General features: G+C 40.8%; 1 protein-coding gene across 1 annotated transcript; it reads left to right on the forward strand.

Moving 5' to 3' along the window:
* Nucleotides 1-44,971: 44,971 nt before the first annotated feature.
* Nucleotides 44,972-45,638, forward strand: rnf152 (ring finger protein 152; the record flags this gene model as incomplete). The annotated part of the gene is made up of 1 exon (XM_079576404.1): nt 44,972-45,638. One exon carries the CDS (start codon nt 44,972-44,974, stop codon nt 45,620-45,622), a length of 651 nt encoding a protein of 216 aa, XP_079432530.1. The 3' UTR covers nt 45,623-45,638.
* Between the last annotated feature and the right edge of the window lie 25,991 nt (nt 45,639-71,629).

Raw genomic sequence — 71,629 nt, forward strand, 5'->3', positions numbered from 1 at the left:
CTGTTTGTGGATTGTAGCCTTTTCTTATGTATATTCCTTTTAACTTTCCATCGTGACATTCTCCTTATGTGTGTGGGCGTCATTAGCAAAAGGGTAAACATTGTTAACAGAGTGACTTCCTGTTTGCTTCTGCAGTAGCCTTCACCACTTCCTGTTTCAGCCCAAACCGAGAGGCTTTAAAACAACATGTTTAATCCTTAACTCCCACCTGAACCGAACACATTTCCTCTAGTTTGGCTTTACCCCAGTCCAAAAGAAAAATAATGATGGAAATGTGACAAAAAAGTGAGAAAACATTGGCAAAAAAGTGACGAAAAATTGATGAAAAAGTGGCAAAAATGTCACAAAAATGTCACAAGAAATTGACAAAAAATGGATGAAAAAATGACAAAAATGTGACAAAAAAATACAAAAATGTGACAAAAATGTGATACAATTTTGACAAAAATGTGACAAAAAAATGACAAAAAATGTGACAAAAACAACTATTCGATAAAAAATTGACGAAAAAATGACCAAAAAGGACCAAAAATGACCAAAAATGACAAAAATGTGACAAAAAATGGACAAAAATTTGATTAAAAATTCAATAAAAATTCGATAAAAAATGTGATAAAAAATGGATGAAAAAATGACTCAAAAATGTGACAAAAAATCACAAAAATGTGACAAAAAAAACACAAAAAAATGACAAAAAAATAAAAAAAAATTAAAAAAAATGACGAAAAAATGACAAAAAATGTGACAAAAAATTACAAAAATGTGACAAAAAATGGATAAAAATTTGATTAAAAATTCGATAAAAATTCAACTAAAAAATTTGATAAAAAATGGATGAAAAAATGACCAAAAAATGTCAAATGTGACAAAAAATGTCAAAAATGTGACAAGTGAAAAAAAATAGATAAAAATGGATTAAAAAATGACAAAAAAATGACAAAAAATGGACAAAAAAATGGACAAAAATGTGACAAAAATTGACAAAAATGTGACAAAAATGTGACAAAAATGTGACAAATTGACAAAAAATGACAAAAATTAGATAAAAAATGGACGAAAAAATGACAAAAATGTGACAAAAAACATACAAAAAAATACAAAAAAATAACAAAAAAAAATTACAAAAAAGTGACAAAAATGTGACAAAAATGACAAAAAAAATTACAAAAATGTGACAAAAAAATTACAAAAATGTGACAAAAAAATTACAAAAATGTGATAAAAATGTTTTGACAAAAAACGTACAAAAATGAGTTGAATACCTAACAAAAAAATTGTGGAAAAAAAATCCGATGGCGTAAGGAAAAAGGCGGGAGTTAAGAGGTTAAACAGGAAGTCCATCTTACAGCCTGAGTAAAACATGACACTGAGACACTGAGCTCGTCACTGTCGTTTAAAACAACAAAACACAGTTTAGCAGCAACAATGACAGAGTAGAATCAGTGAAAGCAAATGTGCTTTGCTGATAAGCTGTTCACTCACACAGTGGAACAGTGGGTCACAAAGTCCACTCCAATCACACTCATTTACAGCAACTGTTTGTCATCACTGCGGCCGAAACAGATCCATGTGAGAGAAGAGGCTGCTGGAAAACGGCTAGAATTTAAGGATTAAAACAAATGTTGCAGAGTCTTGTCTCCGCAATATTTTGAACCGATATTTTTGGCAGATTTTTCCAAATATCTCGTCTATAATCCTGTAAAAACATAAATACTTGGCAACTCCAGCGGTGGCCGATTTTATTTTATTACTTTAGGTGGTGCAATCATAGTTTCTGTCCCAGCTTTGATTAGTTGTCATTAGCATTAGCATATTGTTGCTAGCTGTGGCAGTTTGTGCGGCAAGCAAAAATACAATTGTGGAGGTTAAAACTTACTCAGTGATTGAATTCTCCATGTTCTGTGCCTCAAAATGACATGTCTATATTGACTGTTTAGTGAAACTTGTGTTTAACCTCTTACCACCCGCCTAAACCATATAGGCCTGTGTAACGCCTCATTTTGGTCACATTTTTATTGAATTTTAGTCTTTTTAAATTGAGTTTTTGTCACTTTTTGTAGAATTTTTGTCACATTTTTTGTTGAATTTTTGTCACTTTTTGAGTTTTTGTCACTTTTTGTTGAATTTTTGTCACTTTTTGGTTGAATTTTGGTTGAATTTTTGTCACTTTTTTGGTTACATTTTTGTTGAATTTTTGTCACATTTTTGTTGAATTTTTGTCTTTTTTTAAAAAAAAATTTAGTTTTTGTCACATTTTTTGTTGAATTTTTGTCACATTTTTGTTGAATTTTTGTCATTTTTTGGTTGAATTTTTGTCACATTTTTGTTGAATTTTTGTCACTTTTTTGTTGAATTTTTGTCACTTTTTTGTTGAATTTTTGTCACTTTTTGGTTGAATTTTTGTCACTTTTTTGTTGAATTTTTGTCACTTTTTGGTTGAATTTTTGTCACATTTTTGTTGAATTTTTGTCACATTTTTGTTGAATTTTTGTCACTTTTTGGTTGAATTTTTGTCACTTTTTGGTTGAATTTTGGTTGAATTTTTGTCACTTTTTGGTTGAATTTTTGTTGACTTTTTGTCACTTTTTTGGTTACATTTTTGTTGAATTTTTGTCACATTTTTGTTGAATTTTTGTCTTTTTTTAAAAAAAAATTGAGTTTTTGTCACATTTTTTGTTGAATTTTTGTCACATTTTTGTTGAATTTTTGTCATTTTTTGGTTGAATTTTTGTCACATTTTTGTTGAATTTTTGTCACTTTTTTGTTGAATTTTTGTCACTTTTTTGTTGAATTTTTGTCACTTTTTGGTTGAATTTTTGTCACTTTTTTGTTGAATTTTTGTCACTTTTTGGTTGAATTTTTGTCACATTTTTGTTGAATTTTTGTCACATTTTTGTTGAATTTTTGTCACTTTTTGGTTGAATTTTTGTCACTTTTTTGTTGAATTTTTGTCACTTTTTGGTTGAATTTTGGTTGAATTTTTGTCACTTTTTGGTTGAATTTTTGTTGACTTTTTGTCACTTTTTTGTTGCGTTCACATCCTTGTTTTCTTTTCATATTTTGTAGCAGTTTTGGTGCTTTTTTCCGAAGAAGCTTTTTGATTGGGGTAAAGCTAACTAGATAAAATGGGTTCCGTTCAGGTGGGAGTTAAGAGGTTAACAAACTTGTAGCTAACCAGTTTTCATCGCGGTGTTTCTCAGTTCCCTTGAGGCCTGGGAAGTTGTGGGAGTTTTAAAGCCCTGACTTCACTCTTTCCAATACAAAAAAGGAAGTCTCTATCGCTTTCGGTCCCGGAAATATCAGCTTTTATCGCCGCTAGATTGGCCCATACTGTAAAATCCCCAAATATTGGCCCGATATATCGGCCGACTTCTAGTCACGACTGGACTCACGTTAGCATCATGTTACTGTGTGTTTCTTATTAACCCCTTACCTCCCACCTGAACCAAGCACATTTTCTCTAGTTTGGCTTTACCCCAGTCCAAAAGCTTCTGGAAAAAAGGGGAGAAAATAGCAACAAAACTGAGACGAAAACAAAAAAAGTGACAAAAAATTGATGAAAAAGTGGCAAGAATGTCACAAGAAATTGACACAAAATTGAAGAAAAAATGACAAAAAAATGACAAAAATATTTAAAAAATTGACGAAAAAATGACAAAAAATGCACGAAAAAATGACAAAATGTGACAAAAAATGACAAAAATTTGATAAAAAATTGACGAAAAAATGACAAAAAATATGACAAAAAAAGTTACAAAAATGAGTTGAATACCCAACAAAAAAATGAAAAAATGATAGAAAAAAAATCTGATGAGGCAGGAAGAAAGTTGAACTAATGAATAAGACGGTGCTTTTATTTTGGCGTGCGGGATCGAAACAGGAAGTCACTTCTTGGGCGGCGTTGTTATGACATACAGTAACCAGGAAATAGAGAATACGTGTTGTTTATCTCGGTTACTGTCGGAGAATCCCAGACGGAGAATCCAGGTCTGTCATTACCGGGAAACTGGAATATTAACCTCTTAACTCCCGCCTGAACCGAGAGGATCTTTTTCCTCACGTCATCAGATTTTTTTCCCATCATATTTTTGTTGGATATTAAACTCATTTTTGTAACTTTTTTGTCATTTTTTTAATCACATATTTTTCACATTTTTGTCATTTTTTGTCATTTTTTTGTATTTTTTTTTGTCAAATTTGTATCACATTTTTGTATTTTTTTTTGTAACATTTGTCACATTTGTCATTTTTTCATCAAATTGTCATTTTTTTGTTATTTTTTGTTAACCTGGCTAACACCAGGCTGCTGTGTGCGCTCGAATTATTTCGAACTGCACAACAGCCTGGGGACCATGGCCAAATCTCCGGTGGATTTGGGAACCAATCACAGAGCGAGGAGGGACGGCAAGACGATGACGCGCTATTCGATATATGGAAGCTTGTAGTTTATTTACGGATAATTAAAAAAAAAGTTTATTTACGGATCCAACATGACAGCAGCAGACACGATGGTATTTTTTGATCAAGCTTTAGACCTTGTTCTAAATAATTTAGCTCAAAAGTTTACAGCGGGTACGTCATACGTCATCTCATACGATGATATGATTGGCTGGGGCTACGTGCAGACGCAAGAGACTTTTTTTTTTTTTTTTCGTATCGCCCAATAAACGAGTATGGACGATCGTAAACCACACCTCTCCTACGAGAAAATGAATTGGTGGTCCCCAGACTAAATATCACTTGTGATTTTAGTCTGGTGTTAGCCAGGCTAATTTTTTGTCACATTTTTGTCATTTTTTTGTCACATTTTTTGTCATTTTTTTGTCATTTTTTTGTCACATTTTTGTCATTTTTTTGTCACATTTTTGTCATTTTTTTGTCAATTTTTCATCAAATTTTTGTCACATTTTTGTCATTTTTTCTTAAATATTTGTCAATTTCTTGTACCATTTTTGTGACATTTTTGTGACATTTTTGACACTTTTTCATCAATTTTTCGTCACTTTTTTGTCAATGTTTTCTCACTTCTTTGTCACATTTCCATCATTGTTTTCGTCTCAGTTCTGTCGCTATTTCCTCACCTTTTTTCCAGAAGCTTTTGGACTGGGGTAAAGCCAAACTGGAGAAAATGTGCTTTGTTCAGGTGGGAGTTAAGGGGTTAAAAACTCCCTATGAAAACTGGGAAACTCGATCCTCGCTCAAAGACTGTCCTGCAAACATGTTTCTGTGCCGCCCTGCTCGAGTCTTTCCTCTTCTCGGTGACAAAAGCGTGCAGAAAATGAGTAAGAAGCTGGAAACATCGGCAAAGTAGTTTTTCCAGATAAGAGTAATCCTCGAAAGGCCGGAGCCGTCTGTCCTCCGCGTGATATGAAGGAAAACTAACCGTATTATTGCTCTTTCTGGCGATAGCGGCGTTTTCAGCCAAGGTCTTTCTGATTTCTCATTTCCACCTTAAACCCCGTCCGTCTTAAACTCATCTCAGAACGGTTCCGCGGCGAATCGGATTCACCGGCGGATGTGGGAGAACGGCCTGGTGTTTCTCTGCAGTGGAGAGCGAGGATCCGCCACAGGAGGGGGCGTGATGTCACCGGGATGAAGATCAGGACACAGGAGACGAGGAGGTTTTAGCACATTTTAGAGAATTAACCCCTTAACTTCCACCTGAACCGAGCACATTCTCTCCAGTTTGGCTTTGCCCCAGTCCAAAAGCTTCTGGAAAAAGGGTGGGAAAATAGCGACAGAACTGAGACGAAAACAATGATGGAAATGTGACAAAAAGTGAGAAAACTTTGGCAAAAAAGTGACAAAAAAATGACAAAAAATGTGACAAAAATGACAAAAAATGGACCAAAAAATGTGACAAAAATGTGACAAAAAACGACAAAAAATTGATAAAAAAAAATGACAAAAGGTTACAAAATGAGTTGACAAAAAATGACCAAAAAAACGAAAGAAAAAGTGACAAAAATGTGACAAAATTACAAAAAAAAAAGATGGAAAAAAAATCTGATGACGTGAGGAAAAAGATCCATTTAGATGAGTTTTGTAGATCTTAGCTTTCAAATGAGGTGTTACCCTGGCCTACGGGATTTGGGTAAAGCTGAACTGGAGAAAATGCTCTTGGTTCAGGCGGGAGTTAAGAGGTTAAGGGATATTTCAGGATTTTTTGACATAGGGCCTCCTAGTTATCCAGAGTGTTGTTGATTTCCGGAGATTTTTATTTTTTTTGTAATTCATGCAGTTCTTATGTTTGAAGAGTTTCGTGGCGCTAGGCTAATGCAAGGCTAGTGCATGTCTATGGTATCAGCTAGCCTGCATTAAAACAGTCTGACCCGCTCCACAGAGCACCTGAGGCAAATCACTTATAACACCAGACTAACCATATAAATGTCTGTGTCGATAGAATCATGTTTGGAATATAACTGACCTGCATCACATGAATGATCACATTTTGAGGGACTATTTTCTCGCAGATCACTCCGCCGCCGTGTAGCTTATACAACCATGAAGCTGATGCTGCTCAAATATAAGTTATTTTAAATGCAAAATGGTTGAAATGACTCTATGGACACAGACATTTATATGGTTAGTCTGGTGTTATGAGCGGGTCAGACTCTTTTTAATGCAGGCTACTAGTTACCATAGACATGCACTAGCCTAGCATTAGCCTAGCACCACGAAACTCTTCAAATTTAAGGACTGCTTGAATTAAAAAGAAATATCTCCAGAAATCAACAACACTCTGGAAAACTAGACTCTTAGACAAATAGAAAAGCAGTGACAACACGGTATGACAACGAGAAACACATCGGCTTTAGCTTTAGCTTTAGCCCCGCAGAACCTGAAGTTACTGCTGTTGTTTAAACTCCAGCTGCACCGGAGCGTTTGGGATCAAAGATTGTCTCTGGAAAAGGTGAGGCTCACTCTGCATTAGCCATGTTTGGAACAGTTGTGGTGCATTGTCAGTGACAGAGTGAGCGCTCTCACTGTGTAACAGATCTGTGACGTGTGAGGAGCTTTCACTGTCGAACAGCGCAGTGAGTTTAGAAAGGTTTATCTGAAAGAAAAACTGCAGAAAAACAGCAGAAAAATGACAAAAATCCAACAGAAAAAAGACAAAAATCCAGCAGAAAAATGACAAAAATCCAGCAAAAAAAAGACAAAAATCCAGCAGAAAAATGACAAAAATCCAGGAGAAAGCGCTCGCACTATGTAACAGATCTTTGACGCGTGAGGAGCTTTCACTGTCGAACAGCTCAGTGAGTTTAGAAACGTTTTATCTGAAAGAAAACGGTGCCTGATGTGGATCTGGTCTGTTCCTGCAGCTCAGAAGGTAAAAAAAATGTCCTTTCTCTCTTTTTATCACGGCTTTAGTGGGAATTCTGCTCAAAACATGAAGTTACAGGCGACGCTGCTGCTCCTGTTTTCTGATGTTCCTCAATTAAAATAACATAGGTATCGAAAAAAGTACCGTTAAGGCACCGGTACTGAAAAGCAGGTATCGTGAAAGTAGTGGTATCGAAAAAAACGAACGGTACCCAGCTCTACGTGTGACCCGGCGTGTGACCCGGCGTGACCTCGGCGTGTGACCAGGCGTGCCCTCTGCGTGTGACCCGGCGTGCCCTCGGCGTGTGACCCGGCGTGCCCTCGGCGTGTGACCCGGCGTGCCCCCCGTGTGCCGCGTCCGTGTGCGTGGCGTCTGGGCGTGAATGATGCGAGTTCATCGGTTTATTCCGGTCGTGTTCGTGAGCTCATTCCGCTGCAGGACGTGGAGTCGAGCAGAGACGCGCCGGGTCAGACGGCCCCTCGAGACGCCGCCGCCGCCGCCGCCGCCGCCGCCGCCGCCGCCGCTGCCGCCGCCGCAGCTGTTGCCGTGTCCCCAATGAACCGATACCGATTCAGGCACGACGTGTTTATTGTGTTTTCAGACAGAGGTTAGTTTCACGAAGCAGAAGGTTTTTGTATGTTTGGTTTCTCTGTCGACTTCAGAGTTTGTCTGAAATGTAGTGATGGGATTCACGGCTCTTTACAGGGAGCCGAGTCTTTGGGATCCCTTCATCTAAAAGAGACGCTCAAAAGACTGGCTCTTTCCAATGTAAGGGTTTGATAACGGCAGCCAGATAAAGCAGACTTTTGATTTAAATCATCAACATGACAATGGGACTGATATTTACAGTTAGAAAAACGTGTTTGTGAATCAAATCTCCTCAACCTTTTAACGCCCGCCTGAACATGTTTCTCCAAATATAAAAGCTTCTTCAAAACAGCGATAAAAAAGAAAAAAAAAGAATATGAGGATGTAAACTATGTAAACTGTGCTAAAAAGTGACAAAAAAAAGCGACAAAAATGACAAAAACTCAACAAAAAGGTGACAAAAATCCAGCAGAAAAAAAGATAAAAATCCAGCAGAAAAAAAGATAAAAAATCCAGCAGAAAAAAAGCTAAAAATCCAGCAGAAAAAAGATAAAAATCCAGCAGAAAAAAGACAAAAATCCAGCAGAAAAAAGACAAAAATCCAGCAGAAAAAAGACAAAAATCCAGCAGAAAAAAAGACAAAAATCCAGCAGAAAAAAAGACAAAAATCCATCATAAAGAGACAAAAATGCATCAATAAAGTAACAAAAAAAGTCAGAAAAAGTGCAATAAAAAGTGAGGACAATGGCAAAGAGGAGCGAATGCATTTGGTTTTGGTGGGTGGTAAGAGGTTAAAGGGGTTCGTGACCCCCCGCCGGGTCACACCGTGAGAAATTGTAACATTAGCCTACATAATCCTTAAAAAACAAAGAAACAAACAAATGGTTAAAATAAAATTAATCAAATTACGAACATATGGCACTCTGGTAAAATAGCACACACATGCGACAATAAAATATTATAGTATACACTAAAAAATAGTATGTATAATTTGTCTACATGATCTGGCGACCCCCTAAATTCATCTCGCGACCCCCTTTGGGGTCCCGACCCTAAGGTTGAGAACCACTGTCCTAAAGTGTAGAATGTTCACCACAACTGAATCTAAAATCCTGCACTGTCACTCAGAAAGTCATGCACGAGCTTAATATAGAAGGTGCAGTTACACGTATGACCTGAGGTGGCAGTAGTGAGTATAAAATGGCCAACTTGCATCCAGCCCCTTTAATAATATAACAATAGTAAGATGTTTAAGTCCGTCCTGATCCTGCCGGAGCCTGTCACGGCGTTGGCCATGGTTCACGTTGTGTGTCTTAAAGGTGAAAGGTCGTGCGGGGGCCGGGGGGGTGGTGTTGTGCCGTGATTGGCCCCCCTGTGTAAATGGTGCACATATATCTGTCCCGCTGACACAGCCTTCACAGCCTTCACAGACCAGCGGTTCATCTCCGTCTCACAACACCATCCATCAAACGCACGAATCTGCAGAGGAGCGCCGACACTCGCCGCCGTTACGGACTCGCGCTCTGACAGGGGTCACTCGAGGTCAGGGCGGAGAAAACATCTCACTGCACTTTTCCAGACACGAGTTAAAGTGAATGAAATGAGCCTCGGATTCATAATGTTCCGATAGAGGAAGAGACGAGAGGCGGTTCTGCAGCTCAGGAACATTTTCTGTTTCTGTTTCAGTCAGTCTTTAACCTCTTAACCCCCACCTACACAAGTTATTATCCAGGCTTTACCCAAATCTAAAAGCTTCCAGAAATAAAGTGGCAAAAATAGTAACGAAAACAAGACAAAAATGAGGATGAAAAAGCAACAAAAACACAACAGAACAAAAAAGCGTCAAAAAGTCAAAGCAAAACAGCAAAGAAAATTACAAATAAGTGACAAAAAAGTGATAATAATGTGACCAAAAATGACCAATTTTGTTTAAAATACAACAAAAACGTGACAAAAACGTGTCAAAAAAGTCACAAAAATGCGACAAAAATGTGACAAAAAGTGACAAAAAATGTGACAAAAAATGTGACAAAAAACAGCAATAAAATGACATTTTTTTGATAATGCAATAAAAAAGTGATAAAAAAAGTGACTTTTTTTTTTTTTAAATGCAACAAAAACGTGACAAAAAGTGATAATAATGTGACAAATAAGTCACAAAAAACTGGACAAAATTTGACCCAAAAAAAAAATGGACCAAAAATTTACTTTTTTTTATGACAAAAACGGGACAAAAAAATTAACCAAAAATGACAAAATGGGACAAAAATCAGACAAAAAAAATGTACTAAACATTTGACAAAAACTGGACAAAAATGTAAAAAAAAAAAATTAAAAGACAAAAATTGGAAAAGAATTGACAAAAACTGGACAAAATTTGACCAAATTTTTTTTACAAAAAATTACTTTTTTTATGACAAAAATTGGACAAAAAGGTTAACAAAAAAAGACAAAAACTGGACAAAAAATTGCCTTTTTTTAATGACAAAAACTGGACAAAAATGTGACAAAAAAATTACAAATAATTTAAAAAAAAAATGCAATAAAAAGCCACAAAAAAGCAACAGAAAAGTGACAAAAAGGCTTTGAAAAAGTGGCAAAATGCAATGAAAACAGCACAACGAAAGGAAAAAAGATCCGTTTAGATCAGTTGTGAAGGTCTGGTCTATTGGCTGTAACCTTTTTGATTTGGGTAAAGCTGAAGTGGAGAAAATGCACTCAGTTAAGGCTAAGAGGTTGAAGCCAGTTCGACTCTTCTTTAATCTCCATCATGAACCGAGGCAGTAAATCTCTGAATGTCTTTGAACTCCCCAAACCTCTGTATTTGTGGCTCATTTCTAACTCTCCGCCAGTGAAAAGTGTGACAGTGTCTTCGTAGTTGTTGTGACTTTACGTTCTCTCCGCTCTGACCTACTTTCCCCCACATTTCCACATCTGCGCCGCTCTCTCTTCATAATTCATCACAGCGACGCCGTCTCCGTTCGCCGACTCCGCACTTTTATATTTAGCTCTTTTATTTTTACGCTCCGGAAAAGACCTATTTCTCCCGACAGGTATTTTTAGCCCCGCGGTAAAGGACGTATAGGCGCCGCTCTCGCCCTTGTCCGTGACGAGGGTGGGCAGGAGACGGATTTCTCTCTGGATCGAAGTCTCCCCTGGTCTGACCTCTCGGCCGCTTTCGGATTCTGTCCTTGTGAGAAAACATGATTGAATCCACGGCGGGGGTTTCGCTTCGGCTCGATCCGCCGCGCCGTTCCCACAACACCTCCAGAGGGCGGCGGAGGTCAGACTGAACATCTTATCTCCCGCCTGAACCAAGAGCATTTTCTCCAGTTTAGCTTTACCCAAACCCTGTAGTGCAACACCTCATTTGAAAGCTAAGATCTACAGAACTCATCTAAATGGATCGTTTTCCTCAGGTCATCAGATTTTTTTTCCGTCTTTTTTTGGGGGGGTTTCAACTCATTTTGTAGTTTTTTGTAAGTAAAAAAAAAAAAAAAAGTCACATTTAGTCATTTTTTGTCTTTTTTTAATCAAGTTTTTGGCATTTTTTGTCACATTTTTTTTCTTTTTTTTGGTCATTTTTTGTCACATTTTGTCAAGTGTTTGTCTGTGGCTGTGCAGATTCCCCACTCGAAAGGGTGCGTCTCTAAAGAAGAAGGACAGGACTTCACTCTTTCCTTTCTCTGTTGCTTTTTATTTCTCTTCAGCAACAGCAGCGGCAGGTGAAAAACCTCAAAATAAAAGAACAGAAATACAACGTAAATCCACCAGTATTTGTTAACATAAGTCGCACATCTGTGGTTAAACTTATTTCAATTTCTTATTCTACTTTCTAATCATTATAATTTGATTTAGCTCTTGTCAACAAATATAATACAATTGTTTAGTTATTTAACTGGCTGGTTGTAAAATAACAATAGGCAATAGTCAAAGACCTAATTTCATTGTCCATACACAGTCCATCTCATTTCCCGTTCCTCATGACTATTCATAGCGTGGGCGTGGCATACGCCGCGTGTGGGTAGTACTGCTGTCTTGAGCTCCGCCCAACAGAGTGCAGGCACACACGCCACGCACACACAGCCACACTACGGGTCTGAGAGCAGTTTCGTGAGTCGCTTACCGGCTGTTCTTCCGTTGTTTAGAGAGCGCCTGCTCAGCTTTTGGGCTCGGGTTTGGTCCGGTCTTTTGCTCGCGCAGCTTGCGCCAATGAGCCGACTTTCCTTGTCCCACCCGGCTTCTCCGTGCTGTCAGCTGCACGGTATTAACTGCTTCCGGGCGCCAGCCCACGGACATGTTTGTACCCTCCTCCGCGGGGGTTGGGGGGTGGAGGTAACACGCGGGGCGGTTCAACAGAACACATTTATTGTCATTTTTTAATCTTTTTGTCATTTTTTGGTCTTTTTTTAATACATTTTTTGTCACATTTTTGTCACATTTATTGTCATTTTTTAATATTTTTAGTCATTTTTTTGTCCTTTTTGTCACATATTTTTTTAGTCATTTTTTGTCATTTTTTAATATTTTTTGTCATTTTTTTTGGCCTTTTTGTCACATTTTTTTTGTCATTTTTTGTCACATTTATTGTCATTTTTTGGTCACATTTTTGTCACATTTTTTGTAATTTTTTGTCTTTTTTTAATCAATTTTTTGTCACATTTTTTGTCATTTTTTTGTCAATTTTTTGTCAGTTTTTGTCACATTTATTGTCATTTTTTAATCTTTTTTTGTCATTTTTTGTCACATTTTTTGTAATTTTTTTGTCATTTTTTGTCACATTTATTGTCATTTTTTAATATTTTTTGTCATTTTTTAAAATCATTTTTGTCAATTTTTTTGTCATTTTTTTGTCACATTTATTGTCATTTTTAAATCTTTTTTTTTGTCATTTTTTGCTCACATTTCTGTCACATTTTTTGTCATTTTTTTTGTCATGCTTTTGGACTGGGGTAAAGCCAAACTGGAGAAAATGTGCTCGGTTCAGGTGGGAGTTAAGGGGTTAAATATAGCGTTTACCTGAGAGAGACTCTGGACTCAGGCCAAACCAAACCGGGCCGTTTGTTTGTAAGATTTAAGGGGCTTCATTGGGTCTGGGATTGTCTAAGGCGAGACACGGGAAAGGTGAGAACATTGATTTTTCTCGCAGTGGTCGATGTGGAGGTTTTTAGATCGTTTTCTCCCTTAGTTTTCATGTCAGAGCAAGAAAAAAGTAGACAAACTCACCCTTGACGATGCTTATTTTATGATTGCTAATGGCTATAGGGATAATACATTGAGCAGGCTAATGCTAACAGACTCGAAACAGTCGGCTTCTTCTTTATGATCCTATGGGCAGGCGCAGATGTTACAAAACTTAGAGACTATATGCAAGTTGGTCATTTAATTCTCACTACTGCCACCTCAGGTCTTACGTGTAACTGCAGCTTCTATATCAAACTCATGCATGACGGCACTTCAGACCCGAAAACACCTTTCTGAGTGACAGTGCAGGATTTTAGAGGCAGTTGTGGTGAACAGGTCGGAGCTCATTCTACACATGAGGACATTGTTTGACATTGCTACATAATACTCATATACTTCCGCCACGGCCCCGTGAACTGTCACCTTTTTCACTATATACGTGTTTGCATGTCTGATACTGAGATATGTTCTTGCCTGAGCTTAGACGAGTTCATGTGTACCTGTCTGGTCTTCACGCGTGCCCTCAGTCTCGTAAACACAACACAGACGGCGTTAGCATTTAGCCTCTCCTCCTCTATCGCTCCAAACCAGGTGAAATTAGAAGCTAGAATAATACCAGTAGTTCGACATCTGCGCAGTAATATCTTCAGATGTCAGATGTCGAACTACTCCTGGTATTATTACGCCTTACAACATAGTTCCCCTTTTATCCACTTAGAAAATCCACATTCAGCTTGGTAGCTTCTATCTTCACCTGGTTTGGAGCTATAGAGGAGGAGAGGCTAAATGCTAACGCCGACTTACGTGACTGAGGACACGCGTGAAGACCAGACATCTGGGAAAAGGCTGTGAAAATAGCAACAAAACTGAGACTAAAACAATGATGGAAATGTGACAAAAAACTGAAAACAAAAAAATTACATAAATTGCTAAAAATTGCTAAAAAAAAAATGACAAAAAATGACAAATTTGATAAAAAATTGACGAAAAATGTGACAAATATAAAAAATTGACAAAGAAATGACAAAAACGTGACAAAAAAAAGACAAAAATTTGATAAAAAATTGACGAAAAAACGACAAAAAAACAACAATGTGACAAATATGTGATGAAAATTTGACAATAAAAATGACAAAAATGTGATAAAAATGTGACAAAAAAATTACAAAAAATGTGAAAAAAATTACAAAAATGTGACAAAAATTAGATAAAAAAATGACTAAAAAATGACAAAAATGTGACAAAAAAATTACAAAAAATGTGAAAAAACAAATTACAAAAATGTGACCAAAAAATGACAAAAAATGACAAAAATGTGACAAAAAATGACAAAAAAATAACAAAAAAGTTACAAAAAAATGATTAAAAAAGTTCCTCTCGGTTCAGGCGGGAGTTAAGAGGTTTTAACTTCACTCTCAACATCTCCACTTTAGTAGCTCCTAAAAACTCTCCAATCTTGGACTGAACAATATTTAAAAAAAAAATGTTCAGAGGGATTTTTAAAGTAATAGCACAGACGGCGTTAGCATTTAGCCTCTCCTCCTTTCCAAGTGCAGTTTCACCAATGTCATAAAGCCTTTCATGTTTGTAGAGGTTTAAACTCCAGGATTAGCAGCTTTTATCCACCACAATGAAACCGAAGTGTCGTTTCAAGGTTATGTGTTTGGAAAGTCTTGAAACCGCCTGGAAAAAGAGATGAATCCTGTGGCTGATCAAAGTGAATGAGCTCCGTTCCAGTGGCTCGCCGCTGTTCAGACCTGGTTTCTCTGCCTCTTTGGAGATTCGGACTCACTTTGCCGGCGGGAAGGTCTGCAGCAGCGCCCCGCGTTTTAAAAGTCAGGGACACGGGCGCTCGTGCATTTTTATCAGCGGAAAAGCAGCCAAAAAAGAAAGTGAAGTTTGTGGTTTGGCCAAGCGCGGCTCAGTCGTAGCAGGAGGAGGAAAAGTTCACATTTTTAAACTAAGAATGAAGATGAATCTATAAATCAAACTGTGCCACACCTGTGGAGAGGAGGGGGCAGTGTGTTCGGGTCAGTAACTGGTTTAATTCAGTTTTATTTGGTTGTCCACTCCTGCTTTTTGTTTCTGTTTAAAATATAGCGTTTACCTGAGAGAGACGCTGGACTCAGGCCAAACCAAACCGGGCCGTTTGAGTTTGTTTGTAAGATTTAAGGGGCTTCAATGGGTCTGGGATTAACTAAGGCGAGACACGGAAAAGGTGAAAACATTGATTTTTCTCGCAGTGGTCGATGTGGAGGTTTTTAGATTTTCTCCCTTAAAGGGATATTTCAGGATGTTTTGTTTTTATCGATAAACTACCGTAAATTCTCTAATACTGGCCTGTATTCCATTAGAGGCCGGGTCTCTAACAGAGTCCGGGTCTCTAACAGAGGCCGGGTTCGCGGCTGGCGGAGGCAAATTAAAGCCGGTCTCTAAAACAGGCCGGGGCTTTTATTAGAAACTATAGCAGTAGAAATATTCTCCATGTTAGGAATTTGTCTCATACTGGTGTAATTGAAAACTCACGTGCAGGAAGTAAACAAACGGGAACCCGGGCCGAGGGGGGGACGCTGCGGAGGAGCTGATCCGAGCGTAACTTTGACACAGATTTAGCCACTTTTCAAACCTCCTGTGACTATATTTGGAAACAGGGCGATAAATGTTGTGTGACCCTCCAGGGTTTTAATAAAGTCACCATCGCGTCTTCAAAGCACGTCCAGCTGCTCCGTGTGCAGGTCAGTCCCACGCCTCAAAATAACTCCTCCCATCAGCGCGAGCGTCTCGTCTTCTCTCGGGTCAGTCTCATGATCGATCACAAACACAAACGCTCCGTCTAAACTCGCCTTTTACACGAGATAACAAAAAATAATCCGGTCCGGTAAAAACGAAACAGAAACCTGCAGTGACACTGATGTCAAAGCTCCGCTAACAGCAACGAAACACTTCCTGTTGTCCCGACAAAATAAAAGGCGTCAATGTTCCAGCCGCTGGGAGAGGGTTTGAAATGTTAATTAATAAATGAACCTAATATTTTAGGTGCAAATGGACACAAATCTCATTTTTCTTCGTTTTCCTGGTCGTCCGTTTTGCTCAAATAGAAATAAAGTCCTGTCTCTAATTGTGGCCTGGTTCCAATAAAGGCCTGGTCCTAGATGTCCTTGAGTAAATAAAGGCCCCGGCCTATATTAGAGCATTTACGGTAGTTCATATACGTTTCTGACAGTGAGTTGATGTGTCCGTGAGCAAGAACGGCCATTTTCCTGAGGTTCTGACGCTGGTTTGGAATAATTTATCCTCAGAACGAGAAATAATCCTGTTTCCACATACACACTAATGCAATATTTAACTCTTGATTCTCCCAAAAGACCTGGAGATGCTTGAACTCGGATCGGGAGGAGCTGATCCTCATCACGGCCGCTTCACACTTGGCTGCAAACAGTTCTTTTCTCATATAAAAACATTGGAAGTTTTCTGAGGGCTGTTTGAAATGAGTCTCGGCACAAATCGCAACAAACTTTCCATCAAAAATCATTTTCTTAATCGACCTGTTTCCATTAGACAAGTTTCCATCCGCGAAATCAATTACTGTCTCTCTCTCCGGATCCTTTTGTCGGCGCTGATTGCTTTGAAAGCCGACCCCTCCCTCCCTTCCCTCCTTCGTCGCCGCGGTTTTCGTCTGGATCTGAATGTTAATAACTCACCTGCGCTGAAAGGACCTCAGGGAAATCTGGTTAAAGCCGGTAATTAATTCTGTTCAGCGAGCTCCGGATAAACAAGCGGCAAGGGAGAGCGGCCGCGGGTTCGACTCCTGATCTGCGTACGGTGTTTTTCTTTGTTCTCTGCGTTTGTGAATCTGTCTGTGTCGGCTCTGGTGAGACTTCAGCACCTCCCGCTGTCGATGGAGGGAGGAGGAGAATAAGAAGGAGGGAGAGACGAGGCTGAAGCAGATCTGAAAAGGCCAAAGCAGGACAAACCCTCAGAGAAACCCGTCTGTGTCAGAACGAGCTGACAGTGGTTTGCCACATGGTCAGGGTTAGATTAAACCTCTTAACTCCCACCTGAACATGTTTTCTCCTCCAAATTCTCCAAATCTAAAAGCTTCTTCAAAACAGCGATGAAAAAAGGAAAAAAAGAAAATGAGGATGTAAACAAAACAAAAAAGCGCTAAAAAGTGACCAAAAACAGCGACAAAAATGACAAAAACTCAGCAAAAAGGTGACAAAAATCCAGCAAAAAAATGACAAAAATCCAGCAAGAGTGACGACAATGGCAAAGAGGAGAGAATGCACTTGGTTTTGGCCGGTGGTAAGAGGTTAAAGCTCATTTTCTCCCTTTGCATCTTAGTTTGGATGTAAAACAAAGACTTACCCCTTACGATGCTTATTTGATGACATTTTGCCACTTCTTCATTCACAAATACTGACAGGTTTGGTATTAGAGGTTAGACTTTGAGCCCGAGATTTCCCGCATGAGAGTCGGGCTCGGGTCGGGCTCAAGTTTTTTTTTTGTTTTTTGTTTTTTATTAATGTCATTATAATCTCTAATAAAAATCTATGCAATAGGCGGAGTCTATTGGATACAAAATGTGGCAATACGCAATATAAAATAGAAAAGTCCGGGAGGGAGGTGGTGCAGGTGCGGGGGGCGGGCACACGTGCTGCTGTGTTGTCACGTTTAAGCAGCAGGTCAGGCTGTGATACCGGCGCGAGAACATCACTCTTCAGTCTTTCTCTCAGGACAGCGTTTTATTAACAGTGGATAAATAAGCAGTTTGGTTCCTGTTACTGCATAAAAAGTAGCTTTTGTAGAGCGCCATGTTTATGAAACATGAAGGAGGAGAGAGAGATACGGAAAAGAGGAGACAAGACACATTGAGCTGCTCTGCGCCGCGTACGTCTCTGCCCACCCAGGTACGTGCGCTACTGCTGCGTGCACGTATGCCGTGCGCGTAGCCGTGTACCTCGCAAACATGGTGCTGCTGTGCAGATGCACCGATCTGAGCCTTAAATAAATAATTATTTACGTCGGGTTTGTTTCGGGTTCGGGCTGACAATTCACGTTAATTGCTCGGGCTGGGTCGGGTCGGGCTTTATAACCGCGGGCTCGGGTCGGGTCGGGCTTGATTTTTTGGGCCCGATCTAATCTCTATTTGGTATCCACGTGTAGGATGAAAGGCTGTGACCGAGATGACGCTGTAATCCAAATATGGTCATTTCCTGTGTGGGAGCCAGTAGCGGCTAAAGACAGGAGGAACATGCACAGGGTGCAGGTGCAGGGACTAAACTTTAGGGCCGTTTTCGTTCCTCTATATAATATGTTTTTATTCTCACTACTGCCACCTCAGGTCATACGTGTAACTGCAGCTTCTATATTAAGCTCGTGCATGACGTCCGACCCGAAGTAAGACGTTTTTAAGTGACAGTGCAGGATTTTAGAGGCAGTTGTGGAACAGGTCTGAGCTCATTCTACACATTAGGACATTGGAACATGTAGGGGGAGGAACATACTTAGTTTCAACATTTTTAAGCTCCGTATAGTCACTTTAAACACAGTTTTCACTAAACCTCAGTCAATCTGAACTGTATGTCATGCTGCATGTCAGTATGTCATACAGCATGACATACAGACATCTCCATGATGATGATGTATGTCATTTTGGGAGTATGTCATTTTGAAGCACAGAATCTGGATAATTCAATCGTGGAGTTAGTTTTAACTAGTTTTAGTAATTGTGTTTTGGATCACTGAGCAAAATGCAGCGGCTAGCAGCAGTATGCTAATGTTAACGGCAGAATGCTAATGCTAGCGTCAACTAATCAAAGCTGGGACAGAAACTGAATCACCTGAAGTAATAAAATAAAAGGGGCCTCTACTGTTGTTGTCAAGTATTTACGTTTTTACAGGATTAGAGACCAGACATAAAACATAACATAAAACCCATATCTATAATATAAAACGCAAACGCGAGTAGGGCGGGGCTTAGCTCCATAAGGGCGGCGCCATGTTAATTTCTGCTGCGTAATGTCAGAGGCGCAGACAAATGCGTAAGATCCAGTCCTGGCCATATTCCGTCTCCAAGGCTTTGTCTCCGAAAAAAGTACACGCAGAAAGTTGCCCAAACAACTGCTCAAACACGAGCTTCAAATAACACGCGCTGCTCCGACTGATTTAGCGGAAAGCGAGAATGAAACTACCACTTAACAGTGCATGGCCTGCACTGCGTAGTTTTTATTTTATTTTTTATTTTTATTACTCTGCTGCTGTACCATTTGTTTTCTATTTTGCTTTCACGTATTGTGAGCCCAGAGGTACATTTTATTCTAAAATAGCTTTGAAAGCATTGCCAATTTCATTGTAAGGTTATAAATACTGTCTAACAACGATCATTACTTTATTTCATTTCAAATCCAACTTATTATTTTTTAGATTGCACTTGCACCGTGATGCACCAAACCACGGGTCCTGCACCGTGACCCAAACCGTTAGAGCTGAACCCCTAATATTTATCCATAAATATTCCACTGTCTCTTGAATTCAAGTTTACAACATATTGTCGTTGTAGTTTATAAGAAAGGAGTGCGGGTGCATCAAACACTCCAATTGCAGTTTGTTTGAAATAATTTTTAGCATTCATTATTTTACACATTTGTAGTGGCCATAGTTTTTGGAATGGGTTGGGAACCACTGGTCTACTTAGTGCGGGTCTACAGCTATACTGAGTGACGGGTTATAGGGACTATACTGGACATTTCTTTGTAATAACTCATAATCTCAGAATATCACATGTGGAGGCAAGCGAGGCCCGGCCGAAGCTAGTTGGTTATATATATATATAATGTTTATCTTTGATTTTATTTTTTTCTCTTATTCACTCGCAGCGTCTCGCCTTAAATTGCAAACAGTTTATTTTAGTTCAGTATCACAGAACAAGCATTAATGAACCACATGTTTTCAGATGTAAATGCTGACTACACTTTCCAGCGTCCGGATCCGACCCTGAAGTAAAAAGTCTGTCTTTGGCCCGAGCCCTGAACGCCCCACGCTGCGTTCGCTGGATGTCACTTTGCAGGATTCCTCTGAACCGTCTCGCGGCCGCGGAGGAAACGCTCAGATCCAGATTCAAAGCGGCTTTTAAAATGTCGGCGTATTTAAAATGTTTACCGCACAAGCTCGTTATCCAAACACGGAGTCGTGTGAACCCCACGTCCCGCGGAGGGAGATAAGACCGGCCCGGCGTGGGGGGGCGTGTGGAGATAACCAACGATTTGTGGATGAGTCTGGGAAGAAATCAGCTTCAGTTTTGGCTGGTGTTTCCCATAAGGCGAGAGGCCGGTGACTGTGGAAATAATTTAAACGTAGAGATTTCAATTTGAAACTTTTGCTGAACATTCCTGACATAAATATGAGACAAACATGTATTGCAAGTTTTCTGTAAGCCAATATTTTCAGCGACAAAATCGTAATAGAGCTCCACAGTCCCGCCTCCTCTCCACAGTCCCGCCTCCTCTCCGGTCCGGAAGTAAAACTCCCCCTTTGCTTTGAGACCGTATTGATTTGGAATAAAGTCTTTAACTCCGTAACTACGTCATGAATCCAGCTCTGTGGTTCTAAAGCGACCGCAAAGTCAGACGCAGGTGAAAAAAGCACGTCTGAGATCGATCTAGTTTAACTGCGAGGCTTCGTCCTAGAACTACATTACCCAGGATGCTCGGGAGTCCCGTGATCATCTACGAGGCTTTTGATTGGTGGAGCTTCACGTTCCCACAGGTGTTTATTTATTGTAATGTAGAAAACATATTATAAACAATGTATTCAAACATAATGCAGGCAGAGAGTTGACGTTTTATCCAGATCTAACACTGAGAGTAAGAAAAACGTCAGATGGATCAAAAAAATGAAAAACGATCCAATTAAACAAACCACCGATCATTTTTATTCCAATTAGCAGGATTCAGATTGTTTAAGCTCTTAACTCCCGCCTGAACCGAGAGGATCTTTTTCTTTTTCAACTCATTTTTGTAACTTTCTTTGTTATTTTTTTGTTATTTTTTCTCACATTTTTGTCATTTTTTTAAATGTTTTTTTTGTCAAATTTTAATCACATTTTTGTCATTTTTTTTGTCACATTTTTGTCATATTTTGTCATTTTTTCGTCCTTTTTTTGTCAATTTCTTGTGACATTTTTGTGACATTTTTGCCACTTTTTCAACCATTTTTCGTCACTTTTTTGTCAATGTTTTCTCACTTTTTTCTCACATTTCCATCATTGTTTTCGTCTCAGTTTTGTTGCTATTTTCACACCTTTTTTCCAGAAGCTTTTGGACTGGGGTAAAGCCAAACTGGAGAAAATGTGCTCGGTTCAGGTGGGAGTTAAGGGGTTTAATAGTGAAATAATATAGAACTTTTGTCTGCAAAGTAACAGAAACTCAGCGTGTTTTCTGAAAACCTCGTTGCCTTGATGTCGCAGTGGTTCTTGGGATACGGAGATTCTATAGTAAGGTAGTGAATCATGTACACATACTTGTACCTTTGCCTTTTCTTAGATAGATGATACTTTAGATGATACTTTATTGATCTCACAGACTTCAACATCATGTCTTCTTTTTGGATTGAAATGAAACATTTTATGGTCACGAATTGCTACAGAGCTGATTAGCTTTTGCGGTGACGTTAAACTCTTAATACTTGAATTTTTGTAAAATCGACGGTCGTGTAGACAGGGATTTTTTGCTTCCGGACCGGAGCAACAAGACTGCAAGGGGCGGGACTGTGGAGCTCTATAATAGCAGAACCAGCTTGGATGTTTTTTGTTGATATATTAGCTACAAAGAGCTTTTCAGAGGGGATTTTGTATTTCCTGCTTCGTTCTTGAATGAGCTATATTCATAAGTGAACATTTTTGCCTTGTTTTTTGCCGTTCAAAGCTCAATAAAACAGGTTAACGAGATGTTGAAAATAAAAGTTTGGAGTCTGTAGGAGCGGCTAAAGTGGAGATGCTGTTGCAAGACCTCCTGTGTATGTTCCTCCCGTCTTTAGCCTCTGCCGTCTCCCACAAAGGAAATGACCATATTTGGATTACAGTGTCAAGGATTTGGTCTATTTTTCACACTGACATTAAAGCAAAGATGTTAAGGGAGAAACTGCACGCAATGCTATATAATTATCATACTAACATTTTCCTTTAGATCATACCAGTCGTGAAAAACTACTACTACTACTACACACTTGGACTTAGTAATATTCTGAAGATTTGCTCTGAAGGATTTTGTAATATCTAGGCTTGATTCATTGAGCTTTGAACCCCAAAAAACAAAGCAATATTTTATTTCTCTGGCTTATAAAAAAATTAAACAAGATTAAAAGTTATTCTGAGCAAACCTTTGTTACTAATATATCAACAAAAACTAAAACTAGCTCCTAATTCCGTGTATTGTCCACTTTAGCATCAGTGACAGCTTGGAGTGGTCGTGGTGGAGAAGGTTCTGTTTATAATCTAATGCTAAAGCCGCCCGTTCTTCTTGGGAAAAAGCCTCCAGTTCCTGGAAATTCCTGGGAACGTTCATGTAATTACGAGCTCGATGATATTAAGGTCGTACATGAACGTGCAGCTCATGTATGACCTCACTGATATTGAGGTCAGGAGACTGAGATGCCACTAACGGGACCTTCACTTTACTCTGCTGGAGCCACTGGCATCGACCGTGTCGTCCATAAGGCTGAGGCTACAGGGAAACACGGTGTTAGGAACTGGGCTGTGGAAACTTTCAGGGTCATTTGGTATTTTATTTTGTTACGGTGATTTAAAGTGAGTTTTTTTGTGTTTTCATTCATATTCTGTTGGTAAATGAAATACCAACAGAGCGAGTCAAAACAAGACTTAAAGGATCTGTATCTGCTATTTTAGCCATTCCAAAGTTAAGAATAGGCATGTATATGATATATTGTACCTCTACCACTATGGAGCACTCATTTTTGTGATAAATATAAGTGTTTTCTGGAGGTATTATTCGAACCCGGAAGACACAACGCTTCGATTCAGTTAGCCCCGCCCCCTCTCTCCGCACATACTTTACCGTAATATAAATAAACAGCAATAAGTGAAATTGCTTCACGATGCAGTTATACGGAGTTGACATCTGCAACACAGCTTCATAAATGCCTAACACACATGCTAATATGCTAACACACAAGCTAACACACGTTTGGACTGACTCACCGCTCTGGTCCATCGCTGTTTACATTGTGGGACTTGCGTTGGTTATAAAAGTTAATCCACTTTGATTCTGGCGAAGGTTCACCAAACATCCATCAGTGACAATCACAGAAAAACAATATTTTGGTGATAGTCGCTGAATCCCGGAGAAAAAAACAACTTCTGAGAGAGTGGCCTCTTCTTGAAAAAGGTTGAATAAACTTCGTAGCCAAACGCGCTTCTTTTTCTCCGTGACATTATCGTTAGTTAAGAATAAAGAACAGGTGTGTCCAGTTATAACGAGCTCCATCTTCACAGCTGCAGCGCAAACATGACTGATCTGTTCAGACGCGATGTGTTTGTTTTGGCCACAGCTGACCTGGAAGCACCTCGGGCACATCCTTTTTTTTTCTCTTTGCATCTCTCTTACGACAGAAATAATAAAAACGCTGTTTTACAAATTAAAATCCGTCCGTAAGCATAGAATTAAGACATTACATTACAGACGTCGAGCACTTCCGTTCCGCTGTTACGACACAACTGAACAGGTCAGTCGTTCACCAGGAGAGGGCGGAGCCTCAGAGAGCAGGATTCAGGAGGATTACTGAGAGCTGCGTGAATGAAGCCGCAAACCACTCTGGGGGTGTTTTTGATAAGGAAATAGCATAACAACATGGCTAAAAGCTCCAAAAAGTCGATTTTGCATGATATAGGACCTTTCAAACTAGTGCTCAAAACAGAGCGAGTCAAAACAAGACTTAAAAATGCAGACAACTGAAAGTATTTTATCTACACTCTTGCCTCTTACTGTAATTGATTAATCCTATGTTGATGTTTTATTGATTGTATTTGTTTGTTATATATTAATGCAGTTGTGAAGCACTTTGAGTTGCCTTGTGTATGAATTGTGCTCTACAAATAAACTTGCCTTGCCTACTCTGGGTGTGTAACCTTATTGGCACAGCTGTATCTGTTTCCTCATGGACCTGCAGCGTCTTCCTTAATCAGGGAGCACAGGAGTCCGACGTTGTTTGTGTCCCTGTGACTCATGAGTTGGTTTGGACGCACATATGCTTCACTCTGACCCACAGCGGAGCCAGAACGCGCCCCGGACGCTCATTAAGAGACGCTGTGATTAAATCCAGAGAAGCCGCGTCCTTGCCTCGTCCTCCTCACGTTAATGTTGTGGATGTTTTTTGCAGGAATCCCCCCGGACTGAAGCTGCAGAGGTCCGTCACAAACAGGAAGAGAAAGTGACCTCCAAAACCGGGGCGCGAGTCCAACGGCAGAGACACAAAGGTACGGTTCAAGTTCTCACTCTTTAAAGCTTAAAAACTTTGTGATAAATCCTGATCTGATGTTTTGTGGAGGAGCTTCTCGCTTCATTCACGCAGTTTTGAGGAATCCTTTTCACTTCCGTCATTCGTTTTTCTCCGGCTGAAGCTGCGATCTGTGTTTCCTGGTTTATATTACGTCAGTCTATAAGAAAAAAGTGATATATCAGCTTCAAACTTCCATTAAATCAAAAATTTTGCCTAGTTTTGCTGCAAAACGTCAAACAAGCCCTGACAACCTGGATGATACAATTACAAAAAAGAGCAGCAGCTGATTCATGAACTTCATATCTTTTATACAAACTCAAACAAAAACAAATGTTTCCCTTCAGTTTCATTTAACACATTGAGGCCGTGCTGTTTTGGGATTTAACTTTATCATTTTTCATGATATTTGTTGCACCACAGCATATTCTGTGTTATAACTGTGGACACAGGCTGTGGCTCATTTGAAAGACAAGACTCTAAGCTCTCTGTAGGTGAAAACATTCACCTCGGTTCCTGAAAAATCTATTCTAATCTAGTTTTTTTCTGGATTCTGAGATAATTAGTGTTTTATGGAACTCTCTCCTGTATGATTAACTCCTCTCTCCTCTTTTCTTCTCTCTCCTCCTCTCTCCTCTTTCCTTCTCTCTCCTCCTCTCTCCTCTTTCCTTCTCTCTCCTCCTCTCTCCTCTTTCCTTCTCTCTCCTCCTCTCTCCTCTTTCCTTCTCTCTCCTCTCTCCTCCTCTCTCCTCTTTCCTTCTCTCCTTCTCTCTCCTCCTCTCTCCTCTCTCCTCCTCTCTCCTCCTCTCTCCTCCTCTCTCCTCTTTCCTCTCTCCTCCTCTCTCCTCTTCTCTCCTCCTCTCTCCTCTTCTCTCCTCCTCTCTCCTCTTTCCTCTCTCCCCCTCTCTCCTTATCTTTCTTCCTCTCTCCTCCTCTCTCCTCTCTCCCCCTCTCTCCTTATCTCTCCTCCTCCTCTCCTCCTCTCTCCTTTTCTCTCCTCCTCTCTCCTCCTCTCTCCCCTCTCCTCCTCTCTCCTCTCTCCTCTCTCCTCAGGATTGTCAGTTAGACTCTTGTTCCCCAACTTAATAAAGTAAGTCTTTTTCGGGGCCTAATCACCATTTCTTTCCCTTTCACTTCCACGGGTTCACACAGGAGCATGAAAACACTATATTTATCTTTCTGGTAAAATTTCATCTGGGTCATATTGGCTGGAAATCCACAGGAGACTTTGGGCTAAATCAGCGGTGGCGGCCGCGGCGTCCTCCAAACGTCCTTGAAAACCTCCAGCTCTGACAGACTATTCTTAAAAACTAAACTTCTGTCTCTTCCTCCTCCTCCTTGGAGCGACCCTGACTCCTCCCCCGCCACAATAACAGCCCCGTCCATCGATTATTTTTCGAAAATCTTTTCTTCTCCCTCCGTCAGCTGTCGGCGCTCAGGCTGACGGGAGGGAAATGGCCGCGAGATTGGATTTACATGACAACGGCCCGACCTTATAAACACGTTTGAAGGTCACGCGTGTCCATTGTATGACGGAATGAGATTTCATACGAGGTTAGTTTTGATTTATCTGGAGACTACGGGGCCACGATTTGAAGGTGATGAGCGGCGGGTGAGGGATGGTTGTGTAAGAGCTGCGTACGGCGAAGGTTCAGGCCCCACAGAGACGGCTTTGTTAAAGGGGAAGATTCTTCAGCTGCTTTTCTCCTTTAACATCTTTGCTTTAAAGGGATATTTCAGGATTTTTGACATAGGGCCTCATTTCCTAGTTATCCGTTGCTGATTTCTGGAGATATTTTTTTTTTGTAATTCATGCAGTTCTTATGTTTGAAGAGTTTCGTGGTGCTAGGCTAATGCAAGGCTAGTGCATGTCTATGGTATCAGCTAGCCTGCATTAAAAACAGTCTGACTCCACAGAGCACCTGAGGCAAATCCCTCATAACACCAGACTAACCATATAAATGTCTGTGTCCATAGAATAATGTTTGGAATATAACTGACCTGCATCACATGAATGATCACATGCGTAGCTTATACAACCACGAAGCTGATGCTGCTCAAATATATGGTATTTTAAATGTAAAATGGTTGAAATTACTCTATGGAGAGTTTATCTGAGTGTCCTGGGTCTCTGCAGCTTCAGCTTTGTCTTTGACATCTCTGATGGCCTGGGTGTTTTCCTCCAAAACACACTTTTTCCTGCAGGTTCAGGTTTGCAGTAGTGATGAAGGTCGGGGGTTTGTGTCTTTCATCAGGCTCTTGTTCCCTTTCCAGGTTGACATTCAGGACTGACACATATATTTCTTTGCTCCTGTCTCAGAGTTCGTGTCTCTGGCCTCACAGTAAGTGAGAAACACAGAGTTATTTTAGTCAGAGGATCATTTATACTCATTCAAAATCAGACATATTTAGTTTCTCTCTCCTGTGCCTGTTTGTGCCGACAACACTGAGCTTCACCAGAGAATTCTCACAGATCCAGGAATGGCTGGACCAAAAACCAAGTTTCCATCATTCCATTCATTTTTTAGGATTTTTTTATTCCCAAATTCCTAATTTTCCAGTAATTTTGGATCATTTTTATCTGGTCCTCTCATGATGCTTTTCTTTCATTTCATTTTATTAGACATGACACAGTTTCATATAAAAGACTCACATGTGTCATATATTGTCATGTTTTGATAGATTTTGATGAAGTACTTTTTATCGGGTGGATTTTCTCGGGTATAAATCACTCGGCGTTAGTGACTGTGTTATGGATTTGAGTGATCGAGTTCTAGGGTTCATGTACCTCTAGGCCCCGGGGCTTAAACAGGATTGTACGTATGTAACAAAAGCACAAAGGGTGAGTTTAATCTACAGCATCCTATCTTTGAGCATCACTCAAAACTGCTGGTTTAGGTGTAATTATGGACCTGAAGGATGAAAACGCAAAAGTTGTGAAATTTGGGCAGAATTTCCTGGAACACAATGGCGCTCAAAGCTACCGTTAGCATGTAGCATGAAGCTAACGTTAGAATCATGTTTTTTTTATGTATTTATGGGCTGTTGAACCACTTTCCTCCTCTCCACGTCTCTGTATCTTTAGTATAATAGTATATGTATAATTCAGTATAAAGTAGTAGTAGTAATGGATGACAGTTTCGTCGTCATGGTTACCGCTCGCCGCTCCGTGTCCTCATTCGCTCCGGTCCCGGACAGACTCTGCCGGAGCGAAGGAGCCGCTGATTATGCGCGGAGGGGGAGTTGAAGGGCGAACCTGTTCTAACTCCATTAAAAAACATCACCTGATCCACGAACGCCGCGGGGAGTTCGCCGACGGAATGCTAATGCGCCGCGAGAGCGCGCCGGTTCGATTCCCCGACGAGCCGGCGCTTGCTCAAAGGTCACGGCGGCGCGTTTGTCTCCGCGGTCGACACAAACAAGACGCTCGTCGAGGAGAGGGAGGGATGTGCTCCGGCGACAGAAGTTTCTACAGAACCAAGTTTAACATCGAGTCTGGTTTACATCAGAATGTAAAGTGGAATTTAACTTTTAACTATCAGAATGCTAATGTTTATATTTATTTATTTATATTTATTTATCTGTACATTTCTGGGTTGATACATTTCACTCGCTGACAGTGCTGAATCATTCATATATTTTTCTCCTCAGTAAAGATACAGAGACTTGGAGAGGATCAAAGCACCCATAAATACTTCAATACAAGGCAAGGCAAGTTTATTTGTAGAGCACAATTCATACACAAGGCAATTCAAAGTGCTTTACAGTTAAAGCAGAAAAACAAATACAATCAATAAAAACATCAACATAAAATTAATCAATTACAGTAAGAGGCAAGAGTGTAGATAAAATACTTTCAGTTGTATGCATTTTTAAGTCTTGTTTTGACTCGCTCTGTCTTGAGCACTATTTTAAAGGTCCTATATCATGCAAAATCAACTTTTTGGAGCTTTTAGCCATGTTGTTATGCTATTTCCTTATAAAAAAATACACCCCCAGAGTGGTTTGTGGCTTCATTCACGCAGCTCTCAGTAATCCTCCTGAATCCTGCTCTCTGAGGCTCCGCCCTCTCCTGGTGAACGACTGAGTGTTCAGTTGGGACGTCACAGCGGAACGGAAGTGCTCGAAGTCTGTAATGTAATGTCTTACAGCCTGATTTTAATTTGTAAAACAGCTTTTTTCATTATTTCTGTCGTAAGAAAGAAAAAAAGGATGTGCCCGAGGTGCTTCCAGGTCAGCTGAGGCCAAAACAAACACATTGTGTCGAGCGTCTGAACAGATCAGTCATGTTTGCGCTGCAGCTGAAGATGGAGCTCGTTATATCTGGACACACCTGTTCTTTATTCTTAACTAACGATAATGTCACGGACGGAGAAAAAGAAGCGCGTTTGGCTACGAGGACGAGGAGTTTATTCAACCTTTTTCAGGAAGAGGCCACTCAGCTGTTTTTTTCTCCGGGATTCAGCGACCATCAGCAAAATATTGTTTTTCTGTGACTGTCTCTGATGGATGTTTGGTGAACCTTCACCAGAATCAAAGTGGATTAACTTTTATAACCAACGCAAGTCCCATAATGTAAACAGCGATGGACCAGAGGGTGAGTCAGTCCAAACACGGGTTAGCTTGTGTGTTAGCATATTAGCTTGTGTGTTAGCATATTAGCATGTGTGTTAGCCATTTATGAAGCTGTGTTGCAGATGTCAACTCTGTATAACTGCATCGTGAAGTAACTTCACTTATTGCTGTTTATTTATATTACGGTAAAGTATGTGCGGAGAGAGGGGGCGGAGTTAACTGAATCGAAGCGTTGTGTCTTCCGGGTTTGAAAAATACCTCCAGAAAACACTTACATTTATCACAAAAATGAGTGCTCCATAATGGTAGAGGTATAATATATCATATACATGCCTATACTTAACTTTGGAATGGCTAAAATAGCAGATACAGATCCTTTAAGTCTTGTTTTGACTCGCTCTGTCTTGAGCACTATTTTAAGTCTTGAAATGCAGACGATGCTAATCAGGCCCTAACGTTAGCTTTATGCTATATATGCTAACGCTAGCTTGGACTCGATGTAGACTTTATTTGTGTGTCATAAATATATTCATAGTCCGACAGAAAAAAAGTAAAAAATAGTGATTCCCAAAACAAGCTTCTTTGCCCGAGGCCAAACAGCAGAAAACACAGCTTTATCTGAATCTCCTGCTGAAAGAACGGAACATAAAAGGACAACAGCCATTTTACACCTAATTAGGATAATTTATCTCACCATTTCTTTCTTTATCTGATTTTTACATTTAAAATAAACCTTCATTGTGTATAGAATAAAAAAAGATAATTAATGTTAGAAAAGCACTACCCTAGAGCAGCCATTCCCAAAGTCCGGGACATCACAGGACCCCTTATTGATCAAAACATCTCTCAGGGACCCCCAAATCACAATAGTTTACTCCATTCAGTAGAATTTTTTATCATTTTACAGCTAAAATTACATAAAAAGTAGAGGTGGGCCGTTATCGGCGTTAACGTGCTGCGTTAACGCGAGACTCTTATCGGGCGATTAAAATATCGCCGTTAATCTATTCTCAAAGCTGGGTTGGGAGCTGGGTCTATTCTCTGCAAGCTATGATGACTTTCACCGTGATATTTTATGGTCAGCACACATTACACGACTTTTATGCCCAATTTGGGACGCACAGGAGAAACGTGAGTGAATATAGCGTCTCCAAAGCGACACACAGAAGCAGCGGCCAATGACAGAGTGAAAAACAACGCAGCGCCTCCCTCTTTCAAAACAGAGACATAAACAACTAATTTCATGGCCACAGCCCCACACGAAACAGCCCCGCACGAAACAGCGCAACTTTATCACCAAAAGTTCACGAGAGCCTTTTCCAGCTACATTTCAACCGCAAGCAGAGTTTAACCGCAGCACTTACGGAGTTTGGAGACTTTCCAGCTACTTTTCTCCGAGTCTGTTAGCTTCTCTTTCTCCGCTCTCCGCGGTCTTCTCCGCCTTTTCTTATCAAATCCAAAGAAATACGTCCCACATCTTCGTGTTGCCGACGTTTATCTCCATTTTGACAGAACTATCGCCAGGTTGAAGCTCGTAGTAGCAGCAGCTGCAGCAGCATGAACTGCATTGTTGTGACAGTGATCACGTGACACTGTTGACCAATCAGGAGACGCGCACATGTCTCCCACGCTCACAAACAGAGGCCTATATTCTGATCTGGTAAGATGGCCCACATTACCCGTGAATAAATACTTGGGGACTCCGGCCACAACTGTCCCATGTTCTTTAGCAGGTCATAGTGTGCAGGAGAGGAGATTTAGTTTGTCACAAAGCTACTGACTGTAAACAGTTCATCAGGACCTCTAATGTCGGCCTACAGTTCAAAATTCATGTTTAACTGAATAAACAGTTAGTAAACACAAGTGCATCTTCTTGAACATTAATTATTTATCATCACCAATTATCATAGTAGAACGTTCTCAAGCAGTTTGTGATGCATTTTGGAAACAGGAGATGAGCCCCTGGTCTAACGCACCACCTGACTGAGTAAGTCGTTCTCAAAGACTTACTTTTAGTCATTATTTGGGCAGCACACATATTCTGAATGGCTTCGGCAGAATTCAAGCGAGACATTTTAATCTAGATCAATTTCAAAATTAATCTAGATTAATCTAGATTAAAATAATTAATCTATGCCCACCTCTAATAAAAAGTAAGATCTAGTAATGACAGTAGACTAAACACTGGTTTAAACTGGTGCATTTGTCCAGATAAATGTATTTTTCTTATCAAAATGAACTTTTTTCATTGTACTTGTGTGTGTCTCTGAGGCCCCCCAGGGGGCAGTGGACCCCACTTTGGGATCCACTGCCCTAGAAGATCCAGTGTAACAGTTATATTTGTGATCAGATGTTTAAAAAGGGCCTATAGTCGGCTCTACAGGAGGTTAAAATGAGATAAATCTCATTAAGTGATTTTTGTCACATCTTTGTTGAATTTTTTTGTCACTTTTTGGTTGAATTTTTGTCACATTTTTGTTGAATTTTTGTCTCATTTGTGTTGCGTTTACATCCTTGTTTTTTTCTTATTTTTTGTGGCTGTTTTGGTGCTCTTTTCCCAAGAAGCTTTTTGATTAGGGTAAATCCAAACTGGAGAAAATGGGATCCGTTCAGGTGGGAGTTAAGAGGTTAAAGACCATGAACTGCATTACTTTACCCTGAATTAAGTGAAAATCTAAACCAGAGTCCTCAGTTTGCTTTCCTTCCTTTACTGGAGTTCCTCGGGTAAGAAGCGAGCCATGCCTGATGACTCTGACTCCGAGGAGGCGAGTTTTCAAAGCCGTGCAGAAGTTTGGAAGGACATTTAGCTCAGAGTTAATTCCATTTCTCCTCCTCACGCTCCCGCCTGAGCTCGCTCCTCTCCGATGTTTTCCCCGAAGCTCACCTGCTGTTCCGCTCTGTAAAGGCCCCACGCTGAGGCCCGTTCCTCAAACGCCTCCCTCACGCTGCGTTCAGAGCCCGCCGCCATCCAGCTTCCCAGAAAAGCCTTAGTTAGAGCTCGCAGGCGGGAGTAATTGAGGAGGAGGAGGCGGCGCTGCAGAGATACGACTGAAACAAGACAATCAGTCGTGTTTGGAGACAGACATAATGAAAGGCGAGACGCTGCAGGTGAAGAAGGGAGAGAATGAAACTTTAGCTCAAGATTACTGACATAAACATGAGATGTAGATGAGATGTGTCTATTATTTAGATACATGTTATATACGTTTCCGCTCCAGTGGCTTGTACTATAATGAACCACTAAATATCCTTGTGTCTCCACGGGGTCTTCACACTCATGCATGTTGAGAACGGTTGCATTCCCTCATTGCATCACTAGAGCGGAGGGAGCTGCACAGGAGGAAGAGGAAGGAGGAGGTGGAGGAGCTGAGCCAGTGCAGGACACCACGCTCTGAAACAGGGACAAACCCAGGAGGTGCTGCACCGTTTCAGAGGAATCCCTGAAGGAATCCAGCCAGGTTTCCTCCAGCCTGTCACGAGCCAGACTGACACTCCATGTTCAGAGATACATGGGGACACAGTCTGGAATTGTGTGAATTGAATCTCGCTGACTCCGGCAAAACCAGGCAGAGCCAATCATAGCGCGGGAGGCGGGAGTTAACAGGATTTCCCATAAACACCTGCGCTCCTCCTGCAGTCAAAACAGTGAAGATGGCGGCGGCCGCGACACAGCGATCTTTTCCCAGGGTTTCTTCTGTTTTAAATGAGCTGGACTTAAAGGAATAGGCCACCGTTTTCACATACTGAGATATGTTCTTACTTAGCTTTGACGAGTTCTTTAGGACCTGTCTGATCTTCCCCCGTGCCTTCAGTCCCGTAAACACAGCGCAGACACCGTTAGCATTTAGCCTCTCCCTCTCTCCTCTATAGCTCCAAAACAGGTCAAGATTGAAGCTACCAAGCTCTTCCACGTTTTCCCTATTTAAATATGGTTACGTGAAGTGTTCCACTACAAAGTACAATTACACAAAATTAAACAATGTGGATTTTCTAAGCGGATAAAAGGGGGAACTATATTGTAAGGCGTAATAATACCAGGAGTAATTTGGCGTCCGCACGGTAAAGGGAAGATTACTGCGCGGATTTTGAACTACTCCTGGTATTATTACCAGACAGGTCCTAAAGAACTCGTCAAAGCTAAGGTAAGAACATATCTCAGTATGTAAAAACGGTGGCCTATTCCTTTAAATCCACAGCAGAAGCTGCTCTGAGGGCTTTCACCGGAGCATTTACTCGACTACCCGTGTGGACTCAAACAATGATGGCGGAGGACGTGAACGCAAAGCGAAAGTCGCTTTGTGTTTGATTGGTTCGCTATCGTTCAAACCGCGATCGTTAGCCCCGCCTCCAGTTCGATTTGGAAATTGGGTTCTATTAGCACAATTCCAGACTGTCTTTATATGTATTTATAAATACATAAATAAAGTCAGTCTGGTTTTTGCCAGGCCAGGTTTCCTCCGGGTGCTTCGGTTTCCTCGACCTCCAGGTCGGCCCAAAATGGCAGCACGGCTCAGTCACAGTGGCTCAGGACCGATGGACGCTCTTCTGTTTGGTCCTTATGGTGGAGCTGACATTGCTGTAATACCGCCCCCTGGTGGCCGGGGCGACTCCAAGAGACACTTGGGAGCATCGATTCTGATGTGACTTCAAACGTCCTAAGAACGGGTTAAGAGTTTTTCTTTCTCTAAAAATCGCTATAACCCATGTGACCCATGTGACCCATGTGACCACGCTGGGGGAGGTGGAATATTTTTAACCACGCTAGTTTTTGTTTATCAGCCCGAAAATTGGAAGCTTTTTCAGTGCATTGACTGGCTCCAGAGCCTTTTATGATCCCTTTACAATGTTTATTTTGTGATGCTTTGTATCCATTCACAATCTGATTTACTGAGTTTCGAAGCCCTAAAACACAGTGCGAAATGTGAAACTTTACAGATGTTTTCACTTATAACTCTCTTATTCAAACAGCCCCCTCTAAGCTAGTCTTTATAGCAACAAAATGAAACTATAAATGTAAACCTGTCTCACTGATCTGCAGCATCTGAATGGACTTTCCCTCCTCATAATCCCCTGCAGACTTTTTCCTCATGAACGATCCTTTATTCCACTCGTCCTGGTTGCAGTGGAAGCCGGGTCTGCATAGGAACCATTTTGCTGATGAAAAACACCATAATTGTGCGTGTGTGTGAACGGCGTGGCGTATCGGGCGCCGTGCATCAGGACTAAGAGCTTGTCAGACGGCGAGGGAACGACCCGGAGCTGATGTAATGGGCCGAGCGCCGCACAGTCGACACGTGTGAGCGAGGCCGGACTTCAGGAAAAGTGCTGATGCCGATAATGTGCAACGAGAGGCGGAAACAGTCGATCATCCGACAGCAGAAGGAGCGCAGCCATAATCAGACCGGCTCGGATTCTATTTAATCAACTTTACATTTCTGTGATTGTGTTGGAGCAGATTCATCATGTTCTGCAGAGCGGCTCCTGTGGCTGAGGTGCTTTCAAACTGTCACTGGAACTTTACATGTTTTTAGCCCCTCGAACTTTCCAATCTTATACTGAGCAATATGTTAGCCTCTTAACTCCCACCTGAACGGATCCCATTTTCTCCAGTTTGGCTTTACCCTAATCAAAAAGATTCTTGGGGAAAAAAAAACAAAAAAACAAAAATGTGACAAAAATTTAACAAAAATGTGACCAAAATTCAACAAAAATGTGACAAAAAATTAACAAAAATGGCTTTATGTAAATTTGTACCTTGCTTCAACAGGGCCTAAATACACTTATTACAGTGTATGATCCATGTGACCCATGTGGCCCATGTGACCACGCTGGGGGAGGTGAAATATTCAACAAAAATGTGAGAAAAAATTAACAAAAATGTGACAAAAATGTGACAAAAATTTAACAAAAATGTGACAAAAATTCAACAAAAATGTGACAAAAATTTAACAAAAATGTGCCAAAAATTTAACAAAAATGTGACAAAAAATTAGCAAAAATGTGACAAAAATTCAACAAAAATGTGACAAAAATTCAACAAAAATGTGTCAAAAAATCAACAAAAATTCAACAAAAATTCAACAAAAATTCAACAAAAATTCAACAAAAAATCAACAAAAATTCAACAAAAATGTGTCAAAAAATCAACAAAAATTCAACAAAAATGTGTCAAAAAATCAACAAAAATTCAACAAAAATGTAACAAAAATTCAACAAAAATGTGTCAAAAAATCAACAAAAATTCAACAAAAATTCAACAAAAATTCAACAAAAATGTGACAAAAATTCCACAAAAATGTGTGAAAAATTCCACAAAAATTCCACAAAAATTCCACAAAAATTCAACAAAAATTCAACAAAAAATTCAACAACAATTCAACAAAAATTCAACAAAAAATCAACAAAAATTCAACAAAAATGTGTCAGAAATGTGACAAAAATTCAACAAAAATTCAACAAAAATTCAACAAAAATGTGACAAAAATTCCACAAAAATGTGTGAAAAATTCCACAAAAATTCCACAAAAATTCCACAAAAATTCCACAAAAATTCAACAAAAATTCTACAAAAATTCAACAAAAATGTGACAAACGTGTTAAGACAAAAAGTTAAAAGTTGCAAATGTAGCTGCAATCTATCGATCATTGTAGTATCACAAGGTTATCGTTTCACCCTTACTCGCCTACTGGATATTCAGTTTCATCTGTTTTAGATCAATTTCTTTTCTCTCAGACAAAGTGTAAGTGTGATAAAGCTGTGTTTGACTTTATTACCAAAGACCTGCCAAAAGCTAAAAAGCGTCTCTTTACCGAACAGAGGCTGCGATTGTGTCTGCAGATCTTTATTCAGAGCGAAAAGCTTTCACTGCACATCCATTTGTTCGCCGTAAAAGACACAATGGCTTTAATCTGGCTCCGGGGCCAAAGGGACTCGGCTCTGGGATAAAAATAAAGCTCATGTCGACCTGAGATAACGCAGCACCTGAACGCGGCGGGAGGAGAGCGGGCAGTGAACGCACCACCGGCCTGTTGATAATAATCTACTGCCCCGAGGCGTTCGCTGGCCTGGGAAATGTCAGCGCCGGCGTGATGCATCCTCCCGGTCCAGCAGGTGTGCGGAGCCGCGCTCGTAAATAAAGGTTCATGACAAACAACGGAGCCGAGCATCATTTTTTTGATATTTTCAAAGCGTATTTAGTGCACGGGATAAAGATGAGGAAAGATCTGGTTCTTTTGGATGTTTTAATAAAGGAGATTGTCCAGGAGGAGAAAAAGCAGCTCTCAAAGCCGTTAGCGTGAAAGTATCTGCAGTGAAGAGGGTCTAGTTTTTGATTAACCTCTTAACTCTCACCTGGACATGTTTTCTCCTGTTCTCCAATTTCTCCAAATCTAAAAGCTTCTTCAAAATAGCGACAAAAAGCGAGAAGAAAAAAGGATGTGAATTGACAAAAATGGCAAAAATCCAAGAAAAAAATGACAAAAATCCAGCAAAAAAGTGACAAAAATCCAGCAAAAAAATGACAAAAATCCAGCAAAAAAAATGACAAAAATCCGGCAAAAAAAGTGACAAAAATCCAGCAAAAAAATGACAAAAATCCAGCAAAAAAATAACTAAAATCCAGCAAAAAATGTGACAAGAATCCAGCAAAAAATAACAAAAATCCAGCAAAAAAAATTACAAAAATCCAGCAAAAAAATGACAAAATCCAGCAAAAAAATTACAAAATCCAGCAAAAAATGACAAAAATCCAGCAAAAAAATTACAAAAATCCAGCAAAAAAATAACAAAAATCCAGCAAAAAAATGTGACAACAATCCAGCAAAAAATAACAAAAATCCAGCAAAAAAACAAACAAAAATCCAGCAAAAAAATGACAAAAATCCAGCAAAAAAAATGACAAAAATCCAGCAAAAAAATTACAAAAATCCAGCAAAAAATGTGACAAAAATGCATCAAAAAAGTAACAAAAGTGCCATAAAAAAGTGACAAAAACACATGGCAACAATGGCAAAGAGGAGAGAATGCATTTGGTTTTGGCGGGTGGTAAGAGGTTAAATGTCTAGTTCCTGATTTATTGAGCTTTGAACCACAACAAACAAAGCGAAATCTGAATTTTTAGAGACGTTTTCCCTTATAAATATCTCATTTAAAAACTAAATAAGATCCAAAATCCCCTCAGCAAAATAAAACATTTAAACCAGGATCTATTTTGTTGCTTTTATGTGAAATCCTGAAATGACATGACCTCATATTCATGTCAGTGATGAACAGCAAATGTTTCTGTCTCTGAATTGACTTCCAGACGTCACATCAGCCACCATGGCCGCGGGCGTGGTCGTCGCTCTTATCGCTCTTATCGCTCTTATCTCTCTCCGTTTGTGTGGGGGCGGGACGTGACCTTTCCCGTCTTTGATCCTGTTCCTGATTGAGTCGAACACACGCCGCGGCCGCGACCCCCGTGTTTGGGGATAAAGCAGCGTGTGTGTGATTTTCATTCGCCAAATCATTACAGGAGGCGGGAAATTCTGACACGGCGACAACAGGACGTGTGTAGATCAGAGCGGAGGCTTCAGGACGGTTCATTCTAAACTCAGGGAATTATGATTGGGCTTTTCTAAACTGTGACATCACCTGCATGCCCTCCATCTTCTTTTACTTAATGTTTTAAAGGGATTTTTCAATAACTGCACAACAGCCTGGGGACCATGGCCCAAATTTTCCGGTGGATTTGGGACCAATCACAGAACGAGGAGGCAAGACGATGACGAGCTATTCCATATACGGAAGGTTGTAGTTTATTTACGGATAAAAAAAAAAAGTTTATTTAAGGATCCAACATGAAGCAGCAGACGTGACGCTATTTTTCGATCAAGCTTTAGGCCTTGTTCTAAATAGTTTAGCTCGAAGGTTTACAGCGGGTGCGTCATACGTCATCGGATACAATGATACGATTGGCTGTGGCCTCGTGCAGACGCATGATAGACATTCAGCCCAATAAACGGCTACGGACGATCGTAAACCACACCTCTCCTACCAGAAAATGAATTGGTCCCCAGACTAAACATCACTTGTGATGAACCCCCAACGCTCCAGACCATTTTCTATGTCAAAGCTATGGACACAGGCTATGGCTCATTTGAAAGGTTAGACTCTAAGGAAACAGTTTAATTCTATGTGTCTCGTTCCTGAGAAATCCTAAGATAAAGAAGCGGAGACAGTTTGTGTTTTATCAAACACTTTCCTTTCTGATTAACTCCTCTCTCCTCTCTGGACGGGCACTAACGTTACGTGAAGAGGCAAATGCCTAAATATCTAGTTTCAAGTCATTTTTCAACGACAACATTGTCGATTCGTTTTGAAACACGCGTGTTCTCGATCACTTTTTATCACGTGTGCATTTAAACATCCTGGTTCTGGATCGAAGACTTTAACAGGATGTTTCTCAGTCGTCCTTGGACCGATTTTAACCATTTAAAAACTCAGAGAAATGTTAAAATCTCTGTTTGGATCTTTCCATGTGAAGCCGCTCTGCTTTGTCAAACGCTCCAGAGCGAGAGAGAAGTGTCGGCTTTACAACTGTTCCACGCCCCACTAAAAAAAAGAAGAAAAGAAACGCAACAATGTTTATGAAATGTCCAGATCTCGACTTTTTACAAGATTTGATGGTCATTTATTTCACTTCTGTTCATCACAGAGCTGCCACAATCACACATGAGGTGTATTAGAGTGATTAGAGGGTCTAGTTTCGCAATTTAAAAAACCTGCCAAAACGAGTTTTTCCGTTTTTGGCACTTGATGTGTTAATATGTTCCCCCAACACTGGTTGTGAACAAGGGAATTTCTTCATTTCGAGATCAATAAAGTCTTGTCTTACTTTTTCAAAAAACAAAATCTTCAAAATCCGCTCTGAATGAGTTTAATTTGTCCCAACATAACAATCGTGTCAGAAAATAGACCATTTTTGTGCATAAAAACTTTATGTTTAGACAAAAACATAGAGTAATATAAAACTTGCTGTACATTGTTCCACATATTTAAGTCAGTAATGGATTTCTCTGAATTATAATGTTTCTCCCGTTTTCCCTGTAAGTGCCCTTTGATTATATCGTCAGCCATTTGTGTAAAGTAATATCCGTGTTCTCTGATTCTCCAGACTCTGTTTACACATTAACTTACCTGATAAAACTATGAGCTCTTACAGGCCTTTGATCCTCCGGTAACGCCGCACATTTCTTCCTAAGTTGCCGATTTTCCACATAATTTCCTGAAAGGCGGGTCTTCTCCTGTTGAGCATTGGCGGCGCGTCGCCTGTTGTGTTGACGGAGTGTAATGGAGTGTAAAAGGAGCTATCAGAGCCACTTATTCACATTCTGAAGCTGATTATGCACCGAACGGCGGGCGAGGAGATGATTTTAAAGAGCGGCCTGGAGCAGACCGGAGAGAAAACTGAGCGGCTTTAATCTGCGGGAAAAGAGGCCAGTCGACTGTTCGCTCCGAGTGCGGAGGAAGAAATGGAGCTGGCACTTATCTCTTAGTCATAACTAAAACTGCCTTAAACATTGTCAGAGCGTTTTCTTTTTTTTTATCAGGCTGTTGTTGAAAGTGTCAGTAGATGTGGCTGTGGAATCGAACCTGTGAGGCAAAAGTGGGTCATGGAAGCATTTTTAGTGGGTCACGAAATTAACCTCTTAACTCCCGCCGGAACAGAGAGGATCTTTTTCCTCACGTCATCTGATTTTTTTTCCATCACTTTTTTGTTGGGTGTTCAACTCATTTTTGTAACTTTTTTGTCATTTTTTTCGTACATTTTTTACCACATTTTTGTCATTTTTTGTCAATTTTTTGTACATTTTTTCGTCATTTTTTTATTGAATTTTTGTCATTTTTTGGTCAAATTTTTGTCAATTTTTTGTCACATTTTTGCAGTTTTTTCGTCAATTTTTTATCAAATTGTTGTCACATTTTTGTAATTTTTTTGTCACATTTTTTGTCACATTTTTTGTCACATTTTGTCATATTTTTGTCATTTTTTTGTCACATTTTTGTCAATTTTTTATTTTTTTGTCAAATTTTTATCATATTTTTGTATTTTTTTGTAACATTTCGTCACTTTTTTGTCACATTTCCATCATTTCGTCTCAGTTTTGTTGCTATTTTCACAGCTTTTTTCCAGAAGCTTTTGGATTGGGGTAAAGCCAAACTGGAGAAAATGTGCTCGGTTCAGGTGGGAGTTAAGGGGTTAAAGCAGTACTAAGTCACTCATGCCCCTAGAGGCCATAAGCGCCACTACAGGTGTCGTAGCATGTTACGTTTTTTTACTCATTAATTGTCCGTGAGAGTAAATACTACGCTGACAGAAAAGACAAAGGGACAGAGGGATATTGTTCATCCAATTATACAATGGAATATTTTTTTTTTCCACTCAATCTGTAAACACTGTTTAAGTGGCGCTAGCTTTGCCCGTTAGCATGTTAGCTTCTTCTTCGTGATTCCATTAGTGTGTTTTGGGGCCTCCGGGTTGGAATAGGAAAAGTTGCAATCATGGTTTTCTGGCCAGGGGGCGATGAAAGACCCTCCCGCCTTAACCGAGTGTATCGTCTCCCTCGACTGGAGTTTAGTTTACTTTGTTGTCACGTTGTCGCCCCATTTATGTCATTGGCAACATTTTGTTGCTTTGTTTTTGTGTTATTATTGCTTTTCCGGAATAATTTTGTCGCTTTTTCATGTTTTTGTGTTGTTTGTGCTGATTTGAACTTTTTTGATGTGTTGTTGCCATGGTCACATTTCTGAACCGTTTTTGACTTGTTTTCGTCTCTTTTTATGTCGCTTTTTCGTCACATTTTTGTTATGTTATTGTTGCTTTTCTGACACGTTTTTGTCGCTCATTTGTCGCTGCTTTGTTTGTTTTATTGTTGTGTTTTTGTGTGTATTTTCATCCTCATTTTCGTCGCTATTTTAACGCTTTTTTCAAGAAGCTTTTAGATTTGGGTGAAGCCAAACTGGGGAAAGTGTGCTCGGTTCAGGTGGGGGTTAAGAGGTTGAGGTAAACAAGTTACTTAGTTCTGCTCTGAAGCTTATTCAGAAATAATGTGTGGAAAACACAGTAACTAATCATCTGTGTTTGTTATATCAACATTACAACAGGATCATGTGCTGATCATTGTCAGGTCATTGGTTCACACAAAACAGAAATGGAAAAAGTAAAAATAAATGTATTAACCTCTTACCACCCACCTACGCACACATTTTTGTTGCATTTTTGTTGAATTTTTGTTGAATTTTTGTTGAATGTTTGTTGAATGTTTGTTGAATTTTTTTTTAATGTTTGTTGAATTTTTGTCACATTTTTGTTGAATTTTTGTCACATTTTTGTTGAATTTTTGTCACATTTTTGTTGAATTTTTGTCAATTTTTTTGTCACATTTTTGTCACATTTTTGTTGAATTTTTTTTCAATTTTTGTTGAATTTTTGTTGAATTTTTGTCGCATTTTTGTTGAATTTTTGTCACATTTTTGTTGAATTTTTGTCACATTTTTGTTGCATTTTTGTCACATTTTTGGTGCTTTTTCCCCAAGAAGCTTTTTGATTAGGGTAAAGCCAGAAAATGGGATCCGTTTAGGTTAATGAAATAACACTGAGTTTCCAGGGCCCCGTCTCTCAATAAACACCTCTCTTTGTACTCGCAATGAAAATGTACTTTCCTCCATCATATAGATTTCCCTAACTTCCTCCGCCCACATGGAATAGGTGGGTGGTTCTACTTTCAGCCGTTTTAAAGTGATACATTTGAGAGCTGCGGTCAGTAGTATTCGCTATTTCCGACAAAACCACCTGACATTGCACCCAAGATTGCAAGAAGGGGTTCCTTAATGATGCCATCCCAGAACAACTTTATATTTGGGCATGTCCAGAATATATGAGGTATGTCAAGATCTCCATGACCGAAACACAGTATTTTACATTATTTAATACTATACTTTAATTAAATGTGTCTTTGTGGCTCATCATCCTTTCCTGGCACCAGACCCGTTGAGAGCCACTGATTTAAAGCCGGCTGTAAAAATTATACTTTAATCAACAGGATGAAAAGCTTAAGTGTTCATTTCAGAGTTCAGAGCACCAGGTCACGGGCAGAAGTTCTCATAATATTAGTAGACTGTCAAACCCCACTCCTCCACATTTACATTATTAACACCAGTGGAGAGAGAGTTCATCATGGCAGGTCAGTCGCCTCAGAGAATGTTCTTAAAGGAGGTGAAAAGCTAAGACGAACTAATAGGTGTCTGTTAACTATAGCATAAAGAACAAACCAAGCTCTCCAAATCACTCCAAATCACTAAATCCATTAAAATCTTCATCCCGGTGTCACTTCTGAACAATCGCCTTGCCAACGACCTGGGTACGGATGCGTAACTGCCCCGTTGACAAGCTCTCATTTGTGAACTCGTTCCTCTTACTGTGGCCATCGAGCTTTTAGCCCACGATTAGCTTGTTCTTCGCCAGTTCCTCACAAGTTTCTCGCTCACTCCACACTTTCTCTCTGCAGCTCGATTAGCCTGCAGTGCCCTCTGGTGGAAGGTGAAGTTATATATTTGAATTAAAAAAAAGAAGGAAAATCACATATTGCTCACTCCGGAGTATAAGGAGTGTGACTAATATGTCGACAAACTATGAAAAAAGTGCGACTTATGCGATCTTTGAAGCTAAGCAGGGAAGGGCCTGGTCGGTGCTTAGATGGAAGGCCCTTGGGTAAACACCAGGAAGCCCAGGTCGGATGGTGCAAACTGGTTGCCTGGCTTCTGTCCGTCTACCCCAGGGCAGCAACAAGCCTTTCCAAAGCCTTTTTTACGAGGAATGCTTCGAACACTTGCTCCGGTTTTAGGGATTTATTATTTTTCAAATTATTTAAAATAGACGGTAAGAGCAGAAGAAAACCGTGTATTGGTTGCGGCGCCGCCATCTTTAATGTTTTGGAAGAGTGCTGGTGGTGACGGCTTCCGTCTCTTGATTGGACCGATGTGGGTAAAATCGTGAAATGATTGGCTCTGACAGTTCTTCTTTTGAACAGAAAGGAGGAGTGTTTGGCCAGGCAAGAAATATAAGACCATCCATCCATCCATCCATCCATCCATCCATCCATCCATCCATCCATCCATCCATCCATCCTCCATCTTCCATCTTCCATCTTCCATCTTCCATCTTCCATCTTCCATCTTCCATCTTCCATCTTCCATCTTCCATCTTCCATCTTCCATCTTCCATCTTCCATCTTCCATCTTCCATCTTCCATCTTCCATCTTCCATCTTGCATCTTGCATCTTCCATCTTGCATCTTGCATCTTGCATCTTGCATCTTGCGGGTCGTGGGGGCAGCTGTTGGAGTTGCCCAAATCACATTGCACCAGCCCCTATGGCTCCTCCTGCAGGTGGTGGGTCCACAGAAGGACGGCCTCACGATTAATCGGCCCTGTTGGTCTCTCATAAGGGGCTTCTGAACCGCTCTTTGTCTGACCCGTCACCTTGAACCTGTTTGCCCTGGGAGACCCTACCAGGGGCACGAAGCCCCCGACAACAGAGCTCCAGGATCATTCAGGTGCTCAAACCCCTCCACCACGTTAAGGTGGCGGCTCCAGGAGGGGAAATATAAGACTAATGCATTATTTATATTATAAACTCTTTGGAGTCAGGCTTTTAGGTGGTTTCTCACAGGATTACACTTTACAGCGATACCACCCCTTAGCCACTAGGGGGTTTGAAATATCAGCATTCCACCATGATGACCCAAAAGAAGTGCTTTCCTCACCCATTCACTCATTCACTCTGGTCTGCAGCTTATTAATGCTTATTAATGTGCAGCTTTCTATGTTTTAGTACTGTGAAGCGCTTTGTGACTCTGTGTCTGTGAAAGGCGCTTTACAAATAAAGTTTACTTACTTACTTAAAGAGGGGGTATTATGCTTTTTTCAGTCACATAGCACCAGTCTATATCACACTACAATGATGACCAAACCTTCTGTTGGTCTGTAAATGCAGTAAATTAGAATAACTGCCTTGTATATAATTGCTCTCTCAAAATGGCTGTAGTGAATGTCTTGAAATAGGCCTCTGTCTCTTTAAGAACCTCTGAGCCTTTCTGACACGCCCCCTCCACACGCTGTCTGTGGCATCAGTGGGGAGGGGGTTCTGCTGAGGAGCAGTGGTTGGTTACTCGGCTGGTGACGAAAGCTCGGAGGCGTCTCCAGGAGGTGGGGGCGTTCCTAGGAGGACTCAGGCAAACCTATCCCTAAAATGGCCGCCATCAGAGTGTTTACAGATTACTCAAAAATACGTGAATGTGCCAAGGCAACACTTCAGGCATGTTTTTAATGAGGGAGTGACATAATAACATGATGTAAAGCTTGAAAAAGTCAATTTTGCATAATACCCCCCCTTTAATAAGGTTGGGTTAAAGAGGCTGCGCTGAGTGAAACGACTGAACATAATGCTGTGATTCACGGGTTCTTTCGCTCTTATGTCGCTCATATCAAAGCTGGAGCAGAGCACTGATGTGATGGAAAGATTTGTACAGAATTGCGTGGATCTAGTGTCTATATTCGGTGCCTGTGTGTTCAAATCTCAAACCTTTCCACCTTTGTACTAACCTTTCATCCTTTGTTTTCTTTGTTGCAGATGCTGACTTCGACTTCCTGTGACGTCTTCTCCAAACCTGGACACCGGACTGCCCCGGGACACATCTAAGCCAATCTTCAAGTTCAGTCTTTCCTATAAATCTTTGTAGCTCTTCATGTATAACTCCACAATCGGCTCGTCGTGCGCCATGGACACCCTCTCCCAGGACTCCCTGCTGGAATGCCAGATCTGCTTCAACTACTACAGCCCCCGGCGACGCCCCAAACTCCTGGACTGCCGCCACACCCTCTGCTCCGTCTGCCTCACCCAGATGCGCAGCTCCCAGAAGGAAATCCGCTGCCCCTGGTGCCGCAGCGTCACCAAACTCCCGCCGGGCCTGTCCGTGGCGCACCTGCCGGACGACCCGGACATCGTCACGGTGATCGCCATCCCGCACGCCTCCGAGCACACGCCGGTGTTCATACGCCTCCCGAGCAACGGCTGCTACATGGTGCCCCTCCCGGTGGCCAAGGACCGGAACTACGAGCTGGGCTGCCGCTTCCTGCCGCAGCAGAAGGGCGTGGCGGTGGTGGCCGTGCCCGAGCAGGAGGGGCTGGCGATGGGGATGGGGATGGGGCTGGACGCTTTGGGGCTGGACGACGCCGACCACAGGGGAGCCATGGTGGTCGCGGGGGGGAAAGGGTCCACGTGGTCCGGGGTCTGCACGGTGATCCTTGTGGCGTGCGTGTTGCTTTTCCTGCTCGGGATCGTCCTGCACAACATGTCCTGCATCTCCAAAAGGTTTACGGTCATTTCCTGCGGGTGAGACGGATACGGCGACGCCTTTCGGTGGAGATACAAAACGGACGCCTTTGTTAGTCCTTAGACGAGGAGTAGGAGGGAGCGGATTGTCGGATTTTTTTTTGCGGATTGGGTTCAAAACGGAGGCACAGACATGGACTCTTTTAACTGGACGAAGCCATTTCTAATCTGTTGAAGGATTGTACGTCTAAAGCCATCGCGAGACCGCCAAAAAAACTGACTTCCTTGGATCTATCTTTTTACGTGGAAGTTCAACACGATCCCGGAGAGCTGGATTCAAAATGGCGGCTCTAGAAGTTGTAGATAATGTTCGTTTTGTACATGAAACCGGGAGTGGAACGTCTCCAGTGTGGAAGACGTCGAGGGGTCTTAAGTGTTTAAGTACAGCCTGTGCTTAGTCAAAGAAAATGTAGATTTAGGAAAACGTTTTGGGGGAAGTGACGTTAAGTGTGAGGGAAGTTGCAGGATTTGGACTGTCTTAATATCCAGATAAGTTCAGTCTTTGGTTATAAATGTTTAGGAAATGTATTTATTTCATGACATTAATTTATAAACACTTTCTTTTTGGTAAAATACTGTTTTAAATGTTGTACAACAGCATGTCCTTCATTCGGCTCTGGAACAGCACAGTCGGCCGGGCGACCTGATCTGTTGGCGTCACGTTCGTCTGAATATATTTGTTACTATTTTACTCTGAAAGGGTTCAACAACAATTGGCTTGTTGCGCAATGTGGCTACGCTAGTTCCTCTGAGCTGAAGTTGTGGGCGCTAGTACTTCCTGTTCATATTAATTTCCATAAAGATTAGCTTAGACCCATTCGAATCATCGTGTTTCCTATAGATTCTGTGCTGGACAGTGAGTTCCTGGTAGATGATCACTTCCTGCAGGTTAAAGAGTTGCTGTGCAGTGTAAATATTTCAGTAGAGGAGACGTCTATGTTCATAAGGATCAGTGAGTTTGTCTTGAAGCTAAAGGCTAACGTTCATTTCATGCATTATACAATTTGAAATAGTGCCTCAAATATAAACTAATCTGCATATAAACCATAATTTTTTATCTGTATGTATTTTTATTCATTTTTTTAATAGAATGTTATACTTCAACTTCAAGACAAACAATCCTTTATGATCTCAGGTGTCTCCTCTGAACTCGTTCCATCCTACATCAAGATTTGAACACACAGTAAATGATCATCTACCAGGAACTCACTGCCCACCACGTAATCTTTAGAAAATATGATTGTTATTCCAGCAGATCCGAGCTGATCTCTATAGGAAAAGAATACAGACAGGAAGCACTGGCGCTCACAGCTTCAGGTCAGAGGAACTAGCATAGCCATACCGTGCAACAAGCCAATTCCACTGGGTGTAGCTTTGATTCATAATCAATTTAATAAAGTTGGTAAAGCAGTTTGCTTTAACCACCAATCAGCTTTCAGTAAATACCAGGGCTGGGACCAAATATTGTGTTGGCGTTTGATTTATAAACTTTGAACACATGGCTTTTCTTTTTACACATTTTAAAGAAGAACTAAGTAGCTTGTTTACCTTAATAAATTTTCCGTAGTCCCTCTGGGGGTAATACAAGTCTTTCATCTCCCCCTGGTGTCTCTGGCCAGATAACATCAGGTCGGAGTCACCAATACACACATATTATCACAAAGAAGAAGCTAACAGGCTAACGGGCAAAGCTAACTGTGGGCTAGCACCACTTTAACCCCTTAACTCCCACCTGAACCGAGCACATTTTCTCCAGCTTTACCCCAATCCAAAAGCTTCTGGAAAAAAGGTGTGAAAATAGCAACAAAACTGAGACAAAAACAAGGATGAAAATGTGAAAAAAGTGAGAAAAAATTGACCAAAAATGAACCAAAAAAACGACAAAATTGGACAAAAATTTGACAAAAAAGTGAGAAAATTTGACAAAAAATGGACAAAAAAGTGTTAAGAATTTGACCAAAAAAAACAAAAGAAAAAATGGACGAAAAAGTGACAAAAAATTGACAAAAAAGTGTTAAGAATTTGACAAAAAAAAACAAAACAAAAAATTGACGAAAAAGTGACAAAAAAGTTACGAAAATTTGACAAAAATGAGATGACTGCCCGACAAAAAAGTGATGAAAAAAAATCTGATGACGTGAGGAAAAAGATCAATTTAGTTTTGTAGGTCTTAGCTTTCAAATGAGGTGTTACACTGGCCTACAGGATTTGGGTAAAGCTGAACTGGAGAAAATGCTCTCGGTTCAGGCGGGAGTTAAGAGGTTAAACAGTATTTACAGCCAAGATTGAGTGAAAAAAAAGATCTCCATTGTGTTATTGGATGAACAATATCCCTCTGTCCCTTTGTCTTTTCCGTCAGTGCAGTATTTACTCTCACGGACAATTAATGAGTAAAAAAACGCAACATGAGTTACTTAGTTCTGCTTTAAGGTAAACACATTACTAATCATAATGACTTACTGTATCACAATACGTATCGGATCGGCCCCTGAGTATTGTGTGTGATACTTATTGAATCGTGACAAAAGTTTTCAGGGATGGGGTTAATAAACTTTGAACACATGGCTTTTCTTTTTACACACTTTAACCCCTTAACTCCCACCTGAACCGAGTACATTTTTCTCCAGTTTGGCTTTACCCCAGTCCAAAAGCTTCTGGAAAAGAGCTGTGAAAATAGCAACAAAACTGAGATGAAAACAATGATGGAAATGTGACAAAAAAGTGACGAAAAATTGACAAAGATTTACGAAAAAAGACCAAAAAAAGACAAAAAAAAGACAAAATTTTTTTCAAAAATGTGATAAAAATTTGACCAAAAATTTGACAAAAAATGACAAAAAAATGTAACAAAATGTGACGAAATTTGACAAAAAAAATACAAAAAATGGTATTGTAAAAATGTGATTAAAAAAATTATGAAAAAATGACAAAACACCCAACAAAAAAATCTGATGACGTGAGGAAAAAGATCCTCTCGGTTCAGGTGGGAGTTAAGAGGTTAAAGAAGAACTAAGTACCAGCCCTAGAACTGGTTCCAGCCCTAATGAATTCTAATCTGAACCTTTGTGTTTGCTACTCCGCTCTGCCCAGTTTTTATTTTTGATTAGAAACGTCGTCTCGAATGAAGGCTGATATTTCACTGTTAAAATGTACTTGAATGTGTCAGCAGATCAGTCCGTCCAAAAGACTGGGCTGTCACAGGCTCTGTACACGAAAGGTTGTTCGCTAACTTCCTGTTGGCCAGTGTAGGGTAAAGACTACTTCCTGTCCACAGTTTAAAGTAAATAAATCATAATATAACATTTAAAAAACAGAAGGAAATTTAAATAAACGTCAAGCTGAGTGTGTTTCATAAAATGTTACTCAGACAGTGACTCAATTTACTGTTTGTTAGCATTGAATTAGCGTTAGCCTTTAGCTTCAAGGCTGAAACACTGTTATAAACACAGGAGTCTCTGGTGAAGCATTAAATAAACGTCAAGCTGAGTGTGTTTCATAAAATATTACTCAGACAGTGACTCAATTTACCGTTTGTTAGCGTTGAATTAGCGTTAGCCTTTAGCTTCAAGGCTAAAACGCTGTTATAAACACAAGAGTCTCTGGTGAAGCATTAAATAAACGTCAAGCTGAGTGTGTTTCATAAAATATTATTCAGACAGTGGCTCAATTTACCGTTTGTTAGCGTTGAATTAGCGCTAGCCTTTAGCTTCAAGGCTAAAACACTGCTATAAACACTGGAGTCTCCTCTGGTGAAGCATTTACATCCTCAGTAATGTTTTTAACAATAACAGCTGCTTGTTTCCTTCTTAAATATACCTGTTTATTTCAACAAGACACGGCTAATTCTCCATAGAGATAAAACACAGACAGGAAGTAGTCGTTACCCGAGGAAGTTAGCATCATGTTTCTGTGTACGTTGCTATTTTCTCTCTTTACATTATTTTAGTGTCATATAATGGGAGCATCACTTTGTTACAGCCAATGCCATATATTACATTATCGAAAGCAGTTTTTATATTACAAAGTGCTACGATCGGTTTAGACCTTTTTATACTCGATGATGTTTTCAGTGTAAAGGGAGCAGTCGTCTCTGTGTTTGTAAAAGTGAATTTGTCGTCGTAGTTTGCGTTTGTGTCACTGATCGACACAATGAGGAAGAAAATAAAGAAATTGCTCTAACCTGCTGCCTCTTCCTGATGATCGTGAGAAGCATCATACAAAGCATTTTAAAAAAAGGAAAATGATTTCATTAGCAGATAAAGCTGAAATAAATGTTTTTGTGACATCCAGTGTTGACAGTGAGGCGCAGAGGGGAGGCATTAAACACATGGAGCGCCTGTAAAGTGATTTTTATTACCCATCTCTCCCGTCCTCCCACTTTTATGAACAAGAGTCGAGGGGTTTTCTTGAGATACTTTCAGAATGATGTGTTTGGAGCACAGTGTCTTGTGTTTATGGCCGATCTTAAGCTGACATTCGCTCTGGTTTCTGTTTTCTGAAGTAACGTGTAACATTTCTGTGGAAATATATCGATTGGCTTCGCTTCTGCTCACAGATAAATCAGCGCAGAGCGACAACAGAAAGCACACAAAAAGAGGCCAGAGATGTGAGTCCTTTGAGCTTTTGCACCATTTTCCTGTTTATGTGACATGTTTTATTGAAGAGGAATAACCTTGAGATGAACCCTCTTGTTTTCGAGGTGCAGAAACTGACCTAACAGCGGCAGTCAAAATAAAGTAGAAAATAAACAAAAAAACTAAAATAACAGCGACTTTACAATAATAGTGCATAAATATATAATACACAACTCATACAAAACAATACATTCGCTCCTACAAACATAAGACATTCACTCATACAGGGCTCTCCAAAGGTTGCTCTCTCATCCCTCTGAACAGGTATAACATGTATGTACATATGCACACATCCAGACACCAGTAAACAAATGTGCACACGTAAATGCAGAGATGTAATTTAATGCACCATGCTCACATCCCATTTAAAGAGGCTAGATGCAAGTTCGTCATTTTATGCTCACTACTGCCACCTCAGGTCTTACGTGTAACTGCAGCTTCTATATTAAGCTCGTGCATGACGGCACTTCGGACCCAAAGTAACGACTTTCTGAGTGACAGTGCAGGATTTTAGAGGCAGTTGTGGTGAACAGGTCTGAGCTCATTCTACACATTAGGACATGGCTGGAACATGTAGGGGGAGGAAAATACATAATATTAACATTTTTAAACTCTGTATAGTCCCTTTAAGGCAAATGTATTTATACAGCACATTTCTTGCACAAGGCAACTCAATGTGCCTCACAGCAACACCAAAAACACAATAAAAACACAATAAACCAAATCAATCAATACACTCATAAAAAATATACAAAATTACAAATATGGATATATTAAAACTATATATTAAAAGTAGTTAAAATACCACCATAGGCTGCAGTAATAGGCATGTTGTCAGCCTGGACTTAAACACGTCCTCTCTGAGGCTGTTCCACAGTGTTGCTAAAACTGAAACGCAGCCTCACCGTGTTTGGTCCTGACTCTGGGAGCCACCAGGAGACCCCTCCCTGAGGATCTCAGGGCTCAAGATGGTCCATACAGCTGTACCACGACACCTGTATTATTGAAGAGACTGGAGAGACTTGTAAACAAGCAGAGCTGTTTTAAAATCTATTCTCGGAGTGACAGGAAGCCAGTGTAGAGACCAGAGCACTGGACTAATGTGGTCGTATTTCCTGGTCAGGACTCAAGCAGCAGCATTTTAGTTAAACTGCAGATGTTAAACAGCTGTTTTAGAAAGGCCAGTGAACAGGTTGTTACAATAGTCCAACCGACTGGAGACAAATGCATGAATAAGTCTGGTTTTTATGTTTTTTATTTTAGCAATGTTTTTGAGGTTTTAATAGGCCACTGATGTAATGGACTTAATATGACTGTTGAAATTCAGGTCTGAGTCCATGATGACCCCTAGATTTATAACTTGATTTAAGGGGATCAGCACTATCGGGGACCACTGTAGAACAGCAGTGACCACACATAATGCTCCAGCTTCTGTCCTGACCTGAGCCCTCAGCCAGCACACAGCTGTTTAATTTACTTTTCTCTGCTCTTCCATCCCGACTCACAATAAGTTCTTCAGAGGAAATGCTTTAGCAATAAAAGTACCCAGGCCTGTCATGAAAACAAAAGCTTAAATCTGATACATCATGGTAGGAAACTATAGCGATACACGATATTATTTGAGACCCTATAATGCAACGGAAACTAACTATTGAACAATAATTCACTATAGTAATGAATGAATGGATGAACAGAGAGGACCGTTCTGGATCCAGGCTGCTGCAGAATGATGTCGGTACAAAGCCGCATTGATAAGAGGAATTGTTAATGAAGGAGACGTTCATTGCTCAAAGAAAACTGCTTCTCTTCCCGACTGATCATCATAGCCAGTAATTGGATCCACAAACTTGTCACGTTAATCATTTTTCCCCCTTCATGAATATTCCTACTACAGCCTCAGTTAAAAAACCAGAGCCTCAGATACGACACAGTCTGATCACAGCTACAGTGGGAGGAATAAGTGAGTTCACTGTTTCTTACATTTCTGCCTAAATGGGTGAGAACATGTGGTCTGATCTTTATTAAAATCACAAGAATCAATAAACAGTGTCTGCTTAACCCCTTACCTCCCACCTGAACCAAGCACATTTTCTCCAGTTTGGCTTTACCCCAGTCCAAAAGTAGGTGGGTGGTGTTAGTTGAAGCAGACACGGTTTAATCATTCTTGTGATTTCACTATAGAGTTCGGTATCGCTAAGTATTATGGGATTAGCAGCAATTATAAACTAATGGAGATTTTAAAAGTTAAAATACTGGAGTTATTGTTCACATTAACCTCTTACCACCCGCCTAAACCAAATGCATTCTGTCCTCTACAAAACTGATCTTTTTCCTCGTGTTGTTGCTGTGTTGTGTCACCTTTTTTTTTTTTTTTTTCAATTTTGGTCACATTTTTGTTGAATTTTTGTCACATTTTTGTTGATTTTTTGTCACATTTTTGTTGATTTTTTGTTGAATTTTTGTCACATTTTTGTTGAATTTTTGATGAATTTTTGATGATTTTTTGTCACATTTTTGTTGAATTTTTGATGATTTTTTGTCACATTTTTGATGAATTTTTTATGAATTTTTGTCACATTTTTGTTGAATTTTTGATGAATTTTTGTCACATTTTTGTTGAATTTTTGATGATTTTTTGTCATATTTTTGTTGAATTTTTTATGAATTTTTGTCATATTTTTGTTGAATTTTTGGCACATTTTTGTTGAATTTTTGATGATTTTTTGTCATATTTTTGTTGAATTTTTGATTAATTTTTGTCATATTTTTGGTTGAATTTTTGTTGAATTTTTGTTGAATTTTTGATGAATTTTTGTCTTATTTTTGTTGAATTTTTGATGCTTTTTTTTCATATTTTTGTTGAATTTTTGATGAATTTTTGACATATTTTTGTTGAATTTTTGATGATTTTTTGTCATATTTTTGTTGATTTTTTGTCACATTTTTGTTGATTTTTTGTTGAATTTTTGTCACATTTTTGTTGAATTTTTGATGAATTTTTGATGATTTTTTGTCACATTTTTGTTGAATTTTTGATGATTTTTTGTCACATTTTTGATGAATTTTTGATGAATTTTTGTCACATTTTTGTTGAATTTTTGATGAATTTTTGTCACATTTTTGTTGAATTTTTGATGATTTTTTGTCATATTTTTGTTGAATTTTTGATGAATTTTTGTCATATTTTTGTTGAATTTTTGGCACATTTTTGTTGAATTTTTGATGATTTTTTGTCATATTTTTGTTGAATTTTTGATTAATTTTTGTCATATTTTTGGTTGAATTTTTGTTGAATTTTTGTTGAATTTTTGATGATTTTTTGTCTTATTTTTGTTGAATTTTTGATGCTTTTTTTTCATATTTTTGTTGAATTTTTGATTTTTGACATATTTTTGTTGAATTTTTGATGATTTTTTGTCATATTTTTGTTGATTTTTTGTCATATTTTTGTTGAATTTTTGCCACTTTTTGGTTGAATTTTTGTTGAATTTTTGTTGAATTTTAATCACATTTTTGTTGAATTTTTGATGAATTTTTGTCACATTTTTGTTGAATTTTTGATGAATTTTTGTCACATTTTTGTTGCGTTTACATCCTTGTTTTCTTCTCATTTTTGTGGCTGTTTTGGTGCTTTTTTCCCAATAAGCTTTTTGATTAGGCTAAAGCCAAACTGGAGAAAATGGGATCCGTTCAGGTGGGAGTTAAGAGGTTAAAACACTTGGACATCACTGTGAGTTAGATGTATTTACCAGCAGAAACTGAACGGAGCTACGGCTGATTTCTCCACTTTCAATACTGTTTTTAGCTAATAATGCTAACAGCTGCAGAGATGGCGTATCTCCATGGTAACTGTGGCCACATTTTTTGAGCATTTTAGGCAGAAATGTAAGACATTCCTAACGGTGTACTCACTTTTTCCTCCCACTGTACAATTAACTCTTTGTAGTTGCCTGACAAGACCAGAATGATGAAAACTTATCACCACAGACTTAGTTTCCCTCAAACCCTCCCTGATGTGGAGCCGTTCCTTCTTTCCTCCTCGATCAGATGAGCTTTAATCAAACTCCGGTGGCATTTCGCCCGCAGGAAACCCCTTTTTCACTGTTGAAATATTTATTGATACGCGTCACGGAGCTAATTACCTCTCCCCGGGGAGGCTCCGCGGCTCTCCGGGCGGCGCCGCGTTAGCCTAGCCGCTAACGGTACCCGCTGCTAGCCCTCCGCGCTAACGACCGCTCTGTTTGTTTTCAATTATTCCTGAAAAATGTCACTTAGCTCCGAGGAGAAGGTCGTCCGCGGGAAACGCAAACGCAGAGAGGTTTTTAATTGGAGCCGTGACCCCGGCTAATGATATTTTATTCATCGAAAAGTGTCCCGGCCCAGATTTGTCTTTCCTGAACTCCGGGTCCAAAGCAATTTATATGGAAAAGGTGAGTTTAACACACGGTAATTGCTTCGGTGATGGGCAGGTGCGAGGGGTTTTGAAGGCTAATTTGTGGAAGACGTTTTGAAGGCCGGACCACAGTTATTTATCAGGAAAAGAGTCAGAGTCTGTTTGTGTCTGACTTAGATCTAAGGATTGATGTTATAGATCTAAAGGGCTTGATTCAAAAGTATTTATAAAGGACATGTACTGCACATTAGCCACAACAATCTAAATACAGTAGGAACTGGAAGCACGAAATCTGCCATTGTAGGGTTAATACAGGCAGCTGTGGAAGCCAGAGAGTCTAAAGATCATGTTGTTCCGAAACCAGTTTTTCCCATCAGATCCGATACTGATACGGGACAGGCCATATGTCCATTCTGGAAGAGCACAGACGCTCCACTGGCTCTCAGGTCTGGCCTCTCCGCTTTCTCACACACACCAAACAGGTACACATCAACTTGTCTAAGCTCAGGTAAGAACATATCTCACTATGCAAAAACAGTGGCCTGTTCCTTTAAGGAGAAAATGGAGAGTCCAGACCGGTGGCCCTAGAGCCAGAGGCCCTTCTGTGCTCTTTCACAATGGACATCTGGCCCTGTCCCAATCCCCACACTGCGCCCTACGCTCCTCTACAAAGTGTGCACTTGTTTGAAGTCCACGCAAGGGTTCGAGTGCGCAGGTCACACGTGTGCAAAAAACTGGGACAATGCGGTTGAAGGTAATTTCGTCCGGCCTTGTGAAAAAAAAGGTAGGCTAGCAGCAGTGTTAATTTCGACAACATATTTTATTTTAGTTTTAGTCTTAGTCTTTTGACTAAAATGTAATTTAATTTTAGTCGAGATTTAGTCAAACTTTGCATTTATAATATTCATTATAATAATATGTAATCGTGGTCCTCGACTTCATGGAGCTGCTCCCACATGAATAAAGCTCAGAGCTGATCAGAGCTTCCCTCCTCTTCTCTCCTTCCCTCCTCTTCTCTCCTTCTCTCCTCTTCCCTCCTCTTCTCTCCTTCTCTCCTCTTCTCTCCTCTTCCCTCCTCTTCTCTCCTTCCCTCCTCTTCCCTCCTCTTCTCTCCTCTTCCCTCCTCTTCTCTCCTCTTCTCTCCTTCTCTCCCCTTCTCTCCTCTTCCCTCCTCTTCTCTCCTCTTCTCTCCTTCTCTCCCCTTATCTCCTCTTCTCTCCTCTTCTCTCCTCTTCCCTCCTCTTCCCTCCTCTTCTCTCCTCTTCCCTCCTCTTCTCTCCTCTTCTCTCCTCTTCCCTCCTCTTCTCTCCTCTTCTCTCCTTCTCTCCTCTTCTCTCCTCTTCTCTCCTCTTCCCTCCTCTTCCCTCCTCTTCTCTCCTCTTCTCTTCTCTCCTCTTCCCTCCTCTTCTCTCCTCTTCCCTCCTCTTCCCTCCTCTTCCCTCCTCTTCTCTCCTTCCCTCCTCTTCTCTGCTCTTCTCTCCTCTTCTCTTCCCTCCTCTTCTCTCCTCTTCTCTCCTCTTCTCTCCTCTCCCCTCCTCTTCTCTCCTCTTCTCCCCTCTTCCCTCCTCTTCTCTCCTCTTCTCTCCTCTCCTCTTCTCTCCTCTTCCCTCCTCTTCTCTCCTCTTCTCTCCTCTTCCCTCCTCTTCTCTCCTCTTCTCTCCTCCTCCCTCCTCTTCTCTCCTCTTCCCTCCTCTTCTCTCCTCTTCTCTCCTCCTCTTCTCTCCTCTTCCCTCCTCTTCCCTCCTCTTCTCTCCTCCTCCTCCCTCCTCTTCTCTCCTCTTCCCACCTCTTCCCTCCTCTTCTCTCCTCCTCCTCCCTCCTCTTCTCTCCCCTCCCCTTCTCTCCTCTTCTCTCCTCTTCTCTCCTCTTCTCTTCTCTCCTCTTCCCTCCTCTTCCCTCTTCTCTCCTCTTCTCTTCCCTCCTCCTCCCTCTTCTCTCCTCTTCTCTTCCCTCCTCCTCCCTCCTCTTCTCTCCTCTTCCCTCCTCTTCCCTCCTCTTCTCTCATCTTTCCTCCTCCTCTCCTCTTCCCTCCTCCTCTCCTCTTCCCTCCTCTTCCCTCCTCTTCTCTCATCTTCCCTCCTCCTCTCCTCTTCCCTGCTCTTCTCTCCTCTTCCCTCCTCTTCCCTCCTCTTCCCTCCTCCTCTCCTCTTCCCTCCTCTTCCCTCCTCTTCTCTCATCTTCCCTCCTCCTCTCCTCTTCCCTGCTCTTCTCTCCTCTTCCCTCCTCTTCCCTCCTCTTCCCTCCTCTTCCCTCCTCTTCTCTCCTCTTCCCTCCTCTTCCCTCCTCTTCCCTCCTCTTCTCTCCTCTTCCCTCCTCTTCTCTCCTCTTCCCTCCTCTTCTCTCCTTCTCTCCTCTTCTCCCCTCTTCCCTCCTCTTCCCTCCTCTTCCCTCCTCTTCTCTCCTCTTCCCTCCTCTTCTCTCCTCCCTCCCTTTCTCTCCGACACGATTCACACGGACAAATTGAAATATTTATGACAGCGTCTCCAAAAACGACCCCACTTACCCTCCGTGTTTGACCATCGCGAGCAAATCGATTACGTTTCTCTCTGGAGCTCAGGTGTGTTTTGATAATTAGCCGGACGCGCTGAGGCTGCGGCGGCTTTTTTTTTTTTTTTTTTTAAATAATTCACTCTCCGACAGATACGACTCCGAAATGGAAACCGTCCGTCAATTTTCTCCCGACGCTAATGCGTTTGTGCGGCCGGCGGTCGACTCGGAAACGCCCGCGCTTCACCTCGGGCGGCGGCGCTGAGTGGATTATAATGAGGAGATGTGGGAAGAGAGAGGTTCAGTGTGGTCTCAAACGCCACAGCCACGGCGGCCCGGTTTACCTGTCGTTCCACGAGGGTCTCTGGGGTTAAGAACAGAGCAGGAAGTGAGCACCTGGTTCCTGACCTAACTCGTTTCTAGATCTCACAATACAGAGGTGTGAGAAAAAGCTTAAGCCGCCACGGATCAAAATGAATGTGAACAATGAAGGAACGGGGAAGATGAACCGACCTCCAAGAGACGTGAAGTTGGAGTTCAAAGTAACATTCGACTTGATGGACGATTTCTAGATTTCTGTCGGAGAGCGAGTCCTGGGTCTTCCCCGAGGCCTCCTTACAACGGGACATGGCGGCTCTATTCCGAGCTCCTCACCCTCTCTCTAAAGGTGCGTACACCCCATAGATGTAATAATTAGAGATAGATGATTTCCTATTCAGCCTCATTCATTGAAAGGTTCCGTCTGTGAAACTTACATGGCTGCTCAATCCAACATCATATAATTAAAGCTAGATGTCTTAAGGCGGAGTCACTTCCGGCATTACCGGCGGCCATCTTGCCACAGGGAAGCTTTCTGGCGAGCTCAAGTGAGTAATCAGCACCAACACAAATCACGAACAAATCTCACATCATCAGATCCCTTTTTTTGTTGGGCAGTCATCTCATTTTTGTCAAATTTTCGTGACTTTTTTGTCACTTTTTCGTCAAATTATTCGCATTTTTTGGTCAAATTCGTATCACTTTTTGTCCATTTTTTGTCTCTATTTCGTCCATTTTTTCCTCAATTTTTCGTCAATTTTTTCTCACTTTTTTTGTAAAATTGTTGTCCATTTTTGTCATTTTTTTATACATTTTTTTGTACATTTTTTGTCACTTTTTCGTAAATTTTTTCTCACTTTTTTTCACATTTTCATCCTTGTTTTCATTGTTCCCTATTTTCACACCAAGCTTTTGGATTGGGGTAAAGCTGGAGAAAATGTGCTCGGTTCAGGCGGGAGTTAAGGGGTTATGGAATGTTTGAAATCCAGTCTGTTCTTTATCTGCTCGTGTTTTCACAAGTTTATTGAAGCGAATAATTCCTCTCGACCGATAAATCTCAAGAGCTTTGCCTTTGGACCGATCCGACTGTCGATCTCACCCTCCATCCCTCACGAGAACACGACCCTGAGACACCTGAACTCCTCCACCGCCCGGACAGTTCCTCTGTTTGGTCTTGAACCGCCTTTACAATGTCCCGGTTTGTAAAGCTGCTCCGCGTGTTGCGAGTCAGGGTGATCTGCAGCCTTTGAACGCTGAGAGTGTTTTGTTTTTGGCTTGTTTACCTGTCTGCGCGGCCCCATTAGAGGCTGCTTTACATTTATATTAGTCCCAAACAAACGCTCCGATAAGGCCCGGTGTTTGTTCTAGCACAGACGCCGCCAATAACCAATTATAATGAAACGGGGAGGAGAGGATTTAAACACGGCCCACGGAGACTGTTCTGTTCTGCTCTTCTTTGACTTTGAAGCGTAAATCCCACCAATAAAGCTCCGGCTGACGGGACACTTAGATAAATGAGTCTTTATGAAGTCAGCGCCGGGACCTCGCGTCGTCCCGGGAGTCGGACTGTTCGGACGGGCCTCAGGTTTAGCTCGGTTGCCACTAAATTGGGCTCCTACACATTAGAAAATGAACAGATTCATAGTTTTTGTTTTCACCTTATATTCATTCATTAAAGGTTAACCTCTTAACTTCCACCTGAACGGATCCCATTTTCTCCAGTTTGGCTTTACCCTAATCAAAAAGATTCTTGGGGAAAAAAGCACCAAAACAGCCACAAAGAAATGAGAAGAAAACAAGGATGTAAACGCAACAACGTGACAAAAATGTGACAAAAATGTGACAAAAATTCAACAAAAATGTGACAAAAGTTCTACAAAAATTCAACAAAAATTCAACAAAAATTCAACAAAAATTCAACAAAAAATCAACAAAAAATCAACAAAAAATCAACAAAAATTCAACAGAAAGCTCAACCAAAAAGTGACAAAAATGTGACAAAAAATCAACAAAAATGTGACAAAAATCAACAAAAATGTGACAAAAATGTGACAAAAATGTGACAAAAATTCAACAAAAATGTGAAAAAAATTCAACCAAAATGTGACAAAATTCAACAAAAATGTGACAAAAATTCAACAAAAATTCAACAAAAATTCAACAAAAATGTGAAAAAAATTCAACAAAAATGTGACAAAAATGTGAAAAAAATGTGAAAAAAATGTGACAAAAAATCAACAAAAATGTGAAAAAAATTCAACCAAAAAGTGACAAAAATTCAACAAAAATTCAACCAAAAAGTGACAAAAGTTTGACAAAAATTCAACAAAAATTCAACCAAAAAGTGACAAAAATTTGACAAAAATTTGACAAAAATTTGACAAAAATTTGACAAAAATGTGTCAAAATTCAACAAAAATGTGACGAAAATTCAACAAAAATTCAACAAAAATGGAAGAAAAAAGAAAAGAAAAAAAAACATACAAAAGGTGACACAACACAGCAACAATGCAAGGAATAAGATCAGTTTTGTGGGTCTTAGCTTTCAAATGAGGTGTTACACAGGCCTATATAATAGCCAAAGAGGACAGAATGTGTTTGGTTTCGGCGGGTGGAAAGAGATTAAAGAGACGAGATGCAAGTTGGTAATTTCTATGCTCACTCCTGCCACCTCAGGTCATACGTGTAACTGCAGTCTCTATATTAAACAGGTCTGAGCTCATTCTGGAACATGTAGGGGGAGGAAAACACATAATTTTAACATATTTAAACTCCATGTTGTCCCATTAAACAATAATACCTTTGTTTAACCTATTACCACCTGCCTTGACCGAGTGCATTTTCTCCAGTTCGGCTTTACCCTAATCCATAAGGTCCATAAGACTATAGGCCACTGCAACGCCTCATTTGAAAGCTTTTATTTATTGGTTTATTGCAAGTTAATGAACACGCCACACTGGATTGTAGCCGTCGTCCCCAATGCTCACTCTCAATCACACTCTCATTCATCCTGGCCTATTGTACATGTTTTTAGTGGTGGGGGAAACCGGAGTACCCAGAGGAAACCTACACAGACACGAGGAGAACATCCCCGTGTCTGTGTAGGTTTCCCTTACCACTAAAAAACATGTACAATAGGTATTTCTGATTGGCCTGGTTCCACCTCTTGGTGCAGGAGCGCCGGTCCACACTGGCTGCCACCGCTCCGACACTTTTCCCCAGCGGCATCGAGGTCAAAAGCAGAGAACGAATGAAGTATTATTATTATTCCATGGTCCATTCATCTTCACCAAACTCCCTCCGATCATGTCAGCGCTCAAATTGCTCTCAACAGCCGGCGTTGAAGCTCTCACTCGGGCCAACTTCTGATTGATCTCCCAGAGACTGCTTGGCCCGCTGAAAGCTTGACTAACGCGGGCCACGGCGGCGTTCCTGGCGTCGATGTGAGAGTAAAAGGCTCCATGCATCACTCGCGGCTAAACGGATCGATGAGTTTATGAACAGCGGCGTCTGCGGCGTCACGCGTCTCGCAGAGCACTTAGTTTGACCGATTCTGTTTTCAATGACTGCGCTGAGACGCGGCTAAAAGCTCCGGAGCGCGGCGCGGGGGGGGGGGGGGGAGACCCAATGCTGATTTTATTGGCTGGGAATCGAGGAGTCTATTTATATCGTGCATTTGTCTTATTGTTTCTGTATGGAAATGTATTCTGTGTTTGAAGCAAAAAGTTCAGATGCAGCGGATTTAAGGCCAGACAGAGTCGTCGAGTTTTCTTTCTTAACATCAGAAGCTGAGACTGTGATTTTTCAGTCTTTTTATAAAGAATGGGGGGTCGACTCCACACGACTGGATTTTAGAATTCATATACAGAATGAGAATGGTGATGTATAACACAGCGGCGTCTCTGTCCTCTCTCCTGCTTTACTTCTCGCTTTGGTGGAGAAAAACTGACCCCAGATCAGCAAATATGTTTCTGTTTGTGAGCGCGGGAAACACATGTGTGTCATGTGATCACTGCCGACACAACACAGCTCAGTGCTGCAGATTCGAGTCCTGAACTTGTTCATCCATCCATCCATCCATCCATCCATCCATCCATCCATCCATCCATCCATCCATCCATCCACTATCCATCCATCCAACCACTATCCATCCATCCATCCATCCATCCATCCATCCATCCATCCATCCACTATCCATCCAACCAACCAACCAACCAACCAACCAACCAACCAACCAACCAACCAACCAACCAACCAACCAACCAACCATCCATCCATCCATCCATCCATCCATCCATCCATCCATCCATCCATCCATCCATCCATCCATCCATCCATCCATCCATCCTCTTCCACTTGTCCGTTGCTGGGTCGTCCCATTGCACCAGCCCCTATGGCTCCTCCTGCAGGTGGTGGGTCCACAGAAGGACCGCCTCACGATTGGTCTCTCATAAGGGGCTTCTGAACCGCTCTTTGTCTGATCCATCACCTATAGGACCTGTTTGCCCTGGGAGACCCTACCAGGGACAAGAAGCCCCCGACAACAGAGCTCCAGGATCATTCAGGCGCTCACACCCCTCCACCACGTTAAGGTGGCGCTTCCAGGAGGGGTGAACTTGTAAATAGTTCTGTCAAATGGAAATAAAAGTCAACGACATGAAGAAGCGGGATGTATTTCCAGTGGATTTAATAAGAAAAGGAGACGGACCTCAGCCCTGAGACGGTGGAGAGAAGCAGCTGAATAGAAGTCCGACTGCCAACACAGTAAGTGCCGCACAACTCTGTGGTTGAAAGCTGGGAAAGGTGGTTCCTGCTGTGGCCATTAATGGGTTCCTTGTGCCGCTGTTTTGACAGAGAAATGAAAAGGAAGGAGCTACGGTGTTTTCCTGAGAGTGTTTGACTCTGTCATTGGCCGCAGTTTCCCCGTGAGTTCACCTCTGGGACGCTAAAATCACCTCCGCTTCTCCTGTGCGTCCAAAATCAGGCTTAAACAAACATGAGGAGGAGAGAAGGTGAGTGCGAACTGACAGGTCCAAACCTAACATGTGTGATTTCGGGAAGACTCACCGTGACTTCAACCCGTAGCAAAATCCATCCATCTTCTTCCACTTGTCCGTTTCCGGGTCATGGGGGCAGCTCTTGGAGCTTCCTAAATCACATTGCACCAGCCCCTTATGGCTCCTCCTGCAGGTGGTGGGAAGGACGGCCTCACGATTCAAACCGGGCCTGTTGGTCTCTCATAAGGAGCTTCTGAACCGCTCTTTGTCTGACCCGTCACCTAGGACCTGTTTGCCATGGGAGACCCTACCAGGGGCACCAACCCCCGACAACAGAGCTCCAGGATCATTCAGGTGCTCAAACCCCTCCACCACGTTAAGGTGGCGGCTCCAGGAGGGGAAAATAGCAAAAAAAAATCAGCCTAAAAAAATAGCATAGTGTGTGCTCAGCTTTAAAGGAACAGGCCACCATTATTCCATACTGAGATATGTTCTCACCTGGGCTTAGACGAGTTGATGTGTACCTGTCTGGTCTTTGTGTGTGTGCTCAGTCAGATGTTGTTATAGCCTCTCCTCCTCTCCTCCATGGGGGTGAAGTTAGAAGCGACCAAGCTCTTCCACGGTTTCCCTAATACAGTTACATGATCCAAGTCTAGTCCCACACAATGAAACATGTTGATTTTCTGAGTGGATAAAAAGAGGAACTATCGACGTGAGCGCAGTCCACAAATATTGACCTGTTTGGTGTCCACGTATTGCAAGAAAGACGACCGAGACGAGGCTGTGATCCAAATATGGGCATTTCCTTTTCGGGCGACATCAGCGGCTAAAGAGACGCATGAGAAAACTTTACTCTTGCAACAACATCTCCACTTCAGTCGCTCCTACAGACTCCAAACTTCCCAGACTCCAACTCAACAAGCTTTTCAAGTTCCGTTCAGAGGGAATCTTTAATATAACATTCCAAGCCTGATTTATTGAGCTTTGAACCGCACAAAACAAGGCGACATTTTTACAGATGTTTTTTTCCCACTCAAAGCTAAACCAAATCCCCTAATTTCACGAATATATCAACAAAATAACAGCTTGAACCTGACTCCATCCAGTATTTACATTTACAGCAGCAGATTCCCCTGTTTAAATGACCATCTGGACGTCGACTGAAGGCTGGATTCTGAGCTGAACTCTCTAATCGCGTGAGGGAGTCGGGAATTCAGCGTCAGACGGGATTCACAGGAGCCTCAGGAGGAGGAAGAGGCCGCTCGTTCTGTTTCCCCCAAACTCTTGCGGAAAGAACTTCAAAGAACAATAGGGGAAGGAACATATGGGGGTTTATCTTCAAATATTAAACTTCTCCGTCTCACCAGCTGGATGTTTTTCGAAAGATATCTCGGCTGTACCTCCGCAGACCTGTTTAAAATGCATCCCTCGCTTGTGCCTCCTGTTCCTCACCGACACGGAGGAGACGTTATGTAAATGTAGAATCAAGCTTCGCCCACTCGTCGCTGCATGAACACGCGAGTCGCTCCGGCTTCATTAAAATGCTGTTTTCAATGACAGGCCGCGGATTGGACCTGACATCTTTTTTCAGCGGCAAATAAACGGCAGAAATACTTCAGTTTGAAGCTAAACAGTACGACGGGGAAAAGCCTGATGTGCTTAAAATACACTCATGCTCATTTAGAGTTTATTGAAGGGTTGATTTTAACCTCTTAACTCCCACCTGAACATGTTTTAACCTGTTCTCCAAATTCTCCAAATCGAAAAGCTTCTTCAAAATAGCGACAAAAAGAATATGAGGATGTAAATTGACAAAAATGGCAAAAATCCAGGAAAAAAGTGGCAAAAATCCAGCAAAAAAAGTGACAAAAATCCAGCAAAAAAAAAGGCAAAAATCCAGGAAAAAAGTGACAAAAATTCAGCAAAAAAAAAGACAAAATCCAGCAAAAAGTTACAAAAATCCAGTAAAAAAGTGACAAAAATCCAGCAAAAAAAAAAAAGACAAAAATCCAGCAAAAAATGACAAAAAAACAGCAAAAAAAGTAACAAAAATCCAGCTAAAAATGACAAAAATCCAGCCAAAAAAATGACAAAAATCCAAGAAAAAAGTAACAAAAATCCAGCAAAAAAAAATAACAAAATCCAGCAAAAAGTGACAAAAATCCAGTAAAAAAAGTGACAAAAAGTCCAGCAAAAAAAAAGACAAAAAACAGCAAAAAAGTGACAAAAATGCAGCAAAAAAATGCCAACAGCATACGCTTGTATTGCACTTTACAAGCCTGTGTCACAAGCTCCTCAAAGTACTACATAGTCATTATTCATTCACTCCACACTCGGTGGTGGTCAGCTGTTACTGAAGCCACAGCCGCCCTGGGGCAGACTGTCCATTTACCACGTGACTATATAATGTGTTGTTCATGTTCTGAGCTCTTATTAAGTCAGTGCCCTCTGCTGGACACGTGTGGAACTAGAACTAAAAACTGGCTAGAATGAGCATTCTGGTTACTCTTTAAAAAACCTTTTGTTTTACACACTCTACAGGCAGGATCAGGCACCCCTGAGCTATAGGAATATACTGGGAGAAGCCAAATGCTAACAACATCTTTGGTCGTTTTGCATGACTGAGCGCACGCACATTAACCTCTTAACTCCCGCCTGAACCGAGAGGATCTTTTTCCTCATGTCATCAGATTTTTTTCCATCATTTTTTTGTTGTGTATTCAACTCATTTTTGTAACTTTTTTCTCAATTTTTTTTGTCATTTTTTCGTTATTTTTTTTTCATCACATTTTTGGCCGTTTTTTTGTCATTTTTTGTCGCATTTTTGTCATTTTTTCGTCAATTTTTGTTACATTTTTGGTCAATGTTTTCTCACTTTTTGTCACATTTCCATCATTGTTTTCGTCTCAGTTTTGTTGCTATTTTCACAGCTTTTTTCCAGAAGCTTTTGGTCTGGGGTAAAGCCAAACTGGAGAAAATGTGCTCAGTTCAGGTGGGAGTTAAGGGGTTAACCAGACAGACACGCATCAACTCGTCTAAGCTCAAGAACATATCTCAGCATGTAAAAACGGTGGCCTGTTCCTTTAAAAAACACTGCTAAATCACTCCATAAATAAATAAGTAAAACGTTACATAAAGGTTTTCTTAAGTCTTAACTCAGCTTAGGAGGAAGAAAGTAAAGTTTGGAGTTGTTGAGAATTAGCCGACAGAAAACTGGCTGCTTCTCTCCGGAAACAACTCTTTTGCGCGGCGTGCGACAGGGTTGACTGCCTTCCATCCCCATCAGCGTCAGAAGAACTTCCCCATTATCTGGCCCGGCCTCAGCCGCGCTGTGACACTCCACTGAGCTGAATATCAACTCTCCATATATGTGAGAGGGGCTTCAAGAGTTCTGGGGGTAATTCATGCACCGAGCGGGGCAGTGAAGTGAGCGGACAGCGGGAGGAAGTTTGACAAATGGGTCCACAGAGGTTTGAAAGAATGGAATAGTTGGGGTCAGTTTGAGAGAGAGTGTTTCTCTTTCTCTCACAACCATTTGAGAATATAAAGAGGAAGAGCTTTTAGTCCAGGGGAACATCAGAGCCAGAGTGAAGGCGGTGACAAACATTACATCCCCCATGCAAATGAATAGAGAAGCCCGGCACCCATACTAACGAATGGGAAGGTTTTGTCCTTTTCATGGCATTTATTATGTTGTTTCTTTATGATAGCAGAGAACCTGTAACAGACATGGCTTTAAAGGGGGGGTATTATGCAAAATCGACTTTTTCAAGCTTTACATGTTATTATGTCATTAACATGATGTAAAGCTTGAAAAAGTTGATTTTTATGTCATTCCCTCATTAAAAACATGGCTGAAGTGTTGCCTTGGCACATTCACGTATTTTTGAGTAATCTGTAAAAACTGTGATGGCGGCCATTTTAGGGATAGGTTTGCCTGAGTCCTCCTAGGAACGCCCCCACCTCCTGGAGACGCCTCCGAGCTTTCGTCACCAGCCGAGTAACCAACCACTGCTCCTCAGCAGAACCCCCTCCCCACTGATGCCACAGACAGCGTGTGGAGGGGGCGTGTCGACTAAATTTGTCTTAAATTTAGTCAACTAAAACTAAAATTGAAAAGATTTTTTTGACTAAATCTTGACTAAAATTAAATGACATTTTAGTCAAAAGACTAAGACTAAAACTAAATTAACACTGGGTAAGAGTCACCTGGCTGGAGACTCTATTGTCCTGGTGGGAATCAAACCCAGGACCTTCTAGCTGTGAAGCAGAAGCGCTAGCCATGCCGCCCTATTTCAGAGAAAATTGTGTCTAGTACTTAATAAATAACAAAGGTTTAATTGGCGACACGACCGACCACGACCCGAATATCACAAAAAATATTTTTGCATGGCTCGTAACCGCGGGCAACGTCATTTCGGATAAACCCGCGCATCACTGGTGAAGACTCAGGGGGATCCTTGAATAAAGAAAGTTTAGAGGCCATTGGATGTGGCTAAACTTGAATTAGCATTTAGCTCAGAGGAAAGTTTTTTTTTTACGTTAAAAAAAAGCGCTCCCTCTGACCACTACTGCTGAAAACATCTGGATCGTTCATGTTTGCAATGTTTAATGGCTAATGCTAACGGCTATAGGGAAAATACATTGCTAACGGACTCTGAAAGTCTCCCGGATTAGCCGACTTGCTAACTGTCCGTATACGCTAGGATTGAGCTCTGCATCTTGTTTTTATTTCTGTGTTCATAAAACTGTAGCTGTTTTAGCCTTGAAGCTAAAGGCTAACGCTAACAAATGTGGAAATATCACCACAATTTGAACTATTTTTTTTAGGAAACACACTTGACGTGCCGTTCATCAAAGTTTTGCTCTATTTATTAGCTCTATTTATCATTTTTAACCCCTTAACTCCCACCGAGGACCTTTTCTCCAGTTTGGCTTTACCCCAGTCCAAAAGCTTCTGGAAAAAAAGCTGTGAAAATAGCAACAAAACTGAGACTAAAACAATGATGGAAATGTGACAAAAAAGTGAGAAAACACTGACAAAAAAGTGACGGAAAATTTATGAAAAAGTGGCAAAAATGTCACAAGAAATTGACAAAAATGTGACAAAAAACAAAACAAAAATATGACAAAAATTTGATAAAAATTAGGCAAAAAAATACAAAAAAGTGACATCAAAATGACAAAAAATTGATGAAAAATTGATAAAAAATTGACAAACAAATTGACAAAAAAATGACAAAAATGTGATAAAAATTGATGAAAAAAATGACAAAAATGTGACAAAAAACTTACAAAAAAATGATGAAAAATTGATAAAAAATTGACGAACAAATTGACAAAAATGTGATAATAAATGACAAAAAAGCTTCAAAAATGAGTTGAATACCCAACAAAAAAATTATGGAAAAAAAATCTGATGACGTTCAGGCGGGAGTCAAGAGGTTAATCGATGATGCATGTTGACAGGAAGTAGTCGTTATCCTACACTGGCCAACAGGAAGTTCCCAAAATCATCCAGGCTATTCCACAGGCTCAGGTAGTTTTTGTGAAATCAGTTACAGAAGTTCTGGAGCACGATCCAGTCCTTTCTCATGAGTATTTTGTTGCATTTATTTCTCATCTAAAGTCTATTAAAGGCCGATTGTTGTCAGATCTCCTACACGTCTGTGGTGTCTGTGAGTATTTGTATCCAGGCCAGGTGCGAAAGGCGTCATGTTCCTTTCAGTGCAGAGCGAGCCGGATGCTTTGGCAGCGCAGAGCCGACGCCGCCGCCCGGAGCACCAGTGTTTGCAAAGATAAATTCGGCCCAATTTCCTGCCAAACGAGGGTCTCGGAGTCGGGGATTAAGCCGTCACCGCCGCGCGGAACGAGGATATGTTGTTTTCACAGATAGTGTTTAAATATGATTAAACCCACAGTTTAACCTGCGGCGCACAATAAGCCCAACATCTTCATATGAAATGGAGCAAATCACACTGAGAGAGAGAGAGACAGAGAGAGAGAGAGAGAGAGAGAGAGAGAGAGAGAGAGAGAGAGAGAGAGAGAGAGAGAGAGAGAGAGAGAGAGAGAGAGAGAGAGAGAGAGAGAGAGAGAGAGAGAGAGAGAGAGAGAGAGAGAGGAGGGATGTCATGATGTTCTTCAATGGCTTCCAGTCCAGGTTTGCATGAACTCTTGGGGCGTTGCTTTGCTCTCATTGACTCATCTTCGACTTCTTCAAACGTGCCAGGAAGACTGTGGCTCCGAGAGTAAAGATTATAGTGGTCAGGTCTAGGTTCAGCAACACTGAAATCAGCTGAACATCCTGAATGACCAGGTTTTTCCATCAGTGGATTTCTTCTTCCCTGATGGCACGGGCATACCGTAAATGCTCTAATATAGGCCGGGGCCTTTATTTACTTAAGGGCATCTCGGACCAGGCCTTTATTGGAACCAGGCCACAATTAGAGACAGGCCTTTATTTCTATTTGAGCAAAACGGACGACCAGGAAAACGAAGAAAAATGAGATTTGTGTCCATTTGCACCTAAAATATTAGGTTCATTTATTAATGAACATTTCAAACCCTCTCCCAGCGGCTGGAACATTGACGCCTTTTATTTTGTCGGGACAACAGGAAGTGTTTCGTTGCTGTTAGCGGAGCTTTGACATCAATGTCACTGCAGGTTTCTGTTTCGTTTTTACCGCGGACCGGATTATTTGTTGTTATCTTGTGTAAAAGGCGAGTTTAGACGGAGCGTTTGTGTTTGTGATCGATCATGAGACTGACCCGAGAGAAGACGAGACGCTCACGCTGATGGGAGGAGTTATTTTGAGGCGTGGGACTGACCTGCACACGGAGCAGCTGGACGTGCTTTGAAGACGCGATGGAGACTTTATTAAAACCCTGGAGGATCACACAACTCTCCCCCTGTTTCTACAAATATCGAAAGTGGCTAAATCTGTGTCAAAGTTACGCTCGGATCAGCTCCTCCGCAGCGTCCCCCTCGGCCCGGGTTCCTGTTTGTTTACTTCCTGCACGTGAGTTTTCATTTACACCAGTATGAGACAAATTCCTAACATGGGAAATATTTCTACCGCTATAGTTTCTAATAAAAGCCCCGGCCTGTTTTAGAGACTGGCTTTAATTTGCCTCCGCCAGCCGCGAACCCGGCCTCTGTAGAGACCCGGGAGTAATTCGAAATCCGCGCAGTAAATCTTCACTTTACTGTGCGGATGCCAAACTACTCCTGGTATTATTACGCCTTTCAATATAGTTCCCCCTTTTATCCGCTTAGAAAATCCACATTGTTTAATTTTGTGTAATTATAATTTGTAGTGTCAACACTTCACGTAACCATATTTAAATAGGGAAAACGTGGAAGAGCTTGGTAGCTTCTATCTTGACCTGTTTTGGAGCTATAGAGGAGAGAGGGAGAGGCTAAATGCTAACGCCGTCTGCGCTGTGTTTACGTGACTGAAGGCACGGGTGAAGATCAGACAGGTCCTAAAGAACTCGTCAAAGCTCAGGTAAGAACATATCTCAGTATGGAAAAACGGTGGCCTATTCCTTTAACATTTCGATTTCTCTGACTTTTCTTCTCTTTGTCTTTGTGTTTCCACTTTCAACCAGACTAGTAAGAAAATGTGTTGGGAAATAGTTTTGAATATTGCTCATTAAAGTCTGCATTTTTACTGTTTGGTGTAAAAATGAATGTACGATTTAATAATGGGTCACGGTGTCAATGCAAAGATCGTTTTCAGCACAAAGTGAAAAACACAATCTCTTCTTCTTTTACCAGTTTTATTACCAAGAATACAAAAGTATCTACATTCGTCACATGGTCACCACATTTTCAAGTGTACTCCAAACAAAAGTCAGTATCAAAAGAGTCCGGTTCAGGAAACTCTGGGATTTTGGTTGTTTTTCCGGTGATTTTTCCGTTCGTTCCACATTCGGCACTTGGCGTTTTTAACGATGGTTCGATGGCACCGCGGTGGACTTTTATTTATTTTTTTCAAACGCAGCTGTACAAAACGCTTAGAAAAATGGCTTCCCTCGTTTCTACAAAAATGAAGTTTACAATAGAAAAAGTAAAATAAGGAAAAGAACATAATACAGCATACAGTGTCCTTGAGAAAATATAGATCAGAACGTCGTCTACAAACATGAAGGCAGTCTAATGTTGGGGAACTGAAATAACTTAAAATATAAATACAGTGAATAAAAACAAAAATAAATAATGTAAGAGACACGGGTTCCACCGAGCGGCACAGAACACTTCAGCCGACAGCAAAGAGATGAAAAAGCTGCTCATCCAATTTATGAATGAATGTTTTTTTGTGTTTATAGTAACTTATCCAGTAGCTCAATATAAACAGGCTGTATCTCTTTATTTGGATTTTCTGAGGACTTTTTAGTTAGTTTTCAGATGAATAGAGCTCCACAGTCCCGCCTCCTCTCCGGTCCGGAAGTAAAACTCCCCTTTGCTTTGAGACCGTATTGATTTGGAATAAAGTCTTTAACTCCGTAACTACATCATGAATCCAGCTCTGTGGTTATAAAGCGACCGCAAAGTCAGACGCAGGTGAAAAAAGCACGTCTGAGATCCATCTAGTTTAACTGCGAGCCTTCGTCCTAGAACTACATTACCCAGGATGCTCGGGAGTCCCATGACCTACTACGAGGCTTTTGATTGGTGGAGCTTCACGTTCCCACACGTGTTTATTTATTGTAATGTAGACGACATATTATAAACAATGTATTCAAACATAATGCAGGCAGATAGTTGACGTTTATCCAGATCTAACACTGACAGTAAGAAAAACGTCAGGTAAAAAATGTTCCCAACGATCCAATTAAACAAACCACCATCATTCTTATTCCAATTAGCAGGATTCAGATTGTTTAATAGTGAAATAATATAGAACTTTTGTCTGCAAAGTAAAAGAAACTCGCCGTCTTTGGTGAAAACCTGGTTGCCTTGATGTCGCAATGGTTCTTGGGATACGGAGTTTCTATAGTCAGGAAGTGAATGATGTCACAGCCTTGTACCGTTGCCTTTCTTCAACATCATGTCTTCTTTTTGGATTGAAATGAAACATTTTATGGTCACGAATTGCTACAGAGCTGATTAGCTGTTTTAATATTTGAATTATTGGGAAATCGACGTCGTGTAGACAGGGATTTTTTGCTTCCGGACC

This window comes from Gobius niger, assembly GCF_951799975.1.
Source record: "Gobius niger genome assembly, chromosome: 18".
In the NCBI taxonomy this organism is placed as follows: domain Eukaryota; kingdom Metazoa; phylum Chordata; class Actinopteri; order Gobiiformes; family Gobiidae; genus Gobius; species Gobius niger.